Genomic DNA, 72,089 nt, shown 5'->3' with positions numbered 1-72,089 from the left:
CCATCTGAGGGGACCAGAGGGTGAAATATGGCGGATGTGCCTCTCTTTAGCCCACAACTCAGCTCCCACTGAGGAGGGGGCGCCTGACAAGCATAAATTATGTTAATAGATTTTAATAAAAATCGCTTTACTCCAAAGGTTTCAGTACTTTGAAATGTCAAGATGATCCAGTGGTCCTACCTGGAGAGAATTCGGAAGCTTAAGTTAGAGCACTAAAATATTAAAACAAGAAATTGTGATCCCCTGTGAGGAATGGCGGGCGCTTGATGAAAAATGAAGAACGCACAAGTGTCTCTCCCAGGTGGAGTTTTCTACATTTATTAATTGATCTGATGGCGGAATCTAGTCCTCCATTATGGCTCGGTATAATGAAGAAGATACGGCGCACATTCGGGAATATTTTAATGAACAAACGCCAATATCATTTTTTGTCAATTCTGCTCGGTAATTTACAATTAGGCTGTCCTTGTTATCTAAAATAAAAATTGTAATTAAGTAAGAAATTGGCCTTTTGTGTTAGCGATGGTGATTACTAATGACAGTCTATTCAGGGGGAGAATTATCAGAAAATTATTCCTATAAAAGGGAGAAAACACGGACCTTCCGTGCGACCTCTGCTACCCCGCGATGACGGCGAGACTGTAAATTATCCACACCGTCTTGTTAATTGAACAGCACCGTTGTCACCAAGGCGAGCTTACGGACTGATCTTTTTTTTTTTTGGTGCGTCTGCGTCAGACGTAACAAAAGAACGACGAAAAGACAGGACAAAGAGTGAGCTGGAAAAATACTTGGAAAGAGAGTTGCGTGTTGGGGGCGGCTTGGAAAACGAGAAACCTCGCTTTTCAATTACTGCACTCAAGAGGTTAAATCAATAAAATTTAAATTGCTTATGGTAATCACCTGCACTCCAATCACCGGGATCAGCATAAGCAATCTGCTGACCCCAGCCATGCTCAGCCACTGATTGAAACATATGAAGACGAGTCAGCTGGCTGCGAGGGTCGGCAGAGATTAAACTGTGTATATGTATTTGTTTGTGTGACCTGCCTGGCCTTTTGATATTTCTTATTAAGAGAGTAGGACTTTTTAAGATGCAAATGCTGTGCTGAGCAGTTTTATTAACAAGAGCATTTTCCGGGCCTGCATAATATGGAATGTGGCATTGGAAGGGCAGAAAATACACAGCAAAAGGGTCAAGATCATAAGGTTGAGGAAGGTTACGCAATTAAAGTCGATTAGGAGTTTTTGTTGCGACTTTTACTAAAAAAATTTATTCTTGGTCAAAGTTAAGAGGGGCGTTTGCAATTAAAAAAAAACATCACTTTTTGTCATATTTCTTTGTTCACAGTTTAGAAGCAAGTTTTGAAGTAGTCACGCTAACAATGTAGCCACCATGGCTGGCGTCAGTTGATGTATCATTTTGTAAAACTGCACATAATAATCATGCTATATATTATATTATATTATCATATTTATGCCATTCCCATCAGAATGGAATATCTCTGCAAAGGAAAAGCGCTCACGACCGTAGATTTAGACAAACTTATAAATATTTAACACAAAATAGGCCTTTTGCGTACGCACAAAAAGAAACTCCAGAGACCCAAAAATTTTATATTGTACATGTTTAAATATACTTTTTGACAACTCGGCGCATTTAGGAAAGTCAACAACAAGTTCAACAATGCCATTCATTCATTGTATAGCGAGCCACTCCCAGGGAAGTAGAAAAGTTGCAAGACGCAGACACGCACATGAACGCAACATGTCGGGTATGTGCGGTCGATTGTATTCCATTTGGTAAATGTAGCGCACTGCTATTCAGCGAATTTAGGTGTGTAGAATGCCAGCTTTTCAAACGCGTTCATATGCATTCACGGACGGGTCGAGGGAAAAGTTGGGAGGTGATGCATAGGGAGGAAGTGTGTACGCGGTCTTTTGTGTGTATGAAAACTGCAGAGAAAAAAGCAGATTTCCATATACTGCACAATGGAAGTGGTATTCACGAGCATTGGCTTTGCTTTGTGTGGATTACAAAGTTTTATCTTAAATCAGATAACTGCTGAATTTTAAAATAATGATAATAATAATAATAATAATAACAGTGGTACCTGGAGTAATAGCCACATAGATGCTATTTGTCAGCCTGTCTATGCCGTTTCCAATTACGTGCTAGCATTAAGCTAAATGAAAAGCTAAGCTAAGAGATGAAAACATTTGCATGAAATTAACTTTACGTCTTTCCACCAATGCGAGCAAAATAAATAAAGATGTGTGGCCTCAAAATGTCCACCCGATAGCACCCAATTGATTCCCATTCCAGTAGCTCGTCCCCCTGCTATCTTTTCATTGCATTTCCAGGACCTTAAGGTGCCGCTGTAAGATATAAATATCTGCTTCATCTCCGCGTGGAGCGTTACTTTGAAGTTGTATCTAATTAAGCAGCGATGCGGTTAAAAAGCTGAACAAAAAGAAACACGTGGCAGATCCTTAGCGTGCGGATGACAGTTAATGAAGCGCAGACACAAAAGAAAAAGAACAGACACAGTGATGTGACATTTTCAAATGCACACAGCGTCTAATCAGACTCTCATACAAGAAATATAGAATTGATGACACACACACAGTATCAAAACTGGATGTGTGCATGGCCAAAGTCTGCCTAATTAGCTGATTTGATGTCTTTGGTGTAAATGTTCCTCCCAGGATGTATACAGAAGGTGGGATGTGCTTGATGTACGTGTGAACACCCCACCAACCCGGAAAAAAAAAAAATGTTGACGACAAGTTTCATTGAGTTCCTGACCCGCATGCACGTTTAACTACACACATAAATGCGTCTCAAGGGGTGACCACAATCTACTTAAAAATATAATCAAATGATAAATGAAATTAAACATGCATTATTTAATGCTGATTAATTAACTGTGATTACGCACCTCCTTCTGCTGTATGTGCCTGATCCACCAGGTGGCAGTGTAACATATAAATACATATATACACAAAGAAGACGGTCACAAGTTCTCATTTTTATTTTATTATCATTATTATATTTATTATTTTATTTTTATTCCCGTTTGTGATCAAATATCGTAGCTTAAAGCCTGTCTATGGCATTTTACATGGTGTGTTAGCATCAAGCTAGCGCAAAACAAATTCATATGTAATTGAGTTTAGTTTTGATATTTAGTTTGACAGTAAACTTGAACTGGCAATAAACATCACGAAGGAAGCACGTGGTCTACGTTTTGAAGAATTGTTGACTAAAATGCTTCTTGTTGTTTAGTTACATAGTTTGTAATTTGTAATTCTTCTTTCCCAATGTCATGTCTGGGTCTCTGTATGTAAGTTGTAGTCTGTTTGTCTGTTACTAAACAATTATTTTGTGTGCACAAATTAGTTTTTATCCCCCAAAGTCACGTCTCGGGCTCCATCCATTCACATGATGTTCGTAGTTTTGCAGGCAGACTCAGCATGACTAAATACTGGGTGTGTCCATGGTTGTTAGTTAAAGACGGTGTTGGGTTATTACTCCCCTCCTCTTCTCCCAAGCTGTGCAATGCTTGGCTTGTCTGAGGAATGAGAGACCCTGAAGGGCCAAGGGTCCCGAACAAATGAGCTCCCATAAAAAAATAGGGGGGGGGGGGGGGGGCTCCTCTACTTATACAGAAACAGGACACAATGCAGACAAGCAGCCGCCCAAAGCAGCCTTCATGGTAATTTCATCCCACTATTTGCGGTGCCCACCCATGGGTTTCACTGCTCTGGATTGACGCCAGTCACCTTCATGTGCAGCGAGAGGCATTCATCATATCAGAGGCTGACACACTGTATCAAAACAACTCTGCTTTTTTCTTTTCTTTTTTTGCCCAAGCACTTGCGAATGGGGCTAAAGCCGAGTTCTGCTCGTGCATGTCAATTAGCCAGTGTTAAATATGTGACATTCAGCAGGGTGTTTTTGCAGCGGTTTGAAATGAAAGAAAAGCAGCGTTGTGGGGATATGCAGAGGAATTTTCGCAGCAAAGCTAATGAAGTTAATTGCTTGAGCTGAGGCACTTTTATGAGCTGCACCTGGTCCATAAATGATTCCTAATGAGGAAGCAACCCGGTTGACTTTTAAAATGCTTCCCTCTAGTGGCAAGGATAAACACTTTTGAGTCGTCACAGAGGAAGCCTGGATGCAGATGTTTAAACACAGAACAATATAAAATGGAGATTTTTCTTTTTTCAAATATATGTCCAAAAAAAAAAAGCCATTAAAGTTGTGCTCAAAGCTTTATCCATTGTTTGTTTTATCAGTTTGTAGCACATTATTACAAATATGTCTGAAATTACTTGGCAAATGATAATCAGATTTTTTTTTTTATCAGTTTCAGTCACACACATAAATTAATAATGAGACTGTGTGCATTTTCATATAGCCTATAATAATATAAATACAGATAAAGTGAAACATTCATTTTCCGCGCACATTGAAGAGGGAAAATTACATGGGAACAATCACCCGAAACAATAAATATAAATGCAGAGTGCATGCGTGATTCCACCATTGATAGAAACTGTGGCAAAGTGTAAATTTAATTGTGCTAATCAACTAACTATGCAGCTGAACAATGGGAGAAATGTAGGTAATACCTTTTATTTTAGAAATACGGATGCATATTACAGTATGATTTTGATGGGGGTTTTGATATATATATATATATAATATATATAAACATTTCTGATAATTAAAGGTAAACATTAAATTGTTTTTACTGCTTTTATGTAGGTAATAATACTAAAAAATAAACAGTGCATCACATAAAAGTTATTTAATGACATGTGTATCATTGTTTTTCTCTCATTTAAAAAAAAACATGTATCTTACTTGTAAGTATTTTTAAAGTAATGTAGATTTGAATAAATAGCCATTTGCTGTTTCTTCGGCAGGAATTACAGTGAAATAAAGAGGATGACAAATATAATTAATGAAAGGTGTGAGGATTTATCATTTGAATCCAGTGTCTTAATGATGACAGTCTTGCCATATCTCATCATTTAGATGCTAGAAGCATTCGTTTATTCAACTACAGAGTATCAGGTGTGTATTTGGGAGATATATTAATGAGGGACATATATTAATTATTAATAATATTAAAAAGGCTTTTATTTGTTTAGGTGCATTTTTATAACATCAAATAACATCAGTTGTCATATTTCCACAATATTGTTCAAAAAAATGGTACTACTATGTTATAATGAATATAATAAAATATACTTTCATATTTTATTTTATGTCCCTCACTGAAGGGTAGATCCTCTGGAAACAACTGGCTTGTTTGTCCCACAATAATTCATTTGTGCGCTTTTTGACACAGCATGTACTTAAATGAACATTTGTCATGTCTTATTGAAGTGTTACGCTACCTTCATTTATACACATTCCAATGCTTCTTCATCACCTGTCGCGCTATGACGGGTAACACTTAAAAATGAGACCATAACAGAAACTTATTCGTCATTTTTTATATATTTTTATTACAAATATACTTTAGGTAGAATGTTAATTACTAAAGTTCTAACTGAATGCTTCTTCCCTGACAATCGCTCCATGTTTTTGTGGTTTAATTCGATTATTTTTTTTTTTAAATATTATTACAGTACAGTATTGTAAGACTCAAAACCCAATACAGGGTCGCAGATTTTGCATTGCGTCGGTACGCGTAGTGTTCAGTCAGTCACCAACTGTCATTTTTTTTCCCAAGGTCCACTCTAGTCACGTCCCACTGCATCTCTCATTGCGCGGCGGGGCTTCGAGATCTAAAAATAATGAATAGTGATATATAAAAATAGTTCACGCAACTTAATGGGAGTCTGTCTTAGTGGTTCATTATGATCTCCAGAGAATGAGTAATGAAGTTGATGTGAATAAAGTGACCATCCAGCACTGAGTCAGGCAGAGCTTGTATTCAATTTTACTAATCCATTTTTTTCAAACTAACAATTAAAATAATATTAGATAAAAAGGAAAGAAGCGTTTTCTTTCTAGCCTGCAAACAATAGTCAACAAATCAGACCTGGATAACATTTCTTCCACTGCTTTTAATATTCACCCGACTGACTTTTGCTTTCTAAGTAGCATTAACGTACAATTGATAGCTTCCAGGCTGCAGTTGTAAAGTGTAATTTACTTTTAAGACACAGCGGTAAATACCGATCAACAGTGGTAAATGTGCAGTTCGGAACTCACTGGTCATTATTTTTACCTCCGTCCACCCATACTGACCAAAACCACACACACACACAAAAAATGGGGGGGGGGGGGGGGGGGAAGACTCGCAGTATTACTGATGGCTACCAGTTGTCAAGCTAGCTTATCTGTTTATATGTAAACATCAGTTGCTGGTCAGACTTGTTGGGGCCGAGCCAAGAGAGGTAACACCAAAATCATTACTAATTTAAATACAAGGTGTGTTTTTTTTTCTCTCTCTCTCCCCCCACACGGACATGAAAAGCAGCGACGTTGTCCAAAGATCAGATAGACACGATTGCCTGGAAGCCGTCCAGTGGAATGCACTGGGAGGTGCCCAGACATGTCCCTTTACTGCCAGTGATCAAAGTACTGTCCGAACATTACGTAAGATTCTAAATAAATAATTCTGCAGTATCAGTATTAGAAAATATCAACCTGAGTTATACAATTCTTCATCAAAGAAAAGTTGTTTTTTACCTGGCAACCTTAGTGGAACCAATAATGAACGATCTTGAATATTCATAGACTGAGCAAAATTGTTTGAAAGCCACTAAATTAACTCATTCACTGCCATTGACGGCTATAGACGTCAAAAATTCATTTGAATGATTTCTATTACTTTCACATTTTGTCCCCCTTTTGTTAACAAAAGTATGAAAGCCTATAATTTTTTTTATTGTACATTTAGAACAGATATACAATTTGTGATTAATCGTGAGTTAACTATTGAAGTCCTGCGATGAATTACAATAAAAAAAATTCAATAGTCTGACGCCCCTAATTTTTAATAATCTTTTCTTTTTAATTAGGGGCATCTGGCGATTACATTTTTTAATTGTAATTAATCACATGACTTCACTAGTTAACTCAAGATTAACCCTGAATTTTATATCTGTTCTAAACGTACAATACATTTTTTTCCTAGGTTTTCATATTCTTGTTAACAAAAGTGGGGGGAAAAACGTGAAACTAATAGAAATAGTTCAAATGTATTTTTGCCGTCTATAGCCGTCAATGGCAGTGAATGAGTTAAGAACCTGTGCTCATACCTGTTCTACCGGCTGAACAGGCATGATGGTGATAATGATGATACATTTAAGTGCTTACCTTACAATTAACCCGACAATTTTCTGTCACGCGTATCCTTATTTGGATTGCGAGCAAGATGGAAACTATCTTAAGTGACTTTGGGCGAGAGGCAAGGTACTGTCAACCCGTCGCCAGCCAACCGCAGTACCTGACGATTGAGGTCCGCCACAAAACCGTTCTCAAATCACTTTTTTAACGTGCACTCGAGGCTTGCTCGTGCTCCCGGGTCTTACCCAGAATCAGCATTTTAATACAATGCTTTGCTGAGCTACAGGAAACAATGACATGTAATTGCCGAGTTTTAAAAACCACAAGTAAACTGGGAGTGGCTCCTCCACACAAGTAGGTAAACTGTGTCTTTGTCTTAAACAGCTTGTGGCTCATTGCCAAAGATTATTGGTATATTCAATAAAACTGTGTAAACAACCACTGTGTGTTGACGGTATTGAAAGCTAATAAAGTTGTCAAAAACAGCGCTGTACTTCTCAACTATATCTGACCCAACGTGACAACAAAGCAAACTGGATTACACTGGCTATTACCAGCTGGTCATGGAGAAGCCACCCAACAAAAACTCAACTGATCAAGAGTTGAGCCAACATTACATGACTATCTGGAGTATGGCCAGGTGGTGTTTTTAGGGGGTAACGAAGCCCCTCAAGACGCCTCAAGGTTCTTTTTTTTTATTTTACTTTTTTTTTTTTTTAAAGAGCTCAGTATTGTTCATTCAGTAATGTCATCATCATTGCTCTTTATTTTATTTATTTATTTATTTATTTTTTATTTATTTTTTGCCTCAAGGTTCTTGAGTATGAACAGACCAGGATTTTCATTTTCAACAATCAATAACGGACTTTTAGCGTAATTTCAGCTCACGAAAGTGCCTCAGATGCACTTTCCAAGACTATGTTTGGTTGGAAAGACTAACCACTCTTTCATTTCATCTTTAGAACCATTTCTTCTCAAAGACATGATAAAGTAAAAAAAAAAAAAAGTGGTAGAAATTCTCAACATTCAGTACAATGACTGCCCAAAAAAAAATCAATCGAGCTCGTTACGATTTAGCAAAAACAAATCAACATGTGGTGTCACAATAGAATGTGAAAAAAACAAAGGAAATTGAGAGACTGGGACCTACTATGCGGTCCCAGTCTCCATGGGGAGGACATCGTCTTACCAGATTGACTACATGCATTGCTGTGTAGGAAAGCACTGGGTCATCAGGCAAGTTAAATATTTGTCCTACCATAAACTCTCACCTGGAGACTCAAGAAAAGAGCATTCTTTTTAGGGGGGTGAAGAGGAACTACAAAGAGAAAAAAACGCCTTGAGCAGGAAAATGCCAGAGAGGTGTGGACACATAACAAAAATGGGGATGGACAAGCCACAACAGGAGAACCGCACTGGGGAAACGAGTTCAACTGGGTTTTGGATAGATTTGACTCTGCTCCCCCTTCAACTCCCAATCAATATGGCTCCACCTCTCCGGGCTGGTCATCTCTACCCAGATGCAGCGCTTCTCTTCTCATCTCAGCTCCTCATGATTACCCCCCCCCCCCAAATACCTTCGAATTAAATGTTCATGTAATGTTACAGTAAATTAAGATTATTATTTTTTTCTAATCCAGTACTGCATGCACACAGTCTCTCAATTGTTCATAACATTATAGACAGGATTTCTAGTCGCATCCGAGGAATCGAACGGGGTTTAGTTTGGTGAGTTTAGTTTAGCAGTCGGGATTAAAATCAGCGTCTCCAAAACTGAGCCCATGGTCCTAAACCGGAAAAGGTTGGCATGGCTGCTCTGGGTCGATGATGAGATTCTTTCCCAAGAACAGTTCAAGTATATCTTGGGCTTGTTCAAAAGTGACGGAAGAAGGAACTGGGTCAAAAGGTGAGACTCTTGATATCTTGGCTCGACTCTCCTCCTTGGCCTTGAGCTGTGAGTTGTAACCAATAGGCCAAAATGCTGGAATAGGGAGCAGGGTTCACCAATTCCAGTGCTCGAGGTCCGGAGTCCTGCAGATTGTAGATGTTTCCGCCTACCAACACACCGGATGCTAAAGATCAGGATCATTATCAGGCATGCTGGTGAGCTGATTATATGAATCAGGTGTGCTAGTGGGCAGAAACATCTCAAATTCGCAGGACTCCGGACATCGAGGACCGGAATTGGTGACCCCTGCGAGATAATCCTGCTCCACACGCATTGAGGGGAGCCAGATGAAGTTGCTCAGGCATCTGGTTTTGGCCCCAGGGAAGATGCAGGACACATTGGGATCCCTTAATGAGCTGAATTAAGTGGGAGGGGGGTCTGGTGTTCAGGGCAATGTCATGTTTCTGTTTTTCAAGGCTTTTGTAAGATTTGTATTCATGTTTCAGTTGCTTGAAAGATTTGAAAGCTTCAATTTGAACTATTGAATGTTTTAGTGTGCCCTCTGGGCACTACTGATGCAGGACTTTTCCCCAAAAATACTAATTAAGATGGTTTTAGGAAAAATGTTTATTTGCCGATTTATTCAAGTGAATATTGGAATAGCCCATTACAAACAAATGCACCAGCATGAAAAAAAATAAAAATAAAATAAAACAAATTAAAATAAAAATAAAAATAAAAATAAAATAAAAAATAAAATAAAATAAAGAGCAATGATGATGACATTTCCGAATGAACAATACTGAGCTCTTAAAAAAAATAAAAAAAAGTTGGAGCAGAATTTCAGTTATGTTTAAACATCCATAAACAGAAAATGGTTGGTGAGCAGTGGCTGTTATCTTCAGAGGACGGCAACTTTGCTGAGGACGTTGTAGGCCATGGATACGGTGGCTGCCAAGCCCACCAGAAACGACAGACCCCTGCAGGGCTGAGGAAAAGCGCCGACGTAGGAGATGGTGTGGAGGATCCGAGAAGCGGCAAAGATGCGGAAGTGAAGCAGGGCGGCTGGGAGTTGCGGTCCACTCAGGGCGTAGAACAAGCCAACCAGCACAAAAGGAACGATGTTCTCCAAGTCGTTAAGATGACATCTGGTGGACAAAAACCATAAGTTACTGAAATGAGGAACAAGATATTAGTAGCAACTATCGTGTATTGAAACGGCAAAATGTACCGGTACACATTAAAAAAGTGCAGCAATGTTCACTCACCTACGAACTCGCTCAACATCTGGGTGGGTTCTCAGCAGCCTCTTTCTTTCCTCCGCAGACTTATAGGCCACATCTTCTTCCGAGGAAAAGGACTAAAACGCGGACATGGCATTGAAATAATGTTTTAACAGTTGTTCAAGAAGCAACGTGTTGACCTACCCCTTTTCTGATGCGGTAAAAAGTAGTCAACGGTGCCATGAACATCATCTTCAGAATAACAATAAGTGCGTAGGTGCTGAAAGCCATGAACACCTCATCTTGCATCAGATCCAACATTGTGACTGTAAATATGTGCAGCAACAGTAACGTTGATCAGCCTACTTGCTCGTGTGGCTACAGTCGCAATGAGACAATTCCGGAATGTGTTTGCATAACACGAGTCAACCCTTAACCCGCTCCCTCTGGGGGTGGAGTCAAGCAACAGGAAAAGTGAATGTGAGCCAGATGATCAACCAGCACGCCTGTGAAGCGATCTTGCAGTGTCTGCTCTGTTGATTGCGCAATAGGAGGCCAGAGTTGTGGCAGGACAACTTGTGGCCATTTTTAACAACACAAGATGATTTTGATGATGTCTTTTTTTTCTCCCAAAATGTCAACTTGGTCGTCCCCGATACTCTGGTTGATACACATATTCTAGAGCAATGTTTGTGCTTGTCACGGTTTTATACATTTTTATTCATGTTTCAATTGCTGCAAAACCTTTGAAATCTCACATTTGAGCTATTGAATGTTTTAGTATGCCTTCTAGCACTACCGATGCTTTGAAAAGAAGAAAAAAAGAAAAAAAAAGATTGGACCAAACAAATTATCAAAATAGTTTCATGAAAAATGATAATTTAACAGTTTTGCAAGTGAATATTGCAATACCACATTACAAAAAAATGACCAGCATGAAAATACTGTACTACTATAAGTCAAGAATTTTAAATGTTTTTTCAGTATATATATATATATATATATATATATATATATATATATATATATATATATATATATATATATATATATATATATATATATATATATATATATATTAGTGCTGTCAAGGTTAAAAGTTAACTAATTAATTAATCACCAAAAAATAATCGCATTAATCATGTATTAACGCAGATTAATCACACTATTAATTTTGACTGCAGATGATCCTTGAGCTGACGGCAAGCGATTACATTAAAAGTAGCACGGGTTGAGTTTGAGCAATAAACATACGTACATGCATTAAAGAAAAGCATTTAATAAAGGAGCTTTTTTTTTTTCATTTTAAATTATGCAAATAATTAATTGATAAAAAAAAAATACACACACACTCACACGCACGCACGCACGCACACACGCACATACACATACTCACCCGCCTAAAAAATAATTTAAAATAAATAAATAAAAAAGAGAGAGCAATGATGATGACATTACCGAATGAACAATACTGAGCTCTTCAAAAAAAAAAAAAGAAGGGAAAAAAAAAAGGGGATGTGTGGTTATAAAAATCTTTTAAAAACATGCTTTTTTGCCAATTTGTTTTTCAGCAGGATGTGATTTCAGCAATGTGACAAGGTGAAAGGTCTATACAAAAAAATATTAATTAGTTTGGGACAATTGCGAGCCCATAAACTAAACTAACTTGCAAAGTGTCAGGAAAACAAATTCTCCTCATGAAACCAAAAGTGCTATTTTCTCCTTGGTGATTTCCACGGCTGCGTTTAGTGCTGTCTTCATCTTTCCTTCCATCAAACCTCCGTCAACACGCGCCCTCCCGACTGCTGCTAGACCCAAACTGCACGGCAGTCAGAATCACTTTTGTCTCCAACTCTTGTCATTTGGCTTTAATCAAGCGCGCGTCATGTCGCAGTGTTTGGGAGCCAGGTGCTTGAAACACGCCGCGCTTGAACAAAGAGCCATGCCTTGCCAGCTTGAGGTGCTTTGAAAAGAGCTTGCAAAACACCTGCCAGTCACAAAGCAGCAGGCCCCGGCACAGTCACTTTGTTGGGCGCGTGTGCCAGTTTGGGAGGCGAAATGGTTGAAGTGTGTAGCAGGACGTTGTGAGCGAGCGTCAGCTGCCAAATAGAAACAGAATGTTGGTAGTTTGTCTACATGGCCCAAGGCGTGTTTTCCATGATTCTGACATGCTGATACATGTGGAAGCGTGAGACTAATAACAGGTGACACGCAAGCCATCAATGTTAGTTATTCGCCGCCTGACGTTTTCCCACAGAGGGGGCTTGTGTTGTGCGCAAAACACATTAATGCCAGTTGCGTCGCTCTGTTTTGAGTGCTCATCATTCATACCGGAATTACACAAGGTAGTGAATTCCTTATTTTGTTTTTGGGGAGTGTTTTTGGATGAAGCAAGAACAAGGAAGCAATAATTTTTACAGACGGTTGACACTCCCTAAATTTCAACTAAGCAGCCCCCAAAAATATTTCCGGTGATGGTAATGGCATTCAAACATTCTTGGAACAGAACGAGCGCCATAACTTCCTATCACAAGCACATGAGCAAAATGACCATCAACCATTTTGGTAAAAACACGGTCAATTTGTCTCCGTGCAAGAGAAGAATCTACATTTCAAGCAAAATTATTATTGGATTTAACAATCCCTGTCCAAACAAAAAAGCACGCCAAGACATGATGCGAACCAAAACAAAAGTTTTTTGGTTTTTTTTACATTTTTGTTAACGAGTAAAAAAAACTAGAATTTTTTTATTGTACATTTAGAGCAGATATAAAATTTGTGATTAATCGTTGGTTAACTCATGAGTCATCCAACTAATTAGAATTTAAAAAATGTAATCGCCCTACGCTGCAAATTTTTTAATAATCTTTTATTTTCTTTTGCGAAAAAATTGTCATTATAATTAATCGCATAACTTCAATAGTTAACTCACGATTAATCATAACTGTTGTATCTGTAATCCTAGGTTTTCATACTCGTGTTAACAAAAGTGGAGAAAAAAATTAAACTAACAGAAATAGTTCAAATTATTTTTTGACGTCAATAGACGTCAATGGCAGTGAATGAGTTAATCATGAAATCAATTAAATAAACTAATCAGTAAATAAACATTCCTAGCCAGTGCAATTTACTCAACTGCACAGAGTGCTAAATGTTACACAAAGTAAGGCTTTTATTACAGATGAGGCATAGATTTGTGTTATCTGATGAATTTCAGCATTCACACACAATTTCTCAAGAAATTGCTTCATCTACCGACAGTTATTGTATATTTTGATTCCACCGTTTTTTGTCCTTCAATGACTTCTACAATTCTCAACCGATTCAATCCATTCTGACGTCAACGTGTTCCAAAATTCATTCTTCGCGGGCTATTATTTTTCTCATTTCTAACGTTCACCATTTTGGCACAATTCAACATTTTTCACCCCAAAAATGCAAATTTTTCATTTCAAATGTGACATTCAAAAATTCAATAAATTCAAATTCCCATTGGATCAATCTTCAGCACTCCCCAAATTTTCACATCGCAAAAATTCCAAATATTTCCACTAAATATTGCATATTTTTCAACGACAACATTTTTGTAGGGTTAGGGTTTGCATTGACCTATTGACCTTGCCAATCAATCTGATATATTTCACCCATGCCAAATATTTTCCCGTTCCACATCGGGGTTTTTTTACGTTTTTTTTCTCCCTCCTCGAACACAGCTGAGAGGCTCCCTCAGAACGTAATAATGAGCTGATGATTTGAAACACCTGGGTAGGAGGCAGGAGACACCGAAAACATGCAGGACTGCGGCTCTCTAGGACTGAACTTGCCTATCCCTGACCTAATTCTATATACCGGTAATTAAATAGCATTTAATAGCATTCCACATCATTCAATGCATGCATTTGCAGCACTACTTTCAAGAACATTCTACATTCTTCAATATCGTTCCAAATCATTCAATACCATCCGTCCATATCTTTCAACATTCCACCTCATTCAGTCTGATTTCACATTTCTGTATTTTTTTCATTCCGCATTTCAGCATTCACGCACAATTTCTCCCAAAATTGCTTCATCTAGTTATATTATGCAACTATACAAAAAAAAAAAGTACACAAAATAAATTAAAATATAATTGAAAATTATGTATCATAATGGTAATTATACTGAATTGATTTACCAGTACCATGAAATAAATCGCATTATTGACGCATGATGGTATCACATGTTATGTTAAAGGTAATTACAGCCATCTTGTGGATGAAAAAGGGCTGTTTATTTGAGGCGAGGTGTTTATTTGTATTGAGACACACTTCAAATACTAAGAATAATTTTTCTGCGTCTGATTTTTTTTTTCTTTCTTCCAATGCATCACTGAGCACAAGGCTTGGCAGCAAAATACGATCATTCTTTGTGTATTTCTTATTTATTCACACGCTTTCAAACGGCTCGCATGGAGCAACCCGGTCGTCCTCCTTTTGTGCAGCAGATTCCCTGAGAAAACTAATGTCCCGTGATTTCCCACAAGGAGTGGTAATGGCTAAAAGCTGCATTGATTCCTTGCCAGCCCTGCCAGTAATTGGGATGCGAGCTGCGCTGTGTTCCCATTGATTTCTCGTGGTCGCCAGGTTATGCCGCTGGTGTAGGACAACAATGACTAAATAACAGCCTGGCCAATGATCTTAATGCCACGAGCCAAGCAAAGTTATTGATTTCATTACAGAATGCCTCCTAGGTTCTAGGCACATACATTTTTTTATTGATCACAACCGGTGTCCGCATTACTTTCAGGACTGTCACATGCAGCCGCCAATCAATGAAAGCCGAATTCAGCAACTGCATACTGTGTTGGGGGCGGGCAATAAATTTGGTGGCATATAATCAGGATTTGGAAGGTGACCCCGACTGATCGAATTGATAAGTGCAAGCGTTTTCCCCTGCAACCTGTGGGTTAAACCATAAATATTGTGTGATTAACTTGTCCAATTGGGTTTCATTTGACCCCATTCACACACTGGTGGCCCAAGGGCAGCAAGAAAATAAGAAATCAGATTAGCAGCCAAGCAGGAGAAATGCTCTGATAAGACTGTACTGATGATAGGGATTTTTATTTTGTCATTTTTTTACCTGAACCTCAAAATAGAGAAATCATATTAACTGGATGGATGGACAGACAGCTCAGTAATGGTTGAAGCCAAAATATTGTGATGTTAATTGGTTGTTTTTGAGCTGCTGACAGATTTTTCTTTTCTTTGTTGGAATCTTATGAATGGAGACTCCGTAGTTTCCTTATGGATGAAATGTAGTAATAATAATAATAATAATAATAAACATTTTGATGTCGACCGTATCTTGTAAATTGTTGTAGCAAAATTCAAGATGCAAATAAACACTTTTGAAAAACTTTGGATTTTTGAGTTACTTTTGCCCAACATTGGGTTCAATATTTGGAGCCTGCAGATTGGGTTGAAGATTAGATTTGGGCAGACTGAAGAGATGAAGCTAGCTCAGTGGAAGATCATAAAATGCTTCCATTGTTCCTCTATAAATCAGTTTATAGCATATATATAAGGTGAGCAATTGTTCTTTCATAAATGGATCATGCATTTTCTACAATCCAAGGCGCACTGATGCCGATCATTTAGGGGCCAAAGATTGATGAGTGACTGTTCCAATTGAGTATGAATCATTTATTTTCATCTGACAGTAAACACACAAATGAGGTCAGTCATATAGGATTTATAAGACCTCCACCTCCCCATGTTATGTTATGTAACGTAGGTCATGGGAGTTTGTAGTGTGTGTGCTTCCTGTGTTGAAACCCTTCCCCACTGATGATGTTCATGTTCAGCCGCATGTCATCGTTCCACTGGTCATCAAGGTGTTTCCAGGAGGTTCGGTTTTTCTTTTGCTTGTTTTGTTTTCTGATCCATCTTTGACCGAGCCTCTCCTGTTCTATCTCCTCAACCGCTCGTCTACTTAAGTATGCTCCTCCGCCGGTTGGCACGGCCGTACTTAACATGATCAATATGTCTTTATTGGCAGGCTATGCACCGCAGTCCTTTAAAGTAGCGGTAATCAAACCTATTCTTGGAAGAAGAAGAAAAACGCTACTCTTGATCCAAGAGTCCTAATTATAGACCGGTCTTCCTTTTCTCTCCAGGATTGTAGAGGAAGCGGTAGCCAAGCAAGTGGTGTGATTGAGTGTGGCAGAAACTCCCTTCGATGGGTAAAATCACACTTTTTAGATCGCTTAATGTCTGCAAATTTCAGCAATGAAGAATGTTTCATGGCGCGCCGCAGGGATCCGTGCTCGGACCTGCACTGTTCAGCCTTTATACGTTTTCACTTAGGCAGTATTCTTAAAGTTATTCAATCTTCAGGTGTGCTGTAAGGAAATCCAAAATTGACTTGACTTGTTGATGATATGGATATTTTTATTGGTCGAGATTTGACTTTTGATTCTAGTCATGTCAATTTGAGAACAATTTTACACACAGTCAAAAACACAACTTAGTAGTGTTGCCAAAGGTGTACCTCATTGTTCTGTTTTAGGACCACTTGAATTCAGAAATAATGTGACTTTTTAGTATATGTGTTTATGGACGCTTAGATCCACTACCGCGTTGCAGCATATTAACTCATTCACTGCCATTGATGGCTATAGACGTCAAAAATGTATTTGAACTATTTCTATTAGTTAAAAACAAGAGTATGAAAATCTAGAAATAAAAATTATTGTAAATTTAGAACAGATATAAAATTTGTGATTAATCGTTAGTCATGTGATTAATTACAATTTTAAAAAAATGTATCGCCTGACGGACCGAATAAAAAAAAAATAAGGGGCGTTTAATCGTAATTAATTGCATGATAATTTTATATCTGTTATTAATGTACAATAAAAAAATATATAGGTTTTCATAAAAAATGTAATGAAATGAAATGAAAAATGGTTAAAGTCATTTTTGACGTCCACAGTCGTCAATGGCAGTGAATGAGTTAATCTTGCATCATTATATCAGAAAACGCCTACGCTGCTCCATATTATGATGTTTGCCAGAGGTCTTAATACATTGTGGCATGCTTTTTCAAATAACTGTGCAACATTTGCACCCATTTATAAGCTTCAGCTCCAATCATTTGTGATTGACAGTATCTTAATCTCAGAAGATGAGTGCTATAACACACATCCAGTCAGTGGGTATATTTATAACGGTTTTTCCCTGTTGGTGGTAGGCTGCCCCAGCGCTTGGGGTACTAAACCTACACAACTTTCCCCTCCGAATGTATCTTAATGAAGAAGCTCATTAAGGATCAGCAGTTGCACTCCGCTCTTAATGAGAGTCACACAGCTGCTCATTAGGCGCAGGCCTTTAGGCTTTGTCTTTTTACTCACTTGCGAACGTGGCCCGGAACCCTCATTACGTCCACCTTTTTAGCAAGCCATTGTTGAGGTGGGTGATCAAACTCGTTAGCACATCTGGCGGCATATAAAAACCTTGTCATTGGCTGTTAAAGGCTGTCGTAACATGCAGAACAGCGATAAAAGCCACAAGGCCTGAACATGAATGAAGTACACTAAAGTGAACACAATGCTGCCATTTATCTATTCGGCGAAATTACATTTTCGTCTAATACTGAACAACGGATGTGTTTTTCCGGCCGACCACAAACGAAGTTCCACAATGGCTCTGAACCGGCGTAGAAGATCTGTGCTGAAAACACTTTAAACACCATCCGTTACAAAGAGAAAAGAAACAATCGTACATTTTCAAAATTGTCATTTGTATGAATTACGTTGTGCACTGAAGCAGATGAACGAGTTTGACGGAGAAAAAAACGTTTGTGTTGAGAAAACATCATTACACAGCGTAAAAAAGGGAATAATATAAACATGACAGAGTTGATTCAGAATAATACCTAAAAGAAGATGATTGTTTTCATAGAAGGGCTCCGCTGCTCATTACCATGACAACCAGGGGTGCAGCTGCCCAGAATTTGTGAGCATATGGTACATTTTGTGGACATATTGGATACCCAAATCATTGTCATTTGAGTATGTGCCAGTGTGAAAATGCGTTACGGTCTGATGAGACCAATGTAAAAAAAAAATTCTAAGCAAAAAACTTCAGAGACGTCTCTCTTCTCGTATCTCCTTATATAGACATAGACATTCAACGACTTATGCCTTCATTTTTATTTGAGATAGAAAACAGCATATGAAGGAAACTGAGCTATTACCTAATTGTGGGAGGGGTTTTGCCATGCTCGTTACCTCAACCGAGTTTGGCAGACTAAAAGCAATGCACTCTGGGTGATCCAGCCAGGCAAGAATCTCGCACAGCGGGAGGGGCCACGGCGCCTCATTATGGCGCTATTTTAACAAAGCACTCTCTCTCCCCTCTGCAGAGTTGCATGTAACCGCCGCTCAATATCCCATGCCTTTCCTTTCAGCCCTCACAAAGAGATATAAATCTTTCCGGGCAGGATAATTACCAAGATAATTTTATCCATAATGATACTTGTCAGTCAGGGGTGGTGATGAAATTGGAGAGAAAAAAAAAATCTCCTCTGTGAAGTTTCCAGCACAGATTTATCCCTAGATTTATGCAAGGGAAAGAAGAAAAGAGTAAGTGAAATCTGAGAAACTTTTAGCAGCATAATGGGCTAACTCCATAAATCCCCGCAGTGTGAGTAGAGTGTACATTTTTCCACCTGGCCTCAGGTGGAGCGTGTCTCAATTTTGAAATAAAGGTGGCTGTGAATGATTGATCAGTGTTGACATTATAATGAACGGACTTCCTCTTTTTCTCAAATGTGTCAAACTACTCAGGGCCTGTGTATATATATATATATATATATATTAGGGGTGTTAGAAAAAATCGGCAATATATCGCGATATTACAGCGCGCAATTTTAAATTTTTTATTTAATTTTTTTATGGGAATATTCAACAAAAGGTCTTAGGGTTAGGATTCACACATTAAGCATGGAAGAATATTATATTAATGGAACATTAAGCCTTAATATTTTATTTGGTAAATGCAATGTCTCAGTTATAAGTCTGAATTTTCAGATAAATTAATACATTTTCATACAAATCTTACAGTGTAGTTTACTGATTAGTATTTTCTAAATTTGAATTTGAAAAAAAATTGCAATAATCAATTTATAAATTCGTATTGGGGATTAATCGGTATCGAATCGTGACCTATGAATCATGATGTGAATCGAATCGCCAGGTACGAGGCAATTCACACTCCTAATATATATATATATATATATATATATATATATATATATATATATATATATATATATATATATATATATATATATATATATATATATATATATTAGGGGTGTAACAGTCCGGTTTGAAGCGGATTTTTTTTTTTTTTTAAGATGTGATATGAGCCCATTAAATCGAACCATTCCACTTTGAAATATGTCAAGATACACATCAAATTGTCTATTTTTGGAGCCATATATATCTTAAAAATCAAACCGCCCCCCCACATATCAAAAACCGTATCGAATCATCTTTTGTGGAGAGATGCACACTGCTTGAGTACTTTTCACTCAATACTTATTGTTAAGTAATTATTTGGAGGACTGATTTTCACTTTACTCTTACTTGGGTGCAACTTTGGGCCATTCTTCCAATATCCGCAGGCAGCAAAGTCATCACAACACGCGCCACCCTAACCCCAACTTTACATGAGATTATCCACAGTGACATAAAATGAACGTAATGTGCTCATGTAGGTTCTTCTGTCATTCAACTTGACGTGTAATTTGCTGCTCACACATGCTTGTAAATACGCCGACATGTATTGCGGCTACATCTCAGCAATCCAGGACAGGCCTTTTAACAAAACAGCGCACTTGATCATTGTGTGGCGCTGAAGAGAGAAATTGACGCCCTTACCGTGGAGAAAACTGCACACTTTGATCTCGTTGTGAAATTCTTCCAACTTGTCTTAGTGTTTTTTTTCTTCATATAAAAAAAAGGATACTTAAATTATTTCTGAGATGCTGTTATGTGACTCGGTGTCAAAGGTAAAGGCCTCCCGTGGATAAGAGGAGATAAAAGCTTTTTTAAAAAAAGAGGGGAAAAAACACAAAAGACATCACTGGCTGGTTGTTATAATATTTAGCATAAGCAGTGCCAAACATTTCTTCAAGGAATACGCATCTTGTGCTTTCTTTTAAAAAATTAACGTGGTGGAACTGGGACCCTGTTACCCGTTGTATCACTCAACAAAGGCAACGGAACAATCACTTATGTCAAAGTTTGACAATGACAGAATTAGAGCAGGGTTTTTCGCAGCTCCGCGTCCCCCCACAGGGAACCTCGGCGCTCTCGCAACTCCGAAAAGTTTACTTTTCCTTGTCATTTGAAATTACGCTCATTTGCATTTTGGCGGAGGAACGGGGGGCCCTGATGAAAAAAAAAACAACGATGCCACCGAGAGGGACGTGAAAAGACGCGGCGTGCCTTTGAAATGGAACCTCGGAGCACTTGAACGGGATGAGCTGTCTTGGTGATCAGCCCTGCAGGGCTTCAACAAATATGGAATTCAGGAGAATGAGCAACTTCTCCATTAAGAGGATATTCTGTCTCCCACTCTTCCACTACTGAGAGAATGAATCGGAGCATTTGATTGTGTCCCAAATTCTTTCATAATGCAGTGTAAAAAAAATTAAAAAAAATTAAAAGTCTACACACCCTTGTTTTTTCTGTTTTTTGTGTTTATCTTTCAAAACAGTCATTTACTATAAACATCAGTTGTTGATATTGTTGTTATTGTGTATGTTTGCAGACCTTATATTTGGGCAATGCAGTGAAACGACGCCTCTCTGTTGGAAGGCCAAACTTGTGATCCACTTTAAAAAAATGAATGATAAATGCAATCTTGCTCTCAGAAAGCTTACTTCAAAATTTGAGACGGCTGACTGCAAAATTATTCCGTTGAAGTGCACTTTCTGCACTGAAAGGCATTACTAACCTTATACTCGCTGTTTTGCAGTAAAAGCATAAATAATTGCTTGGCTGGCCCAAGTAGCAGGTTTCATATTGTGTGTGTGCGTGTGTGTGTGTGTGTTTTTTTAGTAGAAATCACTTTGTCTTAATTAAATTGATTACAAAACTGGAGGCAAGGCAACATTTTTGCACTTTTGCATAGCGAACACTGTAGTGTGACATAAACGTTTTGGAGGCACAAAATTAACCAATGTGCAGAATTTGCAAGCGATGTCGTCGTGTCGTCTGCCTATTTCTGAAAATGGATCCGTAATCAAGCCATTTTAAAAGTGCAGTTCGGTTGTATTGACCTTTAAAGTAAAATAAGATCTGCTTGTCTGCTTGTATTTAATGTTGAATATTTATTTGCCTCTTTGTGTAATGGCATTTAATTGGATCATTTTGTGCACCCGGGTTCCTCTCCCTCACCCGGTGGCAATCAGACTCACTGAAGGTATAAAAGGAAGGCGTTTGTTTGTTGCTGGATAGTTTGTGCAGATTTTTTTTCTGATTCAACTCGCCCATTTTATAATGCTTTCCAATTTCTGTTTTGATTTATTTTAATGTCTGCATGTTTTGTCCATCTATCGTTTTTAGAAGAACTACTGGTAGAAAATAGTGAGTTATTATTATTATTATTATTATTATTATTATTATTATTATTATAAAACAGTTTTATTCTAGCTGACTTGCATGAGATAAGGCAGGACCCTCAAAACACTTCAGCAAAACAAGATGCAGGGCCAGGGCTGGACTGGCTGTTTGGCATTAAGGGCAGATGCCTGGTGGGCCGGTGTCTTTTTGCACCGATGTGGTGCTATTTTAATCATGTTCCTACATTTCACCCCAAGACACCAGCCCGCAATTTAGAGGAAGCAGCCCGTTAATCCACATTCATTATAGAGAGCAAACTGAACCAATCAACATCAGTGTCAGAGCTAGTTTTTTTTTTTTTACGTTTTGTTAAAAATTATGAAGGAATTACGTTATCAGGCTAACAATATGTCTCCTTTAGTTGGTTTCTTGTAGGCTGGGATGTCACCTGATAAGACCCTTGACACAAACTTTTCAAAATGGGGGGGGGGGGGACTCGCAGTTTGTAAAAGCAGAAACAAACGCACAATTCACCATTGTTCTCTCCCAACGCTCTTACATCTAAAATCCCGCTGCAGTATCAGCTCTTGAGCTGCGCAACTTCCCTCAGCGCGTCAGTGAGAGAAGGAACATTTGAAAAGGCGAAGAAGGGAAATGAAAGGAAAATCAATGAGGGCGGATTTTCGTTTGAGCGGGCCAGTGTGAAAAATCCAGCCAAGCGTTTCACATGCTGCCGAGCCTGACGCTGACCTCCATACGGCGAGCAGATCAATGGACAGGACGGAGGCCACCGGGGCATTGATTGATTAATCAAAGCTAATGTTCTTTTGATCAGCGCGGCCGCCCTATTAACTTTGGTAGGCGAAGTAAAACAGCGTGTTTTATTTACTCGCTCACGGTATGCGATGTGTGACGACGCTCGCCTTCAAACTTCTCGCATTGACAGTTGACTTTGCGAGCAGCAATTTGTTTGTGAGCTTCACGACGTCCGACCATCTGTTCATATTGATCATCTTGTAGTAAAAGTGCAGGTGTCTGTTTTGCGCTCGCATTTTTGTGTTGGTAATTTTGACAACATTTCTCCATTCATGGGTCCCAAGAAAATGAGAGTTGAGAAGAAGGAGAAAAAAACACAATGTTTTAAGTTAAGTGAAAAATATACTTAAATACCCTTAAATAATTTGTTTTTATTATTATTATATATTTTTTAAAAGTCTGCAAAAAGTTCAACTTGCAAATGTACAACAGATTTTGATTTGTTTTATTGTCTGTTATTCGACCCCGGCAACACCAATAGCTCCACGTATAGTAGTGTTAGCTGCTAGCATGACAGGCTAACTAGCCAAAGTGTCAATCGGCATTAACAAAAGAAAAAATGTAATGAAGTTTGTTTTATTGTTTCACTTGCACAATATTACATCATTTTGTGGGTGCTTTGTGACAAGCGTTAAGCCAAGTAGGGGAGACTGGAACTAGTTGTATCACGGGTAAGTTGTCACATTGCAATTTTCTTCTCCACCAGAGGGCGCAATGAAAAAGTGTAATACTAGTTTTCTTTGGATAAATGGTCAGGGGTTGTGTACTGTCTGAAAAGAGAATCGCACATTGTGAGCTGAGATGAGGGCCAGTTATCTGTTTTGCACAATCCAAAGTAAAAATTTTCAACTCCATATATTTTGAAACAGGTGTCGAGGAGATATTCAGGCATCTTGTCATGCCTCAGTCACTGCTCTTTTTTAAGCTAACTTTAAACTAGAGCAAGTATTAGCCAACATGGTTGTTTGGGGCAACTTGTCACAGTCATTTTGGGGTTTGTTGTCACATGTGCAAAGAATGGGCCATTGAAAAATGCACCTCTGGCAACTCGGTTTACATATACCAGAATTACCCTTCAAAAAATTTGAGTCTGAAGAGTGAGGAAAAATGTTTGCTAGGTTTTGTTTTATTGTTTAAAAATAGATTTTCCAGTTGTTGATGGAACTACAGTATGCCCACATTTCAGGACTGGTTTAAGTTTCGTGATGAAATGCTTTATTTTTTCAAAATTGCCATTTGAGGCTGAGAGCTATGACCTACATGCCAGCAGTTCCTAAGGACTTTAATCTATTTCATAATATTTTAGGTTAGGTAAGTTAAGATTGCTCAATGACTATAGTAAACTTTCAAGATAAATGACAAACAATTTCTCTAGCTGTAAAAAATAAATGAATAAAATAAATTAATTAATAATAATATGAATAATAATATCCATCCATCCATCCATTTTCTTAACCGCTTGTTCTCCAAGGGTCGCGGGGGTCGCTGGAGCCTATCCCAAGCTAACTTCGGGCAGTAGGCGGGGTAAACCCTGAACTGGTTGATTATAATAATAATAATAATAATAATAATAATAATAATAATAATAATAAACAGGATAAAAGGGATAATTTTGTCTTTGTTTTATTTATTTTTGTTGCGAAATCTAGTGTGACATCTTACCCCATATCGCTTGACAACTTACCCATCCGTGGGGCAACATGTCACATGTTCCCTTCCTCTATTTGATGGCTTATATCTCTGCACTGACACAAAGTATGAAAATGACATAAATACTAAAAATATACCTAAAACTTTGGTTTTTCATCTGGCATACGTTTTGTTTATATGTGATGTATTGATTCCAAGAACTAAATAAAAGCATTTTTTTTTTTTAAGTGATACAACTAGCCCAGGTCTCCTTCTCCCATCGTCCGTCAGCGCAAAATGAAGGCAATGACAATTGTGCACGCATTAGCCGTGTTAGCATGTTGGCCAAGCATCCACTTGTTCTCCAGGCTTTTCTCTTTCCTGTTGTTCTTATCTGATAACGGTTCATTAATATCATAATCAAATCATCATGTACATGGAAATAATGTCCATCTGTGCGATGTAACGTTTTCAATAACCCACACAATACATGTTCAGAAAACCTGTGAAGCGAAGTCATACTGTGAAGTTAGCTCAGTGACTTTTGATGGCGTTTTTTTAAAAAGCTGCTTATCGTCAAAATTTGGCTCAGGACTGTATACAAGTAGTGATGCATGCATAGGTAGGTAGATAGCAAGATCAATACTGTTCTACTTTGCAATCCCAACTTGTTTCATTTTTAATGATCTCCTCAAGTACAGAGATTTTCACGTCTTCCTCTCCTCTTCCCACCTCAGTTTACACTCCCAAACTTGACGCTCTTGAAACCGCTTCTCGTAATTTCGAAGGTGAGCGCTTCTCTCTTCGTTTGAAAGGCCCCTCGCTCCCTCGCCGCCCTTGGGTTTCTTCAATGTCAGCGCTCACTTCAAACGCCTCCGAATGAGCTCTGAGGACTCCGTTGAGATTTCCCATTGCAAACAATTATTCTGTCCGTGCTGCTCCGACAGAGATTCCTCTAGATTTATATTACCAGGCCATGAGTCAAATTTCTGTGCCTCAGCGGTATCGAGTGCTTCGGAGAGGTTCTGCTGTTGACCCGACGCTTGAGGTGAATGTAGATGATTCTCTACAGAGATATCTACAAGCTAGTTAGGAGTGAGATTTGACGAATAATTCTCTACAGCTCAATTGTTGGATTAACAGTTACATACTATTCATTTTGCCACCGGGGTGAAGTATAAAACAGATGTACTGTACGTGAAGGTGGTCACAACTGCTCAGTAAGCTGCAGTTAATATTAGTCAGTAGGGGTGTGAATTAGTACCTGGCGATTCGATTCGCATCACGATTCATAGGTCATGATTCAATACCGATTAATCCCGATACGAATCTAAAAATTTATTATTGCGATTTTTTTTAACTCAAATTTAGAAAATACTGATCAGTAAACTTGTACATGTACACTGCATGATTTGTATGAAAAAAAATGTATTTGTCTGAAAATTCAGGCTTATAAGTGAGCCACTGCATTTAACAAACAGGTTGCGGTCTGTTTCATGTTTGAACAGCACTGAAATAAAATATTACGGCTTAATGTTCCATTTATATAACATTATTCCATGCTTAATGTGTGAATCCTAACCTTAAGTAAGACGTTTTGTTGAGTATTCCCATAAAAAAAATTGATGTTTAAAAATCGATTCGGCCGCATATCGAATCGATTCGAGAATTGCGCGCTGTAATATCGCGATATATTGCCAAATCTAACACCCTTATTAGTCAGTTTAGGAGAGGATGAAGAATAAGTGGCTGAGGAAGTCGCTCAGGGGGAAGAAGTCGCTCACGAGATGCTGTGACTATCGCGAGACCTACAGCGAGACCAGAAACCCTAACATGGCGGCGCCCTGCTGCTAAGATAGAACTAGCTCTATTATACTAAACTAATCCAAATTTAACCATCATATATCTTGCATTTTCTCTTCTCTCTTTTTCATCCGGCAGATCTGAAATACCACCCAACGTGGAGGACCTTGAACGTTTCATCGACGGATATTTTTACAGCTGCGCGATGGAGGATCCTGCCGTCAAGAAACCATCAAAGAAACCCTCTTCGAAGAAGAGGAAAAACGATTCAGCGACGGACACGGACGACCTAACCACCACCACTACGGACGTTTCGGTCAGTGTGCTGGAGTCCATAAATAAAAAACTTGACGTCCTCGGCCTCATCCTCGAGGACGTCAAAGAATTAAAAGTAAGTATGGAATTTATCAGTCAGCAGGTAAGTGTCCTTAAACAGGAAAATGCCGAGTTACATTCTACACTCACGACTGTTTCAGCCGAGCTGGAAACTATGAAAAAAGAAAATAAAACGCTAAAAGAAACAGTTTTAGATGTACAATCCCGTAGTATGCGGGAGAATTTAATATTCTCAGGTATATCTGAGAATACCTCTGATAACCCAGAGGTTGAGATAAATTTTTTTATGACGAATTCATTAAAAATTCCTCAGGAGACGGTAAATAACATCTCTTTTGACCGGGTACATCGGCTTGGAGCCCGTAGAGGCAACAAACCCCGTCCTATTATTGCAAAGTTTGAGCATTTTAAACAGAAATTATTTGTTAAAAGTAAAGGACGGGAGCTTAAAGGGACCTCATTTGGAATGAATGATCAATTCCCGAGAGAGATCAATGAGCGGCGAAAGGTACTGTTTCCTATAATGAAACAAAATAGGCAGGAGGGTAAGCGGACTACGATAGCCGTTGATAAGTTATATATCGATGGCCAACTATTCCGGAACCCCAATTCCACTCCCTGGCTGTTCTAATTAGCATTGGTGGAACTAAACTTAGTTTGATTACTAGGTGTATACATATACTGTATATGTGGTTATAAAACCAAAAACATGAATACTTATTATGTTTAGGCTATATTATAAATATAATATTAATACACAACTATATCTAAAGTATATTTATAAAAAATAAAATAAAAAAAATCTCGCTGGGGTTACTGGTGTATTGTTATGTTTAATCCCCTGTTAATTTCCCTCACTTTCACCGCCCTACTCGTTTTTGCACTGTTTTATTTACTTACACGTTACCTTACACGTTACCTTACACGTTACCTTACACGTTACCTTACACGTTACCTTACACGTTACCTTACACATTACCTTACATGTTGCCTTATACGTTACCTCATATTTTATACAAACTATATAAATCACCTAACCACTTTGATTCTATCCTATAACATGCCAGTGGTGGCAAATGGCCTATACAGATATATACATAGGACTGTGTTTATATTATTTGTATGCATAAATTAGTTTTGGTTTCCTGGAATGTTTGTGGCGCTCGCTCACAGGCAAAAAGAATAAAAACTTTAGACCATCTCTTAAAATTAAAAGCAGATATTTGCCTCCTACAAGAAACCCACCTACAAAAATCTGAAGAAAAATTACTTATTGATAAAAATTTTAGCCAAGCGTACTCTGCCCCTTATAACAGTAGACAAAGGGGAGTCTGTATACTCATACATAAGAATTTACTCTTTACTCTAAATAATACAATAACAGACCCAGAGGGCCGATACATTATTATTCAGGTGACTATATTTAATAAAATATATACATTCGGTAATTTATATGCCCCTAATAATGATGATCCGGCTTTTTTCCATGAATTTTTCTCTAAGCTGTTTGAATTAGCAGCGAACTCTACTATTATTATTGGAGGAGACTTTAACACAACCTTAAATCCATTAATAGATCGTTCTAATAAAACAACATGTATAAGGCGATCACAATCCACAAAAGTAATAGGGGAATATATGGATGACTTTGGCCTCGTTGACAGCTGGAGACTTAAAAACCCAAATAAGAAGGAATTTACCTTCTTTTCCGCTGTGCACCGGTCCTTTTCAAGAATTGATTTTTTTCTTACAAATAATTCTATTGCTGATAAAATCGTTACAAAAATACATCCTATTATTATTAGCGACCATGCACCAGTCTCCCTTTCCCTACAAGTTGATTATACCTTTAAACCACCACCTACATGGCGTTTTAACATCTCACTACTAAACGACGCAGAATTTGACAAAATTATAAGAAAAGAATGGGCAGACTTTTTGGAAATAAATGACTCTCCAGACCTATCTCCAGCTCTTCTCTGGGAAGCCGGGAAAGCAGTAATTAGAGGTAAAATTATATCATATTCATCTTATAAAAAGAAACAGGATCAAAAATTAGAAAAAGACTTGGAAGATAAAATTAAACAACTGACGGATGAGTACGCAATAAACCCAAATAACCAAATATGGACTGACTTACAAAATACAAAAATACAGTTAGACGATATGTTAACTAAAAAGACAGAGTTTATAATACAACAATTGAGATACAACAACTTTGAATATAATAACAAATCAGGTAAATTTCTTGCAAACCAACTTCAACGTAATCGGGAAAAATCGCTTATAACGGCTATTAAAGGTACAACTGGTGAATGTACACAATCACCAGAAGAAATTAATCAAATTTTTTATAATTATTATCACAACTTATACTCAGAAACTAATAAACCTAACCCAGAGCATATTGAGGCATTCCTCAGTAGCTTAAGTATACCTCAGGTAACTACTGAATATAAAGATATGTTAGATGCACCACTTACTATAAACGAGTTGTACAGTGCTCTAGATAGTATGCCAAATGGCAAAGCACCCGGCCCGGATGGTTATCCGGCTATATTTCTAAAGCACTTCTGGTCAATGCTTGCTCCACTATTCTTAAGAGTATAAACAGAAATTAAAACTAATGGTCACATACGCCCACACATGAATACAGCAGCAATTAAACTTTTATTAAAGCCAGAAAAAGACCCCACCCTTCCATCAAGTTACCGTCCGATTTCACTAATTAACACTGATATTAAAATTATCACTAGATTTTATGCACTATTATATAGCCAACCAGCTACAATATATTATTTTATGGGCACAACCCAATAGAGATACTAACTGTTGGCTGGAACTAGAACAGAAGGATTGTAATAACCTCAGACTCCTAGATTTACTCTTTATTACAACATCGATTAAGCGCCATAACTGCTTTAAAAATCCAATGATTTCCGCCACCCTGACTGCCTGGTGGAAGGCACTAGAAATGACAAAAGCCAAAGTGGAGCCCAGCGGGCTTTCTCCCCTATGGCATAACCCCGACTTTCAAATTAACAACCAATCGTTTTATTTGAATGTGTGGGAGCAGAAAGGAATTACACATCTCCACCATCTCTTCTCAGATAATATGTTTATATCATATACATCCTTGCTCCAAAAATATAAAATAAAAAACGGAAACTTTTTACATTATTTGCAAGTTAAAAGTATGATAAAGAAACAAATTCCAACACTCCAGGGTACGCTCCAACCGCCTGTTTTAGCTAAAGATATTACCAAGCTTTCTCCGACAACAACAAAAAAACTCTCAAAAATATATAAGTTACTTTCATATACTGATAAAACGTCTTTACCCATCTCAAAATGGGAAACAGACTTGTCTATAGCTCCGGAATCTGTCTTTTGGATTCAAGTTTGTGAAAATGTTTTTAAAATGACAAAACACACAAATTTACAACTTATCCAATATAAAATTATTCACAGAACATACATTACTCAATATATGATGAAGAAAATGGGACTCTCAGACTCCGACATTTGTCTCCAGTGTTTACAAAACACTACAGACACTTATTTTCATGCTTTATGGTTATGTACTCCGGTTATGTGTTTCTGGACTAAAGTCTTAGAAAAACTTTCCGCTGTCTTGGACTGTAGGATACCGTTCTCTCCAAACTTGTGTTTGCTAGGTGACTTAACAACAATTGACTTACCACATAAACAATTTCAATCTATACTTGTAGCCCTTACTATCGCAAAAAAAACAATTCTTGTTAACTGGAAAAATAAACAAACTTTGAATATCGACCAATGGTCTAACCTCCTCATAAATCATATTTTAATGGAAAAAATATCTGCCTCAAATAAAAACCAAATGTCAAAATTTAAAGAAACATGGTCTACGTATATAGAATTTTTTAACCTAAACTTGGATTTTAATTCTGCCTGTTAGCGAGAGCCACAGCAGCGTTATAACTGGCATTGATGTTTCTGTATTAGGCAATTTGTAACTAATGGTTGTGTTTCCATAGTCAGGAACCCGGCTGCTGCCAGCGGGATCGAGCGGATTCACCTCCGATGGGCACCAGGGGTTGATATTCGGATTCACGGCATGCCAGTGGGTTAATTCTGTGGGTGCTGTCCCCCCTGGCGGGGAGTGGGCGGGTCTGCCCCTCTGTTGGCTGCTGGGTGGCGGCTGCGTCTTGGCCGTTCCCTGGGTCTCTTGGGGGGTGCTGCGTTGCGGGGCTTTCCCTGGTGTCGGGGGCGGCGCCGTTCCGGCGCGGTCCGTCGCTCTGGGCCCGGCGACGCGGTTCGGGGCCTGTGGGCCGCCGGGGTGCCCGGTGGTTCCCTCTCCCCTCCCCCTTCCTCCCCCTTGCTGCCTCTCCCTCCTCGCCTCTCCCCGCCCGTCCTCCGCCTCCCTGTCCCCTCTCCCTCGTCGCCCTTCCTCCTCCTCTCCCCCTCTCCTTGCGTCCCTGCCGCTGCCCCCTGCCCTTCTTGTCGTCCCCTTCCCTCCTCCCTTCCCCTTCCCCGGTACGCCTTCCTTCCCCTCCCCTGGGCCGGGGGCTCCATCCATGGCCCGGGTCTCGGTGCTATGGGGGCCGGCGGGGGTGGCTGGGGTTTGGTGTCGTGCCCGCCCCGCTCCGGTGGGCGTCCTGACACCTCGGGCGGGACCCAGTATCCGGGGGGCGAGCACTATCGCCCCGCCGGACGGGTCCCATATGCCCGCCGGGGTCCTGGTGGGGTGGGTGGGGGCTTGGTGGGCCGGTGCGCCTCCTGCCCCCGCCCGGTTGGGGGGGGCCCCGCTGGTCACACCTCTTAACTCACTACACTAGGTTTGCACAATACACTTTTATAGACATATAGGGCACATAACACACTTTGGGGGGTGGGGTAGGGTGGAAACACCGTCTTCACCCTACAACTCCCCTCCAATTTAAATACACCACACAACTTGTGGGTGGGGGGGGGGCTTGTGGGGGTGCCATCGGTTGGGGGCCGCAGTATAGAGCAGTGCTGCGGTCCCCTGTCCGTGTCGCCACCCCCCCCCCCCCGCCCTATCTATTTTTTTTAATGCACCACATACACTCAGCAACATGCTTGGGTGGCGGGTGGATCGGAGCGTGGGAATATCATTTCCATCGGCTCCGGTTCACCTGCTCCTAATTTTAATGCACCACACACACACACTTGTATATACACTGGGTGGGGTCACATTCACGGTTTAGGGGTAAAGTTCGCCAGGCCGCGAGCTGGCGGACTCAGTAACAGGGGTTAATTTTCACAAAGAACGCTGGGGTGACGACCGGGGCCTTCCCCCGCTGGGCCTGGGGTTCGGGGGTGTCGGCCGCCCTCCGGTGCCCCCATCTCCCCCTTCTGCCCCCGGTGTTCCGTCCTTCCACACGGCGGGGGGTGGGGTGGGCGCGGCTGCCCTCTCCGCTCCGCTGTCCGGCCCCTCTTCGGCGCCGGTGCCTGGGTGCGGGTGGTCCCCGGGGGCTGGGGGTCGGGGGTTGGGGGGCTGCCGGTTGGTCGGGGTGGGGTCGGGGGGGGCGGCTTTGTTGGGGGGGGGGGCGGTGGTGGGGGTTGCGGGGGGGGTGCTGGGGGTGGGGGGTGTCTGGGGGATTGGGGGCATGGGGGCGGCTGGGGCTGGGTTGGGGTGGGTGGCGGGGGTGGATGGGGGGCGGGGGGTTGTGGGGGGGGCGGGGGTTGGGGGCCGGTGGGGTGCCTGGTGGGCCTGCAGTGCCCCGTCCTGCTGCGTTGGGCCGGGGGCGCGGGCCGTGTTGGGGCGGGGGGCGCTCCTGCTCCTGGGTTTGCTCTCCGGCCGGTGGCCCTGGTGGGGCCCGGGGGTCGTTCTTTGGCGCTGCCGCGGCCTGGGGGGCCCTGAGGTGTTGCGCTTGCTCTGTTCCGGCGGGGGTCGACGGCTCCCCTCTTTGGTGGAGATTTTCATGCATGCCAGATCCACCACACCAGCATCTACCGAAACTCAGACACAATCTGTTTCCTCCTCAGGTTATTGAATCGGTGGAGGCTGGTGTCTCGGATCTCACGCGGCTTCGTCTGTCCTTCCTTCCTTTTCTCGGTCTCTCCGTTGGTCTCTTGAGGCCTCCCTGATTTTATGTTTTTTGGATTTGTTGGGGTCTGGATGTTTCTTGGGCTGGGGAGGAGTTCTGGTGGGGGGTGTCTGGTCGGTGCTGGATTTCACCTTCCTTGGTTTTCTTCGGTCCCCTCGGGTCTGCTGGTGTTCGATTTAGGTGAACGGTATGAGATTTTTTTTCTAATAGGTTTTCTGGTGAGCTAACAAATACACACACGCACGCACGCACGCACGCACATACACATACTCACCCACACACACAAAAAAATAATAATTTATTTATGTATGTATGTATATGTGTATATATGTATGTATGTATGTATGTATATATGTATATATGTATGTATATATGTGTATATATATATATATATATATATTTAAAAAAAAAGAAAAAAAAAAAAAGAAGAGCAATGATGATGACATTTCCGAATGAACAATACTGAGCTCTTAAAAAAAAAGAAGGAAAAAAAAAAAAAAAGTGGCTGAGTATTGTTGTCATGTGTTTCTGCACTGCTTGTGTTCAAATATGACTCGTTTCATTAGCCCATCTATGGTGTTTTACATTGTGTGTTAGCATTAAGCTAGCAGACTTTGCCAAGACACTTATATGGTTGTTTTAAATATAAAAGTTGTGATTTTCTTGTTTAGTTTGACAGTAAACTTCAACTGTGAGTGGCAAGAAACGGCTGGAAGTCTCTTCTTCTTCTTCTTCTTCTTCTTCTTTTTGAAGAAATGTTCACTGCTGCTTCTTACATGAGTTGAGTGTGATTTTTACTTGCAAGCCAAAGCAAAAAAATAAATAAATAAATTAGAACAATCCGCTTGCAAGTCAAGATACTCGGGATATTTCCCACCAACATTATTGCAAAATCCAGACAACTCAAAGCGATGTTCCACTGTAGTCCTTTTCAAGTATTCGCACGGATAGTTTTTGCCCAACACGAGACCAAGTTAATAATCACCACCGAACTTTTCAACTTAGTATTTCTAGTCCAGCCCTCTTTACTGTTCTTCCTCTGGAGGTCCTACAACCCCTCTGGCCTAGGCACCTGGCTTCTCTCATGGTGTGTGGCTATATCATCCAAAATAGATAAGAAAGCCTCTGTGTTGCCACAGGAAAGCATTGTGAAGCCTCCCCCTGCCCTCCGCCCCCGAGCAGTGGATCTCTGCAAAGGCCTCCCCCGAACGAGCTCCAGTCCACAACTGGAACTTTAAAAGAAGCTTGGAGTTGCAACAGCCCTCACCTCCCCGTGGTAACCACCCACGCTGACGAGACACACAAGCTGCAGCCATGTCCTGGAGGGAAAATGAATCTGAGTAAACATGGCTGAATAAATAAATGTGTCAACTTTTTCTTTTTCGGTATTTCACGTTCTTGCTGGAGGACTCAGGGGAAGTTTGAAAAGAGCGTCCTACAGACTTTGATTAGCTTTTTTGTTTCAGCATTAAAGTGAAATAAATTGCGAAAAACTGGATTGTCTATTCAGCAATTAACTCAATTATGAAAGGGGGGGGGCTGTTTTATAGAATTTTATTTTTGGACATTTTAATATGAATTTCCTGACTTCCGCTGATGGAAACTTCAAATTTAATTAGTCTGGCTTGTAAAATAGAGAATAGCCTGGACACCGTTGTGCTGTTTTAGTGCTCAGAGTTGTGCGCATTTCTTGTCCGACCTTTTGCCACACACATAATAATAATGTGATCATTTTTCAATACATTGTTACAATGCCAAAAACTGAAACTTAAACTGAAAAAAATATTGATTTTATATACCACCAGGTTTTATTCCTAAAAATTATCCTTAAGATTACAAAACCACTGGAATATTATGCACAGTTTGAAAATTACCGTAAATTCTGGAGAGTAAATTTTACTCTAAACATTCAAATTTACACTTGGAAGAGAATTTTTTTTAAAAAAGTCACTCAAGGGTTGAGGAACCAAACCAACAACTTCAGGTTGGGAGACAGCTAATCCACTCTCTGAGTTATGCAGCTTTGTAAATCCAAGATTTTTGGTCTCCTTTTGGATATAAGCAAACAGTAGGAGTGGCATAGCTTAGGTGGTAGAGTGGCTCCCAAGCTGAAGGTCATGACCCTTGTGTAACTTATTTTTTAATAAACTTGTAAAATTTAGTCAAAATCTCTCCTTGCAAATTTTTGAGTGACAAATCTTTAAAGGGATACTTGATTCATTGAGCCATTTTCAGCAGTAAAAAGTTAATATTTTGTCTAGAATTTATTTGATAACTTTATTGTTTTTCGTGTACAATTAAACAAAAATGTTCCACTTACTGTCAACTAAAGATGACAGCACCTGTGCTGAGGAAGTAGGTAACGACCAATCAAGGCTCACCTGTTTTCTGTGTTTGGTCAGCATAACTGAGCCATGATTGGTCGTTACCTACTTCCTCAGCACAGGTGATGTCATCTTTAGTCCCTTTAACTCATTCACTGCCATTGACGGCTTTAGACGTCAAAAATTCATTTTAACTATTTCTATTAAATTTTTTCCACTTTTGTTAATAAGAGTATAAAAACCTTGAAAAAAGTTTTTATTGTATTTCATATAAAATTTGTGGTTAATCGTGAGTTAATCATGTGATTAATTACAATCAAAAAATGTAATCGCCTGACAACCTATTTTTTAAATAATCTTTTCTTTTCTTTTTTTAAATAATCTTTTTTTTTTAATAAAAGGTTATTAAAAATGAGGGCGTCAGGCGATTACAATTTTTAATTGTAATTAATCACATGACTTCAATAGTTAACTCACGATTAATCACAAATTTTATATCTGTTCTAAATGTACAATATAATTTTTCCCTAGGTTTTCATCCTCTTGCTTACAAAAGTGGGGGGAAAAATGTTAAACTAATAGAAATAGTTCAAATAAATTTTTGACGTCTATAGCCGTCAATGGCAGTGAATGAGTTAATAGTTTTTTCATGGGATAGGCAAATTTTCTAATACACACTAAAAATACTGTGAGTAAAATTTACTCTGAACATTTTACTCTCTTCTAGGCGTAGACCAAATAGACTCTGTTTAGAGTCAAATTTATTCTACAGAATTTACCGTTGAAAACTAAAAACAAATGGACATAGTGACAGAAAGGTAAATGACAATTGCACAGAAATAAATTGAAAGGGGAGGTGGGGAGTAATTGTTTATTGTACTTAAAAATTAAAGACTGAACAGTACTTGGGCAACAATATTTATTTATTTATTTATTTAGCTGTGATTCTTCTGGGCACTCGATTTGAATTTATCATTTCATATTTGCAGCCTTCAAACTGGGCTCACTGGTTTACGCTTAACAGACAAAAAGTACACTGTGCAACACACTTGTCCATCCCCACCATTTGGCACATAACCTTACGGCACATTCACTGACCCTGGCAAACCTATCAATCAGTCATTTTTCAATGATTAATAACCAGGCTGATAATAAACCATAATTAGACTACCTCCCGTTGGAATGTGTCATGAGAGCGGGTACGGCTTCATCTGAATCGATGCTGATCAACTTTTCTAATTGCGTGCGTGCCTCAGACAGGTGCGGCCGAACCGGTTTGATCTCTCAAACATGTATTCCATCTCTTCTCCCGCCACGAGGGAACATCCAACCAAGGTCAGCGCTCAAAGGCAACCGGGCACCATGGGAAATGAGCGCGTGCCAGCCTCCCACTTTTGCGGGATCAGCGCGGCATCAGAAGGATCGGACTGACACTAGTGAAGTCCCCCGGTATCACCTATCACAACTTGTTTCTGGCACCGAGGAAACCAAAGACCTGCTCTAATTGTATCATTAATATCATTGCAGTGGAGGGCCAATTATTCTTGCTTTGAATTTCACCTGCCGCAACCTTGAATCGGTTTCCGTGCGGATGTTTGAGCACAAACAGTCAGTGAGGTGGAGTTTTTTTGTGATCAAAGCAACATGTAACAAATGACCTTCAATTGAGAAACTGTTTGTACAGTAAAGTATGTTGTAGGGCTCCGTTCACCTCTCATCCCCATATATATATATTTTTAATACTGTAATTGTGTACTTGCTGCCCTGCAGGGGTCTGCACCGATTAATCGACTAACTCAACTCAAATAATTTGATTTCTAAAAAAGCTCGACACGAAAAAGCCGAGTCGCTCATCATGTTAACAGCCAACTTGACTCTCATCTCGCTGACACCCATGTCACTCACCAGACCAGACCGAGCCCCGCCTTCAAAAGCCATACACACTCAGTCACTGATACTGCAGGAGATCTAAGCCTTTAATTACAGGCGGTCCTTGTTCCTTAGGTGGTAATGTAACCAAATTTAAACATAGCTACCACCAACACTAATAATAATAATAATAAAGTCATAATTACAGTAAATATGTATGAAAATTTAATCCCACTAATGAATACATAATCCATTTTTGTGCTTAACAGTCTGCCTGCATCTTTTATTAATGACATGTCTGGCACTGTCAAAAGTTATTAATAATGCAATGTGTACAGTATATTAACTCATTCACTGCCATTGACGGCTATAAACGTCAAAAATTCATTTGAACTATTTCTATTAGTTTAACTTTTTTTTCCACTTTTGTTAACAAGAGTATGAAAACCTAGACGTTTTTTTAAATAATCTTTTATTTTATTTTATTTTTAAAGAAAAGATTATTAAAAATTATTATTGGTGTCAAGCGATTAAATTATTAAAAATTAGGGGCGTCGGGCGATTAAAATTTTGAATTGTAATTAATCGCATGACTTCAATAGTTAACTCACGATTAATCACAAATTTTATATCTGTTCTAAATGTACACTTTTTTTTTAGGTTTTCATATTCTTGTTAGCAAAAGTGGAAAAAAGTAATAGAAATAGTTCAAATTAATTTTTGACGTCTATAGCCGTCAATGGCAGTGAATGAGTTAATAACAGGCCTATAAAAAATGTATTCTACTAATATTTTTGTCATAAGCTAAACCTCCATCAACCAATATTTACTTTTATTGTTTTCTTTTACTTAAAGTATTCATAATAAAACAAATTGATACATGTTGAACAATATTAGGTTAAACAATGTGTGTAAAAAAAAAATGAAACAATATTATTTTAACAATAAAATAATTGATTATGCTAAATCTTACATATAATGCACTCAGTATTAAATAGGTCATTTATTCTCATGTTCTAAATTCCATGACTCCTAATAATTGTATTTCAAATGTTTTAATAAAATAACTACATATATTCTTCATTTCACCCATGTGTTTTCTTTCATTTACAATTCTTAAAATATCATTCACACACAGTATCCAATAGCAAGACTGCGTCCAGGGATCTTTTTTCTTTTAAAACATATACATTCATTCTTCATCCGCCGCAAACAGCATGACAAATCCAAAGTGCCGTTCATAATGGATAGTCGGGCCATTACTGACGGCGTGGGCCGCTCGGCCATTTTTTCTTCATCATAAACTACGTGTGGGATGCCGGGGCCTGGGAAAGTGTCGTTTTTCACCGCCGCTGCGGGCTAAAGAAACACTGATGAATTAAACAAGAGGAAAACAATCAATCTGAGCAAGACGATTTGTCAGGCGTGAGGGACTTGATCACCGCTGGCCTGCCGGGTGTTCATCCGAACCGACCTCTTGGTGGGTGGTTGCAATGTAAACAAACCTGCACAATGCCTAATGACACCCAGCTCAAACACGAGTACAGTTAGGAACGCGCCAAGGTACACGACAGGTACATACAAAATTGCCGCGAATGATTAGTGTCGGTTTCAGGCTCTCCCAACAATTGAAGTTGAATTTAATTTGGCTGTAACGGTTTTGCTGTGACCAATCAGAGGACTGGAGGAAAATATCGTTTGTTCAGATTACTACATATTTGCCGGGCTAGTCAAACTTGGCTTGTTTCGACCAACTAATGTATTTCCCCTCGAAGGTGTTCAGTGATACGGATGTTTGGAGAATACCCCAAAAAAAGGTTTAAACCCCTCAACAAAACCATTCAATTGAACCTAATTAAGCAAAACGGTGTGACTGCTGTGTGTGTGTGTGTGTGTGTGTGTGTGTGTGTGTGTGTGTGTGTGTGTGTGTGTGTGTGTGTGTGTGTGTGTGTGTGTGTGTGTGTGTGTGTGTGTGTGTGTGTGTGTGTGTGTGTGTGTGTGTGTGTGTGTGTGTGTGTGTGTGTGTGTGTGATAGGGATCTGAGTAGATGGCCTAGGGAATCAATCAAGCGGGTTCCAGCCTCCACGCCTCCATCTTATCAAGTGGCAGCGCGCTGACCGATGGTTCAGATTTGAGATGATCTACATGCCTTTATGTAAGTGCGACTAATCCATCAAGAAGCCAGCCATACAAGCTCACTCCATCATTGCCGCCTAGTCCACACCTCACGCAGAGCTTTTGGAGTGTTTTTTTTTTTTCTTCTGTAGGGGTGGGGGTGGGGAGAAGCAAAAGGGAAAACAATTTAAAAGTTGTCAGTTTGCATCATTTATTTCCATCAGAGATGGCATCATTCAGTCTCGATAAATCACAAAGCCAGCTCACTCCAGACCCGAGTGAGGATAAGCGGTATAGAAATTGGGTGGATGGATGCGCATAAGAGATTTTAGTCATTGATACAGTAATGTCATAATCATTCATTAAAAACAATTACTTTAAAAATATGTACTGTGCTGTAAAAAAACGACTGTGAAATGGATTTGTGTTGAGCTCATTTTCCTGCCACTAGATGGCATAATTGCATTTGTAAGATGTTGGTGACAGTTCATCAATCTTGAACATGAAGTAACTTGTGAAATTCTGAAAGATTTTCAGAATTGTAAAATACAATTTGACCCCAGTCTCCACAAATACATGCATTATTAAATGTATTTATGCTGCGTTGCAACTGGATTTCCCTCAACTCAAAATTAACACACTCATTTTGACACCCCTAATATATATATATATATATAAAAAAATATATATATATATATATATATAAAATGATGTATTTTATTATTAGATTTATTAAGTTATTTAAATGTATATATTTATTTTATTATTTATATTGTACTATTAAATTTTATATATATATATATATATATATATATATATATATATATATATGTTTGTGTGTATATGGTGTGGTTTTAATAGCAACCCTTATTCAGTGATTCTTTCACTTACCACAAGAGGGAGTGTGTTTCCCACTTTGAAAAACTGAACTAATTTGAAAAAAATAAACAGCTGTAAATAGCGGTTTTGATTCCTTCATTGCCAAGTTTGTCAGCATCAAACCTCACGTAGCATGGCCTCATTCCCAGCCCTTTCCCTCCTTGTGCAGCAGCCAAACTGCTCCTTGGAGTTTATCCTCCATCAAATCCTGCATTTTTCTCCCAAACACTCCCATAATTAATTCACTCATTTACACAACCTTTCCTTCAAGGTCAAGTCTTCTGATATCTTAATTAAAAAAAAAAAACAGAGAAAGAAGAGAGAGAATAAAGTTTTTTTTTTGGTCTTCAAATGATTCCTCACTTTGGTGAGCTGTTCAATCAGATCTTTTAAACTCACTTAACCCCCGATTAATCCCCCGCACCCTTCAGTTGGCTAATGAAATTAAGAAGGCGAAGCCTCCATCACGGATTCAGCGCGCATCGCAGGGGAAGGTTGGAACGCTCGACCGATAACCGGACAACCACGCAGGAAAGTTTGAAAGAAGCCGCGGATGTGGTTTCGACTCTCAGGCAAAAAATAACACAGGATTGTTGATCTCATTTGAAGCTGTATTGATAGCTCCAGTCAAACATACAACGATAATCATAACAAAATCCCTATATGAAGTAAGCATGGGAAAAACACATACCAGAGTACTTTTGAGCAAATGTAGGTACCCTGCACAAAATGGCTGCAATTTAGGAGTCACAGAAACGGGTCCAAGGTTCTAATTGAACATGTGATAGAAAATGAGGCGTGGAGGCTTATGTGGTGAACGTGAGGTCCGAGCATCTTCAGAGCTTCAGGCCATTGGAAACTCGTGATAGGCAGCATATTGTCCGGTTACGTGATGATAAATCTGCACGAGCAACAACGCATTCGTTATTACTACATTTCTAGTGTTTCTTGAGTGACTTCATTTTATAGTCGTTGATGCGCCCACCTGTCTCTCAATGTCAGCCAACAGGCTGCTGGCTCCCAAGCGGAAGAGGTGAGGAGTGAGCCAGTCGTTGCCCAGCTCCTCTTTGATCAGCAGAAGCCACACCAAAGACTCCTTGGCTGTCCGGATGCCCCCCGCTGGCTTGAAGCCCACCTGAGGGGCCCACGCGAGTCTGATTAGTCTGCTAGGAACTCGCCGGACCAAATGTTTAATTTTTTTTCTTCTCCTCTTGGGCTCCCCTTAGAGTTGATAGCAACTGTACTGCGCTTCAACGTTAATTACATCTGAATTTTATAGGATTCAAAGAAATAAATAACATTTAATTCAGCGATTCTTTCACATACCACTAGAGGGAGCCTGTATACCACTAGTGGTACTCTTACTACACTTTTAGAATGACTAATTTGGCTTCATTTGAAATATTATAATACTAGAGCAGGGTTTTACTACTTAAACATTTTTTGTATATACTCTGTATTGATATTAATTCAAATCAGTGTGGCAATTTAGTGACTTTACCTTGTGGCCTGTACGCAGGAAGTAGTCTCGTATGGCCCTCACCATCACTATGGCAACAGGGTAGGTAGCATTGACTGATTCCTTTCCCGTGGACGTCTTGATGAAGTCAGAACCTGGTGGGTTAAGAGCAAGTTGTACAAATTGTTTTATATTATTATTATTTTTAAGCAAGTGCCATTTACTTGAATTCTGGACAAAAATACTATCAATTGCTGTATATACAGACAAATATCAAATGTAGCTATTTCTAAGTTTATTTTTAAGTAAAATAAAAATGTTTTTAAATATATTTCCATTTAGTACGGTGGCCTAGAGGTGCAAAACACTTTTACAAAGCTGGAGACAAATTTACATTTGAGAAAACATTTTTACAAATCAAAAACAAAATTACATTGCCTTAACAAATGTATAAGTCCTGAAACAAATTTACATTTGAGAAAACAAAATTACAAGCTGTGAAACACTTTTACAAACGCTAACACTAATATACAAGTGACGAAACACGCTCACAAGCGGCCGAAACAAATTTACAAATAACTTTTCAACCGGAAAAGACGGACCAGTAATACCGGAAGTGATACGGAGTTCATTGTGATTCAAGATGGACGGTGGGGAAACGGTGTTTTTGCCTATTTTGCGGCAAACACATGAGCCGATTGACTCAGTTCTGTTTTTCGTGTGCTCGGTCATTGGAGTTTTTAAAAGGCGCAGTCCGTCCCCTGACGTCCGACGTGCGGCTGGTCCTTCCGTCTGGGCTGCGATATTTAAAAACTACAAGTCAATCGGCTCATACGTTCGCTACAAAAAACGGGCAAAACACCGCTTGACAGCCGTCTATCTTGGGTCACCACGAACTCCTTATCACTTCCGGCTCTGCTGGTCCGCCCTTTCCGGTTGAAAAAGTTACTTGTAAATTTGTTTTGGCCGCTTGTAAAAATTTCGTAACTTGTATATTTGTGTCGGCGTTTTTAAAAGTGTTTCATGTCTTGGAAATGTGTTTTCTCACATGTAAATTTGTTTCAGGACTTGTACATTTGTTATGGCAATGTCATTTTGTTATTTTCTTTATTTGAATTTTTTTTTTCTAAAATGTAAATTTGTGTTTTCTCGTATTGTTAAAGTGTTTTTGCACCTCCCGGCCACCGTAATTTAGAGCATTTATTTGCAGAAAATACCAAAATAAGCAGTGTTTTTTCCCCTCTTAATTGTTTTCTGTCCCGTTTGCGGGCATTCCATTTAAATCCCAACAGTTGGGCACATTACATGAAGGTGGAAAGTGGACTCTTGATACTGCAGTCAGACAAGAACAGATGTTGCTGCTGATGCTAACAGAGGGCAGCTGTACTCTCATCAATAAAATCCTTCATTTTTCCTTCCTTCACAGCCAATTATCAGCTTTCTCGATAAAAATAGAAGATGAAATGACATTCTTTTAATAGATGATCCACAAACTATAGAGTGATAATCAGCCCTTCTGTCTCCCTGGTGTATAATGACTGTTCATTACGGAACAGAACAAGATGAACATTTTCCAGTTCATTAAAGACCTGTGCTATGTATTTTTCCAGTCAGGTCTTCTTTTTTAGCATTTCTCCCTCTTCTCTCCCTCAAAGTGGCATAATCCTTAAAGATTCGTCATGGGGTGTCTTAATTACCAGATAATGGATAACGGTTATTAAATACGGGTGGCGGTAATGAAGCTCCAGTCATTTGTGTGCGAAGGGGGGGTGGGGATACCGGTGGAGGAAAATAGCCCGCGTCAGAGATTAATAGGTGAAATTATCATTCAATTTCAGAAATCTCATATGCAATTCATAGGAACAAGAAGAGATTAAGAAGGGAGAGTGGTGACAAAAGCAATGCGTTTTAATAATGATCTCTACCAGAGCCCCTGACGATTCGGTTCTGCAATCAGCTTATTACGTGACGGCTAGTAAAGCATCTGGCAGGCATGTGAAGGATTGTGAATGTGTTTTCACCATCAAGACGACAAACTGACTGAAGTGAGTTTTCAAAAACCTCTTAAGCAGCATGTGAAAATCGAAATTGGCGGTTTCACAAAGGTGTGAAAATGTAACCATGACAACCTAAACTCATCCTAAATTGTTTGCCACTCAATTATAGAAAAAAAATGATAATCGTGTTAATTTTAATTGATACTGAAGTCAAAACTTTAGTATTTATTCGACTATGAAAATGCAACTTAAAGCTACTGAATGTAGAATATTCCATTTCGAATAGCTACTGCCACCTGCTGACGAAAAAATAAACTGCGCATACAGTTCTTCACATACACACCTCGCACATTACGTCACATCCGCAGACAGGGCGCGGGAAATTCTAACCCGAATCCAGTCTGAAAACTATTGGCCAGAGGAGTACCCATTGTGAACAGCTATGGTGTTAATCTACTAATTAGAAGGCATTTCAGTCATAAATGGTCAAATAAAAATCTTATTGTAGTTATTTTTGGGAACAAAAAGTTTTATGTTGCAACTTTAAATATAACTTGAACAACCAGACACAGTTAAATAGCAACAAAAACAATACATATACTAATCTAGTTTGTGTGGAACTGACCGGCCATCATGGCGACCAAACTGGCCTTGTAGACGTTGGTGAAGGTGCCCAGCTCGCCGATGGCCAGGATGGTCTTCATGTGAGCGTCGCCGCAGGCCTCTCGGAACTCACGGATCTCATCATACATGGCTGTGGAAGTAAAAAAAAAAAAAAAAAACTGTATTTATGTAGTTAAAGCATGTGGGAGCGGTAAAACATTTTTATATTTGTTTTTGATGGTCTCGTTACCTTCCCACTGTCCGGTGAGAGCGAGCGTCCTGTTGATGACGATGTCGATTTCAGTGGCGCCGTCCGCTACAGCCATGCGAACCTCCGTCAGGCGCGTCTCCAGTGGGGTCTGACCTGCTGGGAAACCAGTGGCCACTGGAAGAGGACATTTCGATTCAATAACACAACTTTATTGATTGGAATCGCTTTTGATATTTGTTTTGTATCTTTCGATATGAAGTAGGTTCATATATAAAGTTTTAATGTCATTGGGGGTTACATAAAGGCCAATTCTTATTTCTAACTTTAAATTATTTTTTTTTAATTATTATTATAATTATTATACTTTTTTTTATGTAATGGTCTAAATCAGACCAGCTGGTAAAAAAATTTGTTAGACCATTTTTATAAGGGTGTTTTTTTTTTTGGACATACCCGATGCAACCGGAAGATTGGAATTGGCAGCTTTTAGTGATTTGACCGCATCGGCCACGCGTGACGGATACACGCACACTGCACCGGTTGTCACTCCTTTGGGAAAATAAAACAGAAACAGCAGAGAATCATTTCAATTGGTCTGTGTCTCCCCTTGCAGGCTGTAAACAGAACTGCCGGATGTTCGACAGAGAAAAGGCACCTCTGAACAGCATGAGGGACAAAACCCATTCAATAAATAAAACAGACAAATGAATCTATAAAATAAACATTTAGTGTAAGATAGCATATTTAAATGCTAAGGAGACCTTTATCATGCATGTCAATTTTCTCGAGGAGCTCATACTGGACAGGCTGGGTGGCCTTCATGCACAGCCGGTGGACGTTGGACGGCGTATCATCTCCGGCAAGAGTGGTCAGGTCAATACACGTGACGGCCTTCAGCAGCCAGGCAGCCTGCAAAAGAGCATGAATTTATTACAACAGTGGTTCTCAATTATTCTTCACCTCGAAAAATACTTAGCTCTGCAAGTCTGCATTTCTCAGACTTGAACATTGTTTTGAAAAGAAAAGCATGTGTCTCTTTTGAAAGTAATGCAATTATTGACAAGATTATTGTTGTACCTGCCACTGTTTCTTGGGGAGCTTCAGTCCTTGGATGTATTGAGCTCTCCTAAGCACAGCTTGTGTGTTCACTCTCTCTTTGGAGACCCACTCCAGATCTGATGTACAATGGGACAAAAAAAAAAAAAGAAGAAGCATGTAGACAGGTTTCTCCAGGTCTGACACCATGAAAACTGGCCAAATCTTATTTGGCAGTGTTTTTATTAAATTGGAATTATCTTATCACGCCACTCCCACGAAGAATAAACCCTGCGGTATGCATTCATGTAAAACTATCAATTGCAGCAACCAGCTATTACGAAAAAACGTGCAGTCTAGCGGGCTAGGAAGGGAATGTTAAACTATGTCTAAAAAGTAAAAATGATTTTTGAAGCCTTGATGCCAGCAGGGTTCGAGATGCAGAATTAGTGGGTGTCATGAGTTGTTAATTACATGGTCACGGGAAAACTTTCAGTCAACATTTCTTTACAACGAAGCAGGAAAAAGTCCTTCTTATTGTGTCACACTGGTTTGCGCAGCTCCATTCTTGCGTTTTGCAGGTCGTTTACCTCTAAAGTGTTACTTATTAAGCAAACTGAATGACAGAAAGCGATCCTGAGACGCACACGTTTCGAATAACGACCATACATTTGCGTAACCATGATTTACGGTGTTTGCTTGAGTTGACACTTACCGAGCAGGATCCCAGGGTTTCTAGCAGACATAATGACAAATTTATATTTTTTTAAACGCAGATATTGTTTTCCAGTTGCCCACCGAAGCTGTCAGTCACCACTTCCTGGATCCACAGTGTTACCGGAAGTGGAACCACTACGCAGTAAAATATATCACAAATGCGCAAGTGAAAATTCCTGTTAATTGACGCTTTTTCCCCCCTAATACACTAGTCATGTACAGTACTCCAATCTGACTGTAAATTTAACATGCCTTACTAAACATGTAAGTTGGAATGGACATACGCAGGAAGTGGAACCCTTTCATATTAAGATTCAAGTACTGTACAATCTCAAACGTTTCACTTGTAATGTCCTAGTTTGGCTACTAGAGAGAGCTGTGGACTACAAAATGATTACGTCATGTTGCGTGGAGGTGATCTGGCATGTGAAAGAGATGTTTCCAGTCCAAGTAGCAGTCAAATGTAAACGCTAGGCGGCTAGGGTTAACCCTAACCCCTATATTAGAGGAAATATCCACACAATTAGTTTTGAATTGTAAATTCATGGCATGCCTGATGGCATGTATTTCATTTCAGATATCAAATCAGTGAATGAACGGCTACAAACCACGTTTATTTACTTACTACTAGTTTCGAATTAATTGTATTTACTTTACTGTATAACTATTTTTTATTCAATGTGCAGCAGTTTCTATGCAGTAATTGTTGTTTTAAAGTGCTTTATAAATAAAGTTGAGTTGAGGATCTTAGTACTGTAAATCAAAATTTGTTTCATCTATAGTTTATAGTGAGAGAAAACAAAGCAAGTCATTGATGTTGTTGTAGTCTGTCTCCCTGTGCCCTGGGACTGACTGGTGATCAGTCCAGGATGTTATCCGCCTTCCTCCCAAAGTCGGCTGGGATACGCTCATGCTCCCTGCCACCCTGAACAGGAAAAGTCATGTAGAAAAGAGGATGGATGGAAGAAAAACAAACTTCAACCCAAGTATTTGAAAAAAGGAAAAGGACTGGCAATGTTCCTCCATGACTAGACGCCAGTGGAAGTGATGGCGCACTGACTCAGTAAGGGATCCACTATGTGAGTCAGTGTTGAGTCACTCCATCATTGCTTTAGGAACTCATATAAAAATAAAAAACGCATTTGAAGATTAGGACAAGGGGGTCAACATTGCCAGGTAATATTTATAAAGGCAAAAATGTATATAATGAAACAGTTAACAGATAAAACAGTCTAACAGCGAGTGTGCTAACATCTACAATGGACTGATTAACATGAATATAAAAACATGTGTTTAAGTGGGTGGGTGCTAAAAGCGCAATGATATGTAGAATGCTAATTTTTTGCTTAAAAAATAAAATAAAATGAAAAGTTGAGCCTAACATGAATTTTTTCCCACCAACACTGAGTCGTACCACAAAGAACAAAGTCTAAAAAGTCAACGAACTTTAGTAAAAAATATATATATATATAAATAATTGTGGTCAGTGACTATTCCCTTATGAGCATTTGTGGTAATTTCCTTGTGGTACGTCTCCGCTTTATCCAAAGTGATTGACAGGTACTTTGGTGATCTTGTGGTCCTTCTCAATATGAATGAAACCACAACAGAATGTTCATGGATTCACAAAATGGGGGGAAATACTTTTGATCCCAATATGGTATTATTTGAATAATTGAATGATGAATGAGCAATTGAACTCAAACCCCCCAAATTGCTTCCTTTTCTGTGGTCTCGCCCAAAAAGATGCCTCGATTTTCTTGCCAATGACTTTGAAAAAGGGTTGGAAACTATATAATGTATGTATGCAAGATTTATTTTTCCTTCTTTTGTTATATAGATCAGCGATTCTCAACTTTCAAGGATCCTCAGGCTCTCAATAGGGTTGAGGTCAGGAGATGTTGTCCTTGTATATAAACTGCTCAAGCTTCATTTGCAAATCTAATCTTAATATATCGTCTTTGGTAGTCACGTCAATGACTTCACATAGAATTTTTTTTTATAATATCACACGAGCAAAAAATTAAATAAAAAAATCACACATTCTGGATGCCAACTTTTTTTATTTATTGTGCTGAATAAAACGCAGTGAATATCTATAAAGACTTTTAGCAAGCGAGTAAAAATTGTAGTGTAATCCAAGACAGGATGTGGATAGGGAAAACAATAACAAAAAACAAGTTAAGATACTTAGACGTTAGATGCAGTGGAAGAAAAAAACAGAGAGCTTGGAAAAATCCAACCACGTGCCTCCGTGCTTCTACTACACAATAAAAGTTACAAGTTCACTTGAGGTGAATAGAAAAACAGTCGTATAAAATAAACATTTCAAGATGTTCACCCAATGCTCTCCCTGGATGTCAAAACAGTATTTAGGTTTGAGATTGAGGTAAAAACAGGCCTATAGAGAGGTAGTAATGTGTATCTGATTGTACTAGAATATAAAGGTTATGACGAGTATTTTTTTTTTTAAGACTCCCAGATCTGAAAGTTCATCCTCAGTGGCTTCAACAATCATCTCAGTCAAACGAAGGCAGCCTTGACAAAACATTCGCTGCAAACACTGGTCATTTTTGGGTTAGCCGCAAAGCTGAAGCACCTCCTGTGTAAAAATACCTTTTAACTCATTCACTGCCATCGACGGCTATAGACGTCAAAAATGTATTTGAACTATTTGTATTAGTTTCACATTTTTTCCACTTTTGTTAACAAGAGTATGAAAACCTAGAAAAAATGTATTGTATGTTTAGAACAGATGTAACATTTGTGATTAATCGTGAGTTAACTATTGAAGTCATGCGATTAATTACAATTTAAAAAATGTAATTGTCTGACGCCCCTAATTTTTTAATAATATTTTCCTTTTTGTTTAATTACTTAATTATTTAAACTCAAGATTAATCACAAATGTTATGTCTGTTCTATATGTGCACTACATTTTTTCCTAGGTTTTCATACTCTTGTTAACAACAACAAAAGTGAAACTAATATAAATAGTTCAAATGAATTTTTGACGTCTATAGCCGTCAATGGCAGTGAATGAGTTAATGTCATATGTGTACAAACAACTTCACGTCAATAAATCAGGGGTGACTTCCTTGGTGTTTTCAAATTCATTGGCATTTGTTTCATTTGTCCTACACCAAGCTTTAGACAGTGTCACATTTGTGGTGAGAATAATCAAATGAAAAGATCAATGCAGCTCCTCTGAGGATCTACCTCCGGCCTTGGGTGAAAAATGGTACAATAACACGTCCCCAAGTAAAAATCAATCCCGTATACATCTGGTTTAACTATATGACAAAACAAGAGACAAAAAAATCACATTTGCGTACACGAGACACCTAATCAAGTATACCATCTAATTAAAAACAAGAAAACATAGCCATGAATACAATATACAATATCTGAAAGCCACTTAAAAGTGAGAAATGTACTGAGATTAGAAAAAGCACTTTCAAATGAGGAGCTTCTGCAGTCCTGATATTTACTGCTGATTATTAACTCATTCACTGCCATTGACGGCTATGGACGTCAAAAATTCATTTGAACTATTTCTATTAGTTTAAAATTTGTTCCCACTTTTGTTAACAAGAGTATGAAAACTTAGGAAAAAAATGTATTGCACATTTAGAACAGATAGAAAATGTGTGATTAATCATGAGTTAACTATTGAAGTCATACAATTAATTAAAAAAAAATTAAGAATATTTTTTTTTCTTTTTTCAACAAAAAAAAGGATTATTAAAAAAAATGTCTAGGTTTTCATACTTTTGTTAACAAAAGTGGGAAAAAATGATAAACTAATAGAAATAGTTCAAAAGATTTTTTTTACCTTTATAGACGTCAACGGCAGTGAATGAGTTAACATCATTCAGCATGGCTCATACTGAAAGTAAACCGACATGACCAAAGCTGGAGGTAGTGAGGTGATTAGTCCATTATTAGCAGATACTTTTGAGGTATTCTTCATCCATACTGTAGGTAGTACAATCGGGAAAAGAAAAAAAACAGCCCTACCCATTCGGAAAAAACAAAAAAAACATTCAAGTTAACTATTGTCCCAGTTTGTCGATGAGGAAAAATATGTTGCATTATCGTAGATATAAAGTAACATTGAAGTAAATTAGAGAGAATAAATGAACAATAGCTGCTTTTGGGTTTTAAGTATATAAAAACAGACCACTAACTTTTTTTTTTCTTCCAAGCAATCGCTCAAGAAGCAAATGTCAGGAAGCAAAAATGTAGACAGAACAGAATTCATCCATTCGCGGATTTGTTTTTTGTTTTGATTTTTTTTCTTAGCATATTCTCAGTTATTCACATTTTTTGTGCTAAGGTCAGATCCATGTCTAATATCAAAATATTTTGGCGCCCACTTACACAAAAGTAGTGCTTTGACATTATTTTGTGGCATCTATAGGCAATTACAAACCAATTATTGATCCAATACGACCCTATAAAATCCCTTAATGCGTTCAAAAGAAAAATAATTGTATTCAACAGAATATATATATTTTTTAGAAATTCGAACAATGCATAAGAAAACCACACCAAATTTCTGGATGTTGAAATATCGTCTCTTAAGTTGTAACAGCCGCAAACCTGACTTGAGCTTCTTCATCGATCACTCCGCCATGCACCTGATCGAAACAAAACAGTTGCAGGCCAAATGCGGTTTCTTCACAAGAAGAACATCAACAAGCATGACCTCGCTTTGAAAATACAGTATCACAAACGTGAACGCGCACTGCCTTCCCCGTGCGTCGCTTTGAGTGTGTCGGAGGTAGTTTTGAAAAACCGTCGAGAAGGCGCCGCACGTCAGTGACCACAAAGCACTGACGTACAAGCAGGTTGATTTCCACGCCAGGCTACCCCTTGCGTGTTACAGTGTGAGATGAGATGTCCGATGCCACGCTGCCAACTAAAAATCAAGGTCGCGTGTGTTCTGAGGTAATGCGTGTTGTGTTTTTATGAGGTTGTTTGGCGAGGCAGACCATCTGAGGATATATCTTTGCAGCGCCACATTGAACAACGGAGGTTTTAAAGCTATGTTGAGCTGGATGCAAGCAACTTAAGCCATTAACGCAGTGGTTCTTAACCTGGGTTCGATCGGACCCTCGGCGCTTCGGTGAGTCGGTCTCAGGGGTTCGGCAGAGGTCAGGACGCTCACTTGTGCTGCAGGGAAATTGTTGCGCTTACTCGTCAACTTGTAGCTGTTGTGACGGTTCACCAGTAAACAAAACATATTTTATTTTACAATAAAGAAGAGTTTGGTGAATGCGCCAAAGAAATTGGTGGGGTTCAGTACCTCCAACAAGGTTAAGAACCACAGCATTAATGAATAAACGATACAGTAGTCGGATGCAAGCAAGTTTGGTTGTGGCGTAAATGACCGAACCGGAGGTTTGTGATTCCACCAAGAACAGGGCAACTAAAACAAAAAAGCATGTCTGAGGTTGTGGCAATACTTGAGACCAGAAGTCAAAATTAAAGCTTTAAAAAAAATATGTGAGGCATATAAGAATTTTAAGAATTACGTGCTTGATTGTATTTATCGAGTCACAGAAACGTTCTTTTAGACGAATAAGTTGTTGGATAGGTTGTAAATGATCAACTTCCCAATTTGAAGTCTATGCCCAAATTTGGTCATTTCATATTTGTTCATAACTTGAGACTACTGGTATGTCCGCTGGTGGTTCTGGTGTATTTATAAATTATGAACCAGTCTAAAGTTTTTAATTGCTTAATAACTAAACCATTTTTAATAACTCAAAAATAATACTTTAGGACACATGAGGATTCTGCCCGACTGCGTCAATATACATTTTAAAATGTAATAAAGTAAGAATTTTCTTTGGGGATTAAAATTAGCATACATTAGAATAGCATGTTCTGTTGAACTGCATAATAGGTACATTTTTCTTTTAGTAAGTTGCACGTATAATGATAATCAGGCAGAATTGAGCATTTTTTCCTCATTACTGATCAGTCAATAGCTCAAAAGATTATCGTGACCGATTATCCTGGAGTGGGCCAAGTGGGTTAAGAATGATCGTGAAGATTAAACCTGTTTAATATTTATGATTACAAATTTCAGCCGAGTTGGCGTCAAGTATTTATGAATTTTGTGGTTCGCGATAATGTAAGGTGTTAGTCTTTTAGAAACCTGAGCAAATAATAGTAGCAAGCTTGGTTGATTAAAAAAAAAAAAAACTGCCCTGAGGAAGAAGTGTCTTCCTGTCCTTGGTGGTCACGCATCAGTTTGCGTCAGGCGTAGGTGGCTTTAATATTTGTACAATGCATTTCTCAGAGGCAAAAAAAATTGTTTCAGAGACTGATAAGAGCGGCCACATCACCAACTGCGACAAAGGTGTGTATGCATGTTGTGGAAATTGGAAGAGAAACATGTTTTGCCTGCTTAGTGGCAGGTTTCTGCATCCAGCATCCAATGACAAAGTGAAAATACTGGACATGGACCGAAAAAAAACAAAAAACATAAAATGACGTGGAAAATATAAAAAAAAATAAGTGGTCAAGGTAGTCTTTTCCCTTTGAAAGACCTGACAGCTGAATGAGGTAGAGGTTTCATGGTATGGAAGCTTAATCTTCCTCCGGGGACTCCCCAGCCTCTTCTTCCTCCTCCTCCTCCTCCTCTTCCTCCTCTTCTTCTTCCTGTCAAAGAACAAGACAGGCAGTTACAGAATAACATAACATAAATGAGGTAAAGGCAACAGATTAGTTTGAAAAGGTGCATCATTTAGAAAAGATTCAGATACAATATAAAAAGTCGATCAGTTTGCCATTGGAATGTTCTTTTTATGAACAGAAAAAAAATTATAATTGAAAAAGAGATTTTTTTTATTTTTTTGCGGGGAGGGATTTTAAGACCACATCGTCCATCTCTGGCAGGAAGCAACCAAATAAATTTTATTTCCAATCTCCAACTTGTGTCATACAAGGGCAGCTTTTTTTTTTTTTGTCGAGAGCATACCGTAGCGGAAATAACACACTCCCTACTCGGATGAGATGAATTTCATTTTCCACATGGCTTCATGTTATATGGAGAGGCTAACTGGCACAATTTACAACCTTCTTCCTTTCCCAGGCCACGGGAGTGAAAGCCATTGAGCGGCCGAAGCGTTTTCTGAAACGTGCAGCTCCGCTTCCATTCATTAGCGCTTGCAGACGGCGGCCTTTAAGGGCCTGCTAAATGCTACCATGTGTGATGAGGGCAAACCAGAACAAGAGAGGGAAAAGTAGTGTGGATTTTGGGGGGGGCAACAACACCACAAAAGAACCTTGAATCATATTGGACCGCCAAGCACAAACTTGACAAAGAATATTGCAGGCAAGCAAGGTGAAAGTGTGAATTCTGATTCAGAACCTAAGACCTGTTAAAGGAAACTGATTTCTTGTATACTGTCAAGTAAAAAAAAAATTATGAGCAGCCTATTAAAAAAAAAAAATCGGAGTGTATCTCACATGTTGAATACATCTTTTCCGCACACTAGATCTAGATCCTGTCTATGTTATTTTGCATTGTTTGTTAGCATTAAGCTAAATACGTCGTAAGTAGGGATGCACGATTATATTGTGGCTCAAGTTGTGCCCAACTCCTCAACCCCTCCCCTCTCCTATGGTGGTGTTGCATATTTGTGACGTCATAATGCGCACGACCTGGTGTTCCCAGAAGATGCATCATGGCGACAGGGCAGTCGCCAGTGTGGGCTTTCTTTTCTGTATTGCATTTTTAAAACATGACTGTTTTGTTTTGGCAAACTCAAAATGAGTTACTGGTTGTCTTTGAAGCAGAGATATCAATACAATGCTGCTTCATGGTTCTTTACACAATGTTTCAATGTATTTGTACACGTTAGGATTTGAAAGTATATTTGTATTTGTAAGTTCATTTTGCAAAAAAATTATTGGCACTTCCTAAATTATTAGTTTATCGGTATTGGCATTATCGTGCATCCCTAGTTGTCAAAAAAAAAAGCGTATTGCCCCACTGTAACTATGCTATGAACATTTCTGACAGAGACTCTCCACGCTTCGCTTTTCAGCCACAGTTCGATATGTTTTAAATATAGGGACAAAAGCCCCCAAAAAAGCCATCGGAAAATATATATATATATGAAAAAAAAGTTTTTGTACTATATTACTTCCCAGCACTGATAAAGAGTAAAGCTAGCTTCCAGATGCATCAATGCTACCCCACCCTTCACACCGCAATGAAATGGTTTTGAGGTTTTGCTCCAGCCGGGCGTTGTTTGGGCTGAGATAAAACAGCCTATCAAAGTGGGTGAGCTGAAGGACAGTTTTATGGTTTGCAGCTCTCCGGGCCTCACGGCACCTCCCAACGACTTCAAGCCCTGTTCCCACAGAGCCACAAATCAGAGGTGAGTTATGCAAAAGTGGCCTGTACCAGCAAACACAGGGAGCTCGGTAGATTCCTGGACAGTGAGGGCATGCTGGGGGGGGGGGGGGGGGGGGGGGGGCTGTGTCGTGTTTCACTCATTCTACCATTCTACTTCCATTGGCCCTCTAATACTCCAACACAAGGCATTACTCACAATTATATACATTACATCTGCACGTGTGGAGGAAAAAGAGAATTTTTTTTTTTGTCTTGTGTGGTGAATTTGGGTTTCAAACAGAGAACTCATTCAGCCTCTAAAATGCACGTCATCCTGAATTGACTTTTCTGAACAAAGTGAAGGTTGACCAGTTTACATATACCAATCAATACAATACATACATTAAATACCTGAAGTTGTAGTTTTGAAAAACAGTTACTGAGTGCACGTGCACGATAATGAGGATTTCTTACCTGAACAGGCTTTTTCTGGACGACTTGCTGCGGCTGCAAGAAAGCAGAAAAGACACACGTTACCGCTATATAACGTCGAATAAAAACTGTTCCAATTCTCAAAACCAGACTTGAATACTGAAAGTTGTAGTTTTGAAGCACCTTTTTTTAGTCTAATTAGGACTTTATCAGTATCTTCCTTAGTTGCCTCATACAGTAAACGCAGAGAGCTTTATCAGTCAGTATGTGCCTGGGTGGCAAGAAGGAAGCCTTTTCTTACGAAGAAACACATCCAACCCCGCTACGTTTTGCAAAAACATACACGAAGTCCCCCCATGCAGTCAAGGAAAACGTTTTATGACCTGATGTTTTGTGGCCAAGTCAAGCTCATTTTTGCTTTCCACCCCCTTAAGGTATATTTTGTTCCAAATGGCAATCAATTTTGGCACAAAATCTCTACAAAATCACTACAAAGCTGAAAATGAAGAACTTTGACGTTTACATTGTAGCATTGTAGCATGATTCAACAAAGCATGTAGCATTGTAGCGTGATTCAACAAAGTAATAGCTTAAGGGTGACAATCAACAAAAACGTGCCATTTAACAGTGGTTACAGCTGATTCATATCCACTCCCGCTGTATCAACCAGTCAACCAAAAGAAATATAAACTGACCGATAATAAAACGCTAACAATTTTACAGGGTGTATCTCAAGGCGAGCCTGAGTTTTATGGCTGAGGGCAAAGAGCCAAAAGAAGCAGCTACCCACCACAAGGGCATTACGAGCTCCAAGGGAATGTTGGCGGATGACATACACGATATAGAATGCAGCTGCCCTCCACACTCCATTGACATTGAGACCATTGAGAGGCAAATTGAGTCTGGATGAATGTCTTATCCGGATTGACAGCGGTAAGCGCTACGTATAGCGTATGAATGGAACATTCCTGGGGAAGTAATACAGTATAGACAGTTGAACGCCGTTTTTTACTATACACATGGTATCTGATGATACAAATTTACAACTAATTTAAGGCATCATCTACATGACAGTGAATGTTCTATTGCTCAATCCTAGTTTTTTCATTCAGCTTTTCTATCAGGTTTTGAGGGATTGCATATACACCAATGTAGTGTAAGGGATGTCCTAAGCCGTCCCAAAATCTTCACAGGAAGTAGCATGAGAGCAAGCGAACAGCTGAGCAGCCCGGCCGCTCTGAGAATGTAAAGAGAACATGGAGAGTATCCTGTGCTTGTAATCCAGGCCAGCTGCAGCCCCCCCGACATCGAGATCACTTTTAGCAGCTGGTGTGTTTTGGACCAGCTGGAATGCCAAGAGGCTAAAACACAGCTAACGGAGTTGATGCCAACACCGGATGTGTAACACAAGCAAGGTGCAAAAACACAGCGGTTCCAAGTTGGAAGTCTTATCACCTACTGTTTAATGGTCTCATGCTTCCACAATGCTTAAAAATAATTCAGCACAGATAAAAGTGAGTGCATCTGTCAGTGGATTAAACGAGAAGATATATATCACATCATTAATCGTTCTTTTCTTTGTTTTTTGAAAATATGCCTTTAAATCACCTAAAATCTTACCCACATTAACTCATTTGCTCCCAGATGTTAAATGTTTTAACTGTCCCAAAAACGTATTTATACGTTTTAATGGGTTTTTGGGGGGTGTTTTTTTAATGCTAGAGCATACAGAAGCCTTTGATGCAGCCTCTCAACTGGACAAAACGGTTGAAGAAATGGTAGTTAACAGCAGAGTAGAAGAGATCAACCAGGGCCATGTTGAAAACAAGCTGATTTACCTACAGTTCTTAGCAGATTTGTGAATAATTTATCTATATTCTAATGCTAATTGCCGCAAAACGTAAACAGACAGAAATATACAGTTTTTTCCTAATGAAAGAAGAGACTCTAATCTTTTGGTAGGTTCAATTTTTTTTATAGCAATAGAACACAATATTCTGTGGGCCTTGCGAAATCAGTCAAAATCCAGTAAAACAGCCAGGAGCGAGGGAGATTGCTTCAGTGAAAATGGCTGGGAGTCTATGAAGTAAGACGAAGAATGGACGACCTCACTGTGACGTTCTGCTTGTCCCTTTACAGGTTGCCACATGCAGTTACTCGCACGATCCTTCTGGGCACGGTTACGCAATAATATAAATAATATAGACGCAAGAATTCTCTGTGGTTGTTTTGTTGAAAGTCGTATAAAAGTAACAGTGGAGCTTATTCTATTTCTATTTCTACGACTTGTACCTTTTTTTTTAACAGTTTTACACAGCACATGAATTTGTCAAATGATCCCTAATAACGGTGTATAACAAATAAATTAAAAAAATCGACACCCTTTCGGCACAGACTGCTCTCTCTCCCAGAGCCCCAGCTAAGACCCCCCCCCCCCCAAAAAAAAGAGAAATCACCGCATTGTCTTTCACTTGCTGCGGCGGCTTTTTGATGTTGCCCAGCTCTGACACTATGAATCACTCGTAGGCCCCAGCAGCTGCTCAGTCGTACAAGTGATTCGGGAGACAGCTTGAGGCGTAGCACGAGGGCAGCCCATTCAAAGGAATGTTGGGTGAGAATGACTCAAAAGGGGAGTGCGGTTGGGACCCCTTTCTCGGCTGAAACACAATCCCCGTCTGCTGCTCGAAGAATGCGAGCTCTCCTCCTGGGCTTCTCACCCACCCAGAAGTCCCAACCGATCAAAGGGAAAAGCCTTCACTCCCCAGAAAGTACACTGCACAGGCCACCATTCATAAGAGACTCAAGGCCAGTCAGCTTGCTCCCCATCTTCTCCTTTGTGTCCAAATGTTTTAGCCTCTACTTGACTCATTAAGAAATGTACACACACACACACACACACACACACAAATGGTGTGATCGCTTTATACCAGTAAGATACAAGAATGTTTGTCAGAAAATAGCTTGACTAGATCAGAATGAACAAAACACAGAGCACCAATTGTGGAAACATGGATTTGATCCCTAAATCTAGTCTCCCAATTATGGGTGTCAGGCGATTAAAAATGTTGATCGTAATGAACTCATTCACTGCCATTGACGGCTATAAACGTCAAAAATTCATTTGAACTATTTCTATTCGTTTAACATTTTTTTCCACTTTTGTTAAAAATCTAGATTTTTTTTTTATTGTACATTTAGTTTTGTACATAAAATTTGTGATTAATCGCGAGTTAACTAGTGAAGTAATGCAATTAATTACGATTAAAAACTTTAATCGCTTGATGCTCCGAATTGTAAATAATAATTTATTTATTTATTTATTCACTGCTGTTGAAGGTTATAAATGTCAATTAGTCAATTAGTAAAAAAATAGTTAACCTTTTTTTTTTCCACTTTTGTTAACGAGTATGAAACCCTAGAATTTTTTTGTTGTACATTTAGAACGTATAGAATTTGTGATTAATCGAGTTAACTAATGAAGTCATGTGATTAATTACAATAAAAAAATAATCGCCTCTTGCCCCTAATTTTTAACAATCAATTTTTTAAAATAAATTTATGGCAGTAAATGAGTTAATTGCATGACTTCAATTTCTGTTTTATATATATAATATGGTTGCATCTTTTTGTCATTGATACAGTCATGTCATAATAATTCATACAATTGAGTTAAAATTAAAAAGATGTACTGTACTATAAAAAAAAAAGAGTGTGATATTGATTTGTGTTGAGGTCATTTTTCTGCCACCAGATGGCATAATTGCTTTTGTAAGATGTTGGTGACAGCTCAGTGCATTTTTCTTTTCATAATAAGAGCTATCTAATACATTTTAAAAAGTAACCTGTAAAATTCTGCACATTTTTAAAATTGTTAAATACAACTTGACCCCAGTCTCCACAAATATATGCATTGTTATTAAATTTATTACTGCTCAATTTTGGACATGTCTGCTTGCTTTGCAACTGGAATTCCCCCAGTACAGGCTTTCCAAGTAAGGGCCGGTCATAAATCGCGCATAAAAGAAATTTGTGGCATTTAAGCAACTTTAAATTAACTCAAAATTAACGCACTAATGTTGACACCCCTACTCCCATTATAATTTTTTTTTAATATATATATATATTTTTTTTTTAAGTGATATCAAACATCCCGAGTAACTTTGAATGAACTTGCCAGTATTATAAATGTGTCAATTCCTTCAAAGGTATATGTCTCATGATTCATTACATATTTCACTATACTTCAAATATCGATTCGACACACTTGCATCTTTTAAATCAAAAAAACGATGTTCTAGTTCAAATCGTTTTTTGTTCCATGCTTACTACTTCCCCATTTCTGTCTTATAACAATACTAAAATGATGAGACAAAATCTAACCGTGCATTGCATATAAACAACATGCAGACCTGCGGCCTTTTAGCCCCGTTCCCGCGCCGAGGTCTTTGCAGAGGTTTTCATTCTCCCTTAAGATAGGAGCTGCTGTTTGCTCTAGTTAACCGTTACTGAGCCCGCTAACCTTTGCACCTCCTTTGAAGCCCGGCGGATAATTGGAGCAGCGAGGTTCAACCTCCACAAACACACACGGCTTGCATGGCTGAAACGGCTGTAATGGGATATGCATCAGACGGACCGCAATGTAGTGGAGGAGGCTGTTAAAATCTGGAATGCTTGACATTTAAATAGTTAAAGTTTAACAACTGTGCCTAATAAAGCACTTTGCCTAGGTGAACATTTTACTTCTGTGGCGGGTTGGTGGAACACTTAGGAATAATCACCGTCTGCCCGGAGATACAACAGATAAAATTGCGACAATTAAACGAAGAAAAACGGTTCGATGCATGTGGCAATAGATTTTTGGGTTGTGTGTGTGTGTGTGGGAAGGTTTTCATTTGCTGAAAACCTTACTCGATGAAACATTTGTACTCAAGCAAAAGGATTTCTCGTGAATGTTTTATCTATGTTGAACTGCGGGAAGGAGCTTCATATAGTCAGGCCATAGCTTTGTCTAATAGAATAAAAGTGTTATTCTTCCGATTAATTGATTAATCAGATAAAAGTGATTTTGTATTTAACAACAAAATGTGCATGTGAGGTGCAGGCATATCGTTGTCCACTTGGGGTCACCGTAGTCACATTCCGCACTATATCTGTTGTGTAGCTGGTGAGTGACGTGGGAGTCAGGGCTATGAATAGCGAATTTGTTATTTCTCAGAGGGAAACGTTTTTTTTTAAAAATCCAACTTGGAAAAGCTTTCCCTGAGTTTTTCCGACCATATCCAAACCCTCCTCCACATGCAAGCGAAAGAGATACGCTATCAGCAGCTTCCTCATTGACCAAACATTTTAGTAAACATTGGCAATGTAAAGCTCAGGTCGTCGTGGCGACACAGGTAAGCACACAGCTGCAGTTCAAACAGACATTTGCCGGATTTACCACGGCCACGCGAACACGCCAAGGTAACGTGACGCCAAATGGACCAATCACGCACGCACCCATTGAACACAGAGCAGCGTATATGTTTTGTGAACATTGCTGGAAATGCTATCCATTTGTGAAGTTGCCTCTCTCCCACAACGGTTGAACATGCTGCTGACCCGTTGACGCCACCCACTGTCCCGACAACCAGAGTTATGAATTGCACCTATCAGGGTCCGGCGATTAGGGGGAATTTGCCGAAGGGCCCTTTGTCGAGCAAAAAACTGTCTGTCGTTGTAAGGAATGTGGAAAATTCCTCGCAGACAAGCAGCCTTTTGTTTGGAAGGTTTTTTTTGGGGGGCTGTTGAAGGAAAGAAAGGCACAGACAAATTGGACTGGCTCCATTTAGGAGCCTCTGCTGTTTGAAGTGAAATCTGTTCCCAGAGTATCTGGGTAAAGGGGGGGGGGGGGAAATAGGAGGTAAAAGGCAATGCAACAAATGTTTCTCTTTTTTGTTTGTTTGTTTACAGCAGTGGTTCTTGATTTGATTTTATTTTACGGCAAGTACCACTTTAATTTTTTTTTACTTAGCTCTTCAAGTACCGCCTAGGCCTAAATTTTCATTATTGAAGTTTTAACATTAACACTGTGCTTAAATATAGCACAGTTCTAGAAAATATATACCGGTAATTAAAATGTTTTTTCACATAAACATGAAAAATTGCACCTAAATAAAAAGTACGATATCAAACATTTCTTAGGGTGCAAAATGATTGTGCTGAAAAGTTAAATACAACTGAACTGCACGGTACTGCAATTTGAGAACGTGGGTTTACAGGATTTTTTACACTCTCGCTTGTTCGACCCGAGTTGCACGTGTTATGAATTAACCTGTCTTGCTGAAACGGCTCACTTCCTGCCTCGTAATAGCACCGGCGCAAGTACGCTAATGGCAAGAAAGTCTGTATCTATTTTAAGGAATTTTAACAAAAGAAGCGGTATTGTGAGGAGAGGTAGGGGTCGCGGGGGGTCGGGGGGTGGGAAGCATACAGGACACCCCGGGACAGCTGTGGAGCTTCCTGTGTAAAACAAACAGTCGGTGAGCTAAGTGCCCTCCCTCCGCAAACGCACTACTTAATGTTTATTTGTAGATTGTGTTAAACAAGGATCATTACAACAAGGAACATTTTGAGCTAATCTAAATATTGAGGAGTGGTTACAAATTGGTTTGTGTGATACTGCGTGGACGACGGCCCAAAATTCCAGGGGGAATTCCAGAGAGTTTGAAGTGTTTGCCAGGTTTTTGCAGTTGCCCAACTTTCCTCATCCCACCGTGCAAGAGGAATAAAAAGAGAATCCAACTATTAGCATATAACAACGCTGTTTTGGTGTGAAATGATTCAATTCGTCCACAGTCAGCAGAAGGAAAAAGAGCTGGGTGACCTGTGGAAATCCACTAATGTCCTCGGAGACCTCCTAATACCGGGACAAAGGTCTCTAGTGGCTGGAATTCAGCTCCTCTGCAGTCAAAAATGGAGGAAGGTGGGGGGTTGGAGAATGTAGGGAATGAGGCAAGGTCTCTAACCACTGACACCCCCTTCACCCAATCCACTCACAAACTCCTTTCAGCGTGTGTGATCTCTGGGGACTCTTTTTCTCGCCCTTACAGAAACCCAGAGGGGACTCGTGTGGTCTAGTAGCACCCATCTAAAATGTACTTAAGATTCATGGACTGACGAGAGTGTATAAAAGGCAAAACATCAACTAAAAGTTTTTTTTCTTTTTCTCTAGATACAATCAGTGAGCTAAAATAGTCCATTTGATCTCTGTTGATAACCAAAACAGCAGCACTGGAGCACAGAAACTGCCTCCCAGGTGAGGTATTATGGAGCCAGATCGTTTTGGCAATTTTGGGGTGGAGCGGTAAGCACATTGCCTGTACTCAACTCATTGTACTAAAGTAACATATTGCCACCATTCATAAAAACACACACCGCACACTGCGACTGAATGAACAAGAAGTCTCCTTAAGTCATTTCTGTGCAAAGACTAGCTCTGCAAATAGTGATAAATAGCGTCCCTCAATATACATTTGCAAAGACAGCACCTTGCTTTGGCCCTTCCCTTCACCGGTTACTTCTCATTTAAAAGTCAAATCTTCCTAAGAATTGACACACTGTGCAGCCGAGGACCGGCCCACTGACACACATGTTGACGTGGAGAGAAACATTTCAAGTCTGCGTGCACAAGCAGCTCCTGTGCTGGCCTGCTGTAATAAAAAATAAATAAAATAAAATAAAAATACACACATAGTTACATCACCTGTCCAAGATTTTGTATCGGTGCACCACAATCAAAAAATGAAATGCCGATGTTAGCGTTGTAGCGTGTATTCCCCACAGGTGTGACGCCGCTGCACTATGCACAGCAATATCGCCACTCGAAAATAGCGGGTTGGCCAAAAAATCAATTCTCATTTAGTATGATTCAGAATCGATTTTAAATGTCCCCAAATCGATTTTATTAAAATTATTTTATACCGTCTTCCCTTTGTTTGTGTGTGCCTTAATTGGGAGCGCTGCTCATGTTGTACCTGATTTGTCCACTTAGGGTCAGTGTGGTTCCACGCGGTCTGATACACTGTTAAGTTGTAGCCACATTAGAGAATAGAAGGAAAAAGTCACGATCAAGTTATTCCAATAAAAGTTGGGGTTTTTTGCAGCGTGGAGCCGGTTTTTTTTAGGGATAAAAGTGCCGCGAGTAGCGCACTAATTAGCATTAGCGAGTCAGACTGGAGTAGATCATTACGATTCCTTGAACATCTTTAAAGTGAAGCAAAAATCATTGTCAATCAAATAATTTTGAATCAAAAATCTTTCTAATCGAAAATCGATTCTGAATCGAATCGCAGGCCCAAAAATCGGAATAGAATCCAATCGTGAGACATTCAAAGATTCCCACCCCTACTAGACTGTGACCACGCCAATAAGTGTAAATCTTACACTTTTCAAACTGTTACTTTACTTCTTCTTTTTACACTTAACCAGCGTTACTCCAACACAGCATGGTGTTAAAAATCTACACTGGTAAACACTGAGCGGTGTTGAAAGTACTCTACACTAGTGTTAGTGTCAAACATTTAATTCTGCCAAACTACACTGAACTCTGGTGTTTAAACACTTATGGGTGTGTTGCACTAGTGTCAGTGTTAAACAATTTAACTCCAACTACACGTTACTCTGGTAAATAGTATTTATATAGCGCTTTTCCTCCTTACAAGGCCCTCAAAGCGCTTTACATTTTGACTACTGATGACACGGCATCAGGAGGGAACTGGGGGTGGATCTGTGGATCTCACTCTCGCTTCATCTATCCTTCCTTACTTTCCCCAGTCTTTCCTTTGGTCTCTTGAGGTCTCCCTAATTTGTTGTTTGATGTTTCTGGGGTTGGTGAAAGATTCTGGTTGATAACCCGGCGGGTAGTAGGTGATGTCTGGTCGGTGCTGGATTTCACTTTTCTTTGATCCTTCCTCGGGTCTCCTGACTACTTCACAACTCTAGCTGGATTCTGAAGTATTCGGTTTAGGTGAACGGTATGGTATTTTTTTATAGGTTTTAGGTGAATTAATGAGCACATGCACATACAAAAAAAAAAGAGGGGGAAAAGAGAAATAAAAAGTAAAAAACTGGGGGTGCATGTATCTTGCTCAAGGATACTTTGACACACTGGCCTGGGATCAAACCCACACTCTCAGGGTTGCGAGACGACCACTACACACTGATCCACGCCGCCCCAACAACAGCAACTGGATGTATCGTTATTGAAATGTCGAAAAAATTGGAAAGTCTCCACCGGAAATGAGGGTGTGGTCAATTTAACACTTAAGGTCGTGCTATTCAGGTTACACACAACTTCCACCCCAACCCTCAAGGAAACTTACTCTGACAGTGTTCAAATAACGCTGCATAACACTGTCATTTAACACTGACTGATTTGCTGTGTTGACGCTGCCCATCAAATAATACCCATCCATTTTGCATAGCCCTTGTTCAGGGTTCACATGTAAGCTGAAGCTTTTCCTAGCTGACTTATCAGTCAGCTATGTAAGACGTTACATTGCCAGTGATCCAAGGAGATATTAGTCACACCGCATTTTGAACACGGGAATTTATTCCAAAACTGAGCATGACTCAGACGGTGGCCAAATGAATGCTTAAAATAGTCAGACTTCGATGCGCCACAGTCCTGACTCACTCCAGCATCAGATCAGAATCAGATATCCTGTCAAGAAACCACAGACAGCGAGTTGAGAATTTCCTAAAACAGCTGTTTGGTCACAATACGACATTTCTAACACAAGCGCTGCTTTCCGCGCGCTGATTGTCGCTGAGGGCTCTCCGGAGCTGCTGGCCAAATGCCAGGAAGTGCTGCTCATCACCTCGGCCTCTTCACTCGCTTCTCCAAAACGCTTGGCACTTGCCCGCCGGTGTCTGACCCAAAGCCAAGAGCAGCAAAGCCGCGCAGTTTGGAAGTTTTCACCCTCGCCGCTTTCACACTCCATCAACTCCCCCCTCTACACGCGCTCGCGCCAAAGCACTTGCGCTTCCTCTCCCATTCAGCCGGTCATTTCCGCAGGGTTGCATGTGGGGCGTATTAGTCTCACAGTAGCCCCCATTGAGAGTTTGCGCGGTCACAGAAAAGAGGAGATGGGTACGAGCGCGAGTATGAGCGTGTCCTGGGTGTGAGTAACTTCAGATGTGACTGCGGAGAATCGAGCACAAAGAAGCAGCTGTGTGTGGAAGGAAGCGGGATGCGGAGAGGAACTGGCCCACTGGTGGAAAGGAAAGCTGGCCACAAAGTCAGACGAGTGATGAAGAGAAACCTTACAAATACATACGGTGCATTTCCTACTTGGCATGATTCGATTCAAGGCTCAGAAAACATTAGGCTGCAGGTCATGGTCCTCGGAAGAAAACGTCTGACTCATTTCCCATGTCCAAGCATGAGTCAAGGTTCAATCATCCTCTAATGGTCACGTTTTAGCATAACGAAAGGAGTCAACCTACCCGACGCAATAGTAAGGACTAAATCCCTCGAAAAACTTCAGACGCAGAACCTCTCGACTTTGAGGCAGACGTGTTTATCACTCCTCCACCTTCGCTGATGCTTTGACCCGAAAAATCAGGTACCAAGTGTATGTGTAAGTCTACGCTCTAAAAACAGTTGGGTCAAAAATGGACCAATCCAAGTCAATTTGACCCAACTTTGTAGGGGTGTGAATTGCCTAGTACCTGGCAATTCTATTCGTATCACGATTCGATTTCATACCGATTAATCCCAATACGAATCTATAAATTGATTATTGTGATTTATTTATTTTTTCCTCAAATTTAGAAATTACTAATCAGTAAACTTGTACACTGTAAAATTTGTATGAAAATGCATTTATTTATCTGAAAATTCAGGCTTATAACGGAGCCACTGCATTTAACAAACAGGTTGCGGTCCGTTTCATGTTTGAACAGCACTGAAATAAAATATTAAGGCTTAATGTTCCATTAATATAACATTCTTCCATGCTTAATGTGTGAATCCTAACCCTAAGTAAGATGTTTTGTTGAATATTCCCATAAAAAATGGATGTTTAAAAATCGATTCGGCCGCATATCGAAGAATGCGCGCTGTAATATCGCGATATATTGCCGAATCTATTTTTTCTAACACCCGCTACAACTTTGGGTCAAGAAATGTGTCTTTTAAATATTGCATTCTAAAAACAGTCAAAAGTAACCCAATTATGGATCACAAATTGACCAATCCACTTTATGGGTCAATTTGACCCAGTTTTTTGGGTTGTTTTATACAAAATTACCCTTTTTTTTTACCCAAATAAAGGATCTAACCAATATACTTTTTTTTTTTTTTTACGCTGAAAGACCCATTTGGTTGGTCAAATAGACCCAAGTAGAGGATCAGTCAATTTTTGACCCATAGTGACACTGTTTTTAGAGTGTGGCCAAATCCTTTACTTGGGTAAAAAAAAATTGGGTCATTTCGTTTATAACAACTCAAAACGTTGGGTCAAGTTGAAGTGGATCGGTCATTTTTCATCCATAATTGGGTTACTTTTGAGCCAACTGTTTTTAAAGTGTACAATGGAGCGTTTTGGGAAAAGGGATCTTTTTGAGGGCACATTGCCCTCCATCAGCTTTGACATCAACAGAGGAAGCAGAAGCTTCCTTGTGCAATTGAGCACCTGCACAAAGAGGCAATAAAGAGAGGCAGCGGAAAAGGAAGTTGAAATATGGTCCAGGAGTCAAAAAAAACAATCCAAATCTCCTTTACCACCCGACTCAATACACCTAAAAGATTTACTAGGCCTCGGTCTATAATTACGCTTGATTTTCCCAATAAAGAATTATTCAAAGAAGCAATTTACTTTGTACTTTTCCACCATTTACATTTACCAGTATATAGATTTAACATAATCAAATGCATTGTGGCTGCTACACTAAACAACACACAAAAAATCCCAGCGCTGACATGTGATCCATCTTGGTTGAAAACAGTAAAAGATTTTCCAAGAACTGCAGACAAGACCGGGCAAGCGCATAACAAGCATATCACTCTTGCATTTCATTGAAGCAAGACATTGGATTTGAATGCCTTCAATCTTTTGGCCTTTTTATTAGTTGTAATAACTACCATTCCTTTAAACAATCTCTACAGGTTAGCGGCTGCTTCAAAGCCTTCTGTATGCTATAGCATTTAAAAAAAAAACACGTTTAAAACGTATAAATACGTTTTTGGGACTATGTCAATATTTAAAATAGAACATTTGTATACGTTTTTGGGAGCAAATGAGTTAATAGTCGAGTAATCGTTTGGAACCAACAGTAGTTGTTCAGTCATCATACAAAGTATGAAATAAACACTGATTAAGGGGGGGGGGGAGAATTCGCAATACACTTTAATGCTAAATTAAATGAGTATGATTAGTCGATTCATCGATTGAACAATTGATAGATTAATCGATACAAAAAATATTCGATAGTGACAGCACTACTGCAGTTGGACAAAGATTCAAATGGAGGCGCATCAACACATTGTCTTCATCATGGCATCTTTTAGGCGCCTGACTTGCTCCCGAAATCCCGATTGCACAGCACTGCACGGCCAGCTAAGATCTATGAAAAATAAATTGGTGGCCTATAGCGAAGCAGTTCTATATACAGGCAGCCACTCAAAGTCAGCACCTTTGCGTTGTCAAACGCTTATCTAAAGAGCAGACTGTCTGCAGTGGATGTCAAGGCCAGAGCGTGGGCGTTGAAGCGGAGGTGCATGTACCTGGGACATGCGGGGCACCAGCAGACACCACTACAAAGAAAGCACTGCGGCAAACTTCAACCGCTCGTTATCAGTTCAGTCCAATGGTTCAGTGGCGGCCTTGCAGCTGTGTTGAGAAACTGATTTGCTGGGCTTGTTGCTTGGGAATGAACTTCCTCACTTGGCTCATCCAAACATTTTCACAAACAACTGTCCTCTGGCAAGTTTTTTTTTTGGGGGGGGGGGGGGGTATGGTCCCTCTATATCGTTAAGATAAACGTATTTTTCAGTATGTTGAGCCCCGGGAAACCCCCAGAGGAGAGCAGTGGCGGACAAAATGTATGCGGAATCTAGTCAACATGTACACAGTCCATCTCCGCACACCCTTCCTGGTGGCACCTCTGACTCCATTTCCTTGCGCTATCAATCACACCTGTCACTTTGGTGCTGATAAACGCTGAGACCTTCAAGCTGTCAGACGCATTATTTCAGTTTTCCTGTGGTCAGGCTGGAGGGTAAACATTTTCTTTGACTGATAAGGGCAACATTAAGGGGGGATCTCCTTGAACACGTTTAGGTGACGCATTGAGGTGACATAATCACATTTAGTCATTTCTCAAGATGTATTAAAAGCAGGCGGCAAACCTACAAGGGGGGATCCCGGTGGGTAACAAAAAAAAAGGCTTTTCAATGACAGGAAGTGAATGTGTGGTAATAAAATCATTCGCTTGAAGTGTCTCTCTTCTTTCTTTCTCGGACGTTTTCATCTATTGGTTGCTAGAACCTGCACTCTAAAAACTGTTGGGTCAAATGTAACCCAATCTAGATCAAAATGGGACCAACCCGGATCATTTTGTACAAAGCAACACAGAATTTTGGGTCAAATTGACCCAACTAGATTGAAGACTATAAAAACCAGTTGGGTCAAAAATAACCCGATATGGGCCAAAAAGCGACAGACCCAACTTTTGGGGGTTTTCCATTTAGCACAATTTTTTCATCAAAACGGGATCGACCCGCTACTTGGGGTCAGTTTGAACAAAGCAACCCAGAATGTTGGGTCAAATTGACCCAACTAGAGTGCAGATTCTAAAAACAGTTGGGTCAAAAAAAAAAAATCCAATATCATCAAAAAGTGACTGACTCGACGTTTTGGGTTTTTCATTTAGCACAATTTTTTCATCAAAACGGGATCGACCCGCTACTTGGGGTCAGTTTGACCCAACTTTCTGTATCATTTTGTACAAAGCAACCCAGAATGTTGGGTCAAATTGACTCAACTAGAGTGTAGACTCTAAAAACAGTTGGGTAAAAAATAACCGAATATGGGTCCAAAAGTGACTGACTTAACTTTTTGGGGTTTTCATTTAACACAATTATTTTTTTTTTTCATCAAAACGGGATCCACCGGCTACTTGGGTTAATTTGACCCAACTTTCTGGGTTGCTTTATACAAAATGACTCTAAAATCGGTTTGGTCAAAATTTACCCAGTATGGGTCAAAAAGGCACCGAACTAACTTTTTGGGGTTTTCATTTATCATCTTTTTTTTGGGGGGGGGGGGGGTCAAACCGGACCAACCCACTCTTGGGTCAACTTTCTGGGGTGCTTTGTACAAAATAACCCAGAAAGTTGAGTCAAATTGACCCAAGTAGCGGGTCGGTCTCATTTTGACCCAAATTGGGTTATATTTACCTTAACTGTTTTTAGAGTGTGTATTGAAGAGGTATTAACGCACACCTGACTTATTGCAAGTTCGGGGCTCTAAATCTGATTCTCAAATTGATACCTTTGATACTTCCATACAAAAGGAACACAGTGGAAAGTAACTAAACCACTGAGATCCTGTCTAAATGTGAATCCTAATACTTTTTCTTCCACCTGGGTAAGTGCATCATGAGTAAGCTCGGTGACACGCTTCTCAGCCTGCCTGGAGACATAATGGCAAAGCGTAAACGGTGTCATGTGTTGAGCTATTTCACCTCCACAAACAGCCAGTCAATAAATTATACAGAGCAATTGTTACAAAACAGTCATGGCGAAATGAAAATGTGGATGAGAAATCGAATGATATAGTGCAGCACGAGAATGCGAGCCGACTGACGATTTTGAAAGGGAAGCTTTTAGTTCGACTTACCCATTTCCTGGGTCGCCCCCTGCGTCTTTTCTCCCCAGTCGCTTCAACTTTCTGTGAGCACAGGAATTGGTTGAGACTGTGAGATGTGCAATTGAAGAATGAACATAAATGGAGGATAGTAATATTAATAATCATTTTTCACTCGTATGCAAATTGGCTGCATCAAAGTTAGAATTGTGTCAAAAACACGTGGATGTGACACTCCCATTTTAGGGAAATAGTATTTTTGTATCACGGCGTTCCATTACCCACGAGTGACTAGTCTGTATATTGCAATCCCAGACCTGCTACATTTTTAATGTGGACAATTGATGGTCAAAAGGAAAGATAATACCGTGTTCAATTAATCATCAGTGTGTTTTATATGGCTGAGCAGAGATGCAGAAAATGTTTCCAGCAGCTCATATTCAAATTCATATCATTACCATACAAAATGAGATCATATTTTTTGCAAGCATATTAAACATGGCAATTATATGCTCTATGTTGTCAAATCGATTAATGACCCGACAACTGATTAATCGATTCATTGTTTAAGTATTTAGTCGACTGTTTGGTTCATCTGTGGGTGAAGATTTGAGTTAGATTCAACTGAGATTTTTCAAAAACTTATATTTTTTAGCAATTACATTCCAATTCATTACTATCGAGATTATTGATGAAAAGTCTGATTGTCACACTCACACGGCAACATATCATGGATGTGCGTGTCATTCAGGTGTTGGAACGCACCTTCTGTGCTGCCTTCGAGGGGCCCTTGTTCTTACTTCCTTTGGGGCGGCCCCTTGGTCGCTTGGGGACGGGCTCTCCGCTCGGCTCCTGGGGGGGAAAAGGGAGGGGTATGACATGAGTGTGGAGAACAGGAAACAAAAAAGCGGGGAGCCCCCCAACCCCCCCAACACACACCCTCCCACACACACACACAACTTCCCCACCTCAACTCACACCACACACGCACAGTGGGCAACCCCTCTTGTGTGGGTTCCTTTTCAAGCATGTGCTCATTTGCTGGTGGTGGTCCCCCATTTGGTCACCGCTTTATGGTTCAAGAGCGACGCACACAAAGCTTGCGAGTGTGTGTAACAATCGCGTGCATGTGTGGGCTGACACCAGGGAAGTGTTTTATTCCCTCTCATTGTGCACTTTTACTTATTTCTAACAAAGCCTGTCTCAATATGAACCGCGTATACAGTAACTGACGTAAATAACGGACGCTCATCTGGAATACATGGAAAAGGTGACCGTTTGTTCATTGCATGTATAAATAGTGCCTGAATGCATTCGTCTTTTGCACATTTCGGAATTGCTGCAGTATTTCACACTTTGTATTGCTGTGAATATATAGCTGCACATTGCACATTTTGTATTTCTTAAATGTGCATTTATTGACAAAAAATTTGTTGCAAATTCCTATTGTATCCCTGGCCAGTAAATATGATTCAAATTATAAGACGGATTGTGTTTTAGGTATGAAATAATGCTGGAAAAGTGACTCAATAGTGGATTTTACACAGATGCATCGTGCACGTGTTCAAAACTGTCCGACTTGTTACACTGTTTCGGGTTCAAATCATGGATGTCTCTAATTAAACCTCCCAGAATGGAAATAGGCCTTTTTTTTTCTTTCTTTTTTTTTTACACAAACATGATAACACGAGTCAAGTTACACACACACACACCGCAATCATTTACAACTGTGCTTGTTTTTTTATTTAGAATAAATTAATGTACTTTAATTTAAGAGGGAAAATGTCGATCGATTGTTGTTATGTTTGTATTAGGACAGAAATGAACTTATACTGACTTTTTGTAGTTTCCTCGGTCGCCCCGGTCTCCTCTTTTGGGGCTCCGCGGCCCCTGCGGGCTCCTGAGAGCTCTCGCCGGCCTCGTCCCCGCGTCCGCTCATGCTTCCCGGTGGATTCTCCGTTCCAAAAAAAAAAAAAAAAGTAGTAGATTTTGTTCTCCAGTTAGCGGCTTTTAACGATTAGTGAGGGAGAGCCTGGAAGTTTAGGTACACGGTGAGACCCAGGGGGCTCAGCGGGACACCCGAGTCCGCGACGCCGGCGGAGAAGCGACTCAACTCGGCTTATAAGGCACCGCGGCACCGGGGTAGACCGAGTAGCAGCGGCGAGGCGTGACAGCTCGGCACGGACCGTCTGAGAAGCATACTAACCGCATCCACGGCCCACTCGAGAGAAAAAAAAACGCTCAATGAGGATGAGGTTAAAAAAAAAAAAAAAAAAAAGGGAGGGGGGGGGAGGACGAAATCACCTCTCCCGTGGGTGGACGCACAGGGCAGAAGGGGGAGGGGTGAAGGGGGGGTCTGGGGTTGGGCCAGAGAAAACACGCCAGACGGATTCCTGGCGGTGGGCCAGACGTGACAGACCGCATTTATGAATTAAATTCACATTTTCACACGTTTCAATGGAATTCGACCACTGGACGGCCATTGAGAGGAAAGTTCCTTTCTCAATGGTGGCCTGATGATATCAGCTCGACATGGTGGGGGATCATTGAGGAG

General features: G+C 39.6%; 3 protein-coding genes across 4 annotated transcripts; all 3 read right to left on the bottom strand.

The window, feature by feature from the left end:
• Positions 1 to 9,812: 9,812 nt before the first annotated feature.
• On the bottom strand, positions 9,813 to 10,835 carry mgst1.2 (microsomal glutathione S-transferase 1.2). Its single transcript, XM_086059475.1, has 3 exons — positions 10,631 to 10,835; positions 10,472 to 10,563; positions 9,813 to 10,351 (listed from the first exon to the last, which is right to left on the bottom strand). The coding sequence occupies exons 1-3, from the start codon at positions 10,745 to 10,747 to the stop codon at positions 10,105 to 10,107; spliced, it is 456 nt and encodes a 151-aa protein (XP_085915601.1). The 5' UTR covers positions 10,748 to 10,835; the 3' UTR covers positions 9,813 to 10,104.
• A 29,628-nt stretch (positions 10,836 to 40,463) lies between these two features.
• Positions 40,464 to 46,021, bottom strand: dera (deoxyribose-phosphate aldolase (putative)). The gene is made up of 9 exons (XM_086059530.1): positions 45,894 to 46,021; positions 45,221 to 45,318; positions 44,905 to 45,052; positions 44,597 to 44,692; positions 44,183 to 44,317; positions 43,955 to 44,083; positions 41,375 to 41,487; positions 40,859 to 41,008; positions 40,464 to 40,774 (listed from the first exon to the last, which is right to left on the bottom strand). Exons 1-9 carry the CDS (start codon positions 45,922 to 45,924, stop codon positions 40,718 to 40,720), a joined length of 957 nt encoding a protein of 318 aa, XP_085915656.1. The 5' UTR covers positions 45,925 to 46,021; the 3' UTR covers positions 40,464 to 40,717.
• A 1,917-nt stretch (positions 46,022 to 47,938) lies between these two features.
• Positions 47,939 to 71,766, bottom strand: hmga2 (high mobility group AT-hook 2). Of its 2 annotated transcripts, XR_015090418.1 has the most exons (6): positions 71,373 to 71,766; positions 70,301 to 70,387; positions 69,569 to 69,619; positions 54,729 to 54,761; positions 49,765 to 52,570; positions 47,939 to 49,399 (listed from the first exon to the last, which is right to left on the bottom strand). XR_015090418.1 is itself a non-coding variant. In XM_086058166.1 (5 exons), exons 1-5 carry the CDS (start codon positions 71,472 to 71,474, stop codon positions 52,499 to 52,501), a joined length of 345 nt encoding a protein of 114 aa, XP_085914292.1. In that variant the 5' UTR covers positions 71,475 to 71,766; the 3' UTR covers positions 47,939 to 52,498. The 2 variants fall into 2 exon arrangements, 1 of the variants encoding a protein (XP_085914292.1); XM_086058166.1 differs by having other exon boundaries at positions 47,939 to 52,570.
• Positions 71,767 to 72,089: the final 323 nt, after the last annotated feature.

The sequence above is a fragment of the Leptonotus elevatus genome, chromosome 17 (genome assembly GCF_054856555.1).
Source record: "Leptonotus elevatus isolate MCC_2025b chromosome 17, RoL_Lele_1.0, whole genome shotgun sequence".
In the NCBI taxonomy this organism is placed as follows: Eukaryota; Metazoa; Chordata; class Actinopteri; order Syngnathiformes; family Syngnathidae; genus Leptonotus; species Leptonotus elevatus.
This window is presented reverse-complemented; position numbering and strand designations above follow the sequence as displayed.

Excerpts from the sequence above, each read along its gene's own strand:
- mgst1.2 (XM_086059475.1), bottom strand. The coding sequence starts at position 10,747 with ATGTTGGATCTGATGCAAGATGAGGTGTTCATGGCTTTCAGCACCTAC. Across the intron at positions 10,564-10,630 it reads TTTACCGCATCAGAAAAGGG|TCCTTTTCCTCGGAAGAAGA; the intron begins GTAGGTCAACAC and ends TCCGCGTTTTAG. Across the intron at positions 10,352-10,471 it reads GATGTTGAGCGAGTTCGTAG|ATGTCATCTTAACGACTTGG; the intron begins GTGAGTGAACAT and ends TTTGTCCACCAG.
- dera (XM_086059530.1), bottom strand. The coding sequence starts at position 45,924 with ATGTCTGCTAGAAACCCTGGGATCCTGCTCG. Across the intron at positions 41,488-43,954 it reads TTTGGTCGCCATGATGGCCG|GTTCTGACTTCATCAAGACG; the intron begins GTCAGTTCCACA and ends TTAACCCACCAG. Across the intron at positions 41,009-41,374 it reads TCCTGCGTACAGGCCACAAG|GTGGGCTTCAAGCCAGCGGG; the intron begins GTAAAGTCACTA and ends TGGGCCCCTCAG.
- hmga2 (XM_086058166.1), bottom strand. The coding sequence starts at position 71,474 with ATGAGCGGACGCGGGGACGAGGCCGGCGAGAGCTCTCAGGAGCCCGCA. Across the intron at positions 69,620-70,300 it reads CCTCGAAGGCAGCACAGAAG|AAAGTTGAAGCGACTGGGGA; the intron begins GTGCGTTCCAAC and ends CTGTGCTCACAG. Across the intron at positions 52,571-54,728 it reads TCCAGAAAAAGCCTGTTCAG|GAAGAAGAAGAGGAGGAAGA; the intron begins GTAAGAAATCCT and ends GTTCTTTGACAG.